At 45.6% G+C, this 72,089-nt stretch overlaps 2 protein-coding genes across 7 annotated transcripts; one reads left to right on the forward strand and one right to left on the reverse strand.

Annotated features, from left to right (window-relative positions):
* Positions 1-3,066: 3,066 nt before the first annotated feature.
* Positions 3,067-49,568, reverse strand: LOC147466117 (uncharacterized). Of its 6 annotated transcripts, XM_086524017.1 has the most exons (4): positions 49,418-49,568; positions 49,013-49,132; positions 48,696-48,737; positions 3,067-4,359 (listed from the first exon to the last, which is right to left on the reverse strand). In XM_086524017.1, the coding sequence occupies exon 4, from the start codon at positions 4,324-4,326 to the stop codon at positions 3,202-3,204; it is 1,125 nt and encodes a 374-aa protein (XP_086380143.1). In that variant the 5' UTR covers positions 4,327-4,359; positions 48,696-48,737; positions 49,013-49,132; positions 49,418-49,568; the 3' UTR covers positions 3,067-3,201. The 6 variants fall into 6 exon arrangements, with proteins under 6 accessions (XP_086380143.1, XP_086380159.1, XP_086380151.1 ...); XM_086524033.1 differs by lacking the exon at positions 48,696-48,737; XM_086524025.1 differs by lacking the exon at positions 49,013-49,132 and having other exon boundaries at positions 49,418-49,527.
* Positions 13,984-16,106, forward strand: LOC147466118 (uncharacterized). Its single transcript, XM_086513383.1, has one exon. It carries the CDS (start codon positions 14,346-14,348, stop codon positions 15,198-15,200), a length of 855 nt encoding a protein of 284 aa, XP_086369509.1. The 5' UTR covers positions 13,984-14,345; the 3' UTR covers positions 15,201-16,106.
* Positions 49,569-72,089: the final 22,521 nt, after the last annotated feature.

A 72,089-nucleotide genomic window follows, 5' to 3' on the forward strand; every position in this document is an offset into this window, starting at 1 on the left:
CTACAACGTATGGAACTTGGAATGGTTTTGAGGTCTCATTTTCTATCCTAATGTCATTCTTCTTAGGTTTCTCACCCGGACAGCCTACTGGTCAATCACACTGCTATTATAACTACTTCCCTTCACATGATCGCCTTTTTGTCCTAAATTTGAATAATTTAGGCCGATAGTTGGGTCCTTAGTGTGACCTTGTGGCCCAAAGAAATTGATTGATTACTTTGTGTGCTTCGTGATGGAGCCCTTGACTTGCTTAAGGATATCGACACAGAATTGCAACTGAAGATAAATGAAATTGAGCAATATAGGGATCAAACAAGGCAATTTGGGTTGTTTTGGAGCTTTCCCTTAGGCAAAGGAGTTGTGTCTAATGTAGCACTATCTTGGCATGTGTTGCTCACACAACCTACCACGATAGTGGAGTTCGAATGGCTTACTTGAAGGGAGTAGTCAACAAGACATAACCCAAAGGAGTTAAAAGTGTTTCAATAAACCAAGAAATGAAATTACTAGACATTGTTAGGCATTTTGCCCTTTTAATCACAAAATACCAAACAATTTACAATTGAATTTTTGTAATTTAACGACATGTTTGGTGAAGAATATTAGTATAATTTGTATTTACAAGCCTTTGTGTTGTCCAAGACGTTCTCCACTAGAGTTTTGGAAATCCATGACGACAAGGCTTAGATGTTTCCTAAATTAGATAGGCAATGTAATATACTCCCCTTACATTGACCCGTCACCTCAAGTCTATCGCCCATCATTTTGTGTGGTGGTATTTTATTTCTTCATAAATACATTTTTAGCTACGTCAAAAGCCCGAGGCATCACTATGGCCTAACCCTTTGGGTAGACCAAAAAACATACAATACCCTTCTTTTTTTTTTTTAAGCTAGAGATTATTTGCATTATGATGTAATGACTTTCTACAACTCTTTATAGATTATAAGCCTTTTTTTCTTTTTGACGCTCCAGAGGGCCCGCAAGGGGAGGTGCTTATCCCTTCCAAATATTAGCCATGAAACATGGTGGGGCAAGGGCCACGTACCATCGGGCAAGAGCCATGTGTAAGCATCACCATGGCCACTAAATTGATGCACCGCGTGCTAGGAACGACGGAGAGAACTCGTAGCAACTAGCTAGGAACCTCCACCTAATTGATGCACCACGTGCTGGGAACGGGTGCTGGGAACGGCAGAGAGAGGAGGACCCACCCCAAGAGGAGGATGCACGACTCCTAACAACGTGAACACCAGGTGAGCACAAGGTGTCCCTCTAGAGTGTGACCCAACGGGGGATTTGAACCCACAACCCATAGGTTGAGAGGCCAAAGCCTTACCATTAGACCAACATTAGACCAACCCTATGGGGACTTGTAAGCCATTTTTATTCGAGCTAATTTGGAAAGTAAATGAGATATGTAAGGGAAGAGGCCTTTTGTCTTCTTGCAATTTCCAAATCTTGGGACCTCTTGGAGAAGAATTGTAGATGTCAGCACAAGCCACTAAAATATCACCTTGAGATGTTTTCCATGCAGAACTAGAAGAAATTTCAACATGAGAACTTTGATGGTCTTATCCCATTTGGAGCCCCAACCAAAATACCAAACTAGTTTCGCTATGTGTGTGATGCGAATATTTGTTTTGGGGGGGGCAAGGGGACACAAATCTCTCTCTCTCTCTCTCTCTCTCTCTCTCTCTCTCTCTCTCTCTCTCTCTCTCTCTCTCTCTTTGCTTACACAAAGTAGGGCTAAAATACCAAAAAACTAAGGAGTATCCTAGCCAATCTCAAGCTCAAATCTTGAAAGATACCCCCTTCCATGGTACAAATTTCAACTAGGATCATCAAGGCTTTAAACTTGTCACAATACCCTTGTGTGGAAAATTTACCGAAGTGTCCCTAAGTTTTGTCCAAATTCCCAAAATACCCCTTAAATATCAAAATTTCACACAATACCCTTCTTATTTGGCTAAAACGCCCTTCAATTTTATCAAAATACCCAATATGGCCATCATTAATCTCTGGAGACGCTATGCTTTGCAACTCTTTAAAGGAATATTGGTTCTCCATCATTAGATAATATTAGGAGTAGATTTGTGATCATTCTGTGGGCTCTTGACAGCAAATAGTTCATTATTTGTAGACACAAATGACACTATTTGTCAAAATATCAGTAAAAATGTGTGTTAAAGATAGGTCTCTATTATTTAAAAAAAGATAAGGTATGTAAGCAATCCATTCCCGAACAACAAAAATTCTGCCCATACATCGAGAGTGGCAAAGTTTAAGGTGGATATCCTCCAACTGGCGGTTAGTCCATTTGCCCAATTTAAACGAGGTTTAAGTGTACCTTACTAGTGTGATCTCTGCATCCCTCCATTTTCGGAGGTAAAAGCAAATAAGGGAATAATGTGCTAGATTTTAGAAGGCAACTCTTGTAAAGTCATCACCCATCAGATAACTTCAAATCAACCTTTGAAGTACAAAGCAATTCTTTTATTTGATCAGTAACTACAAACTTCCACCTGAGTAACTACAAGCTACATGTTTCAGTAAAGACGTTCCAAACTTTAAACCTGAAACTCAACTCTCAAGAGCATTTGTTCAAATATCGTCTTAATTTACCTGTAGTGTTCAAGATGACAAAATGGTAAATTAGAGGACTTTGGGTTCCTTAAATGGCCATCCTCAAATGTGAGAACTTTGTACTTCAAAGTCCTTACACTATTCCATGCAATGAGAAGTCCTGTCCACCACCTAGTTTTGCCTCTCCTTGAGATGTCCTATTATCCATGATAAATATAGAGATAATAGAAAAGAACATTCTGATGTCCTAGATTCGAGTGAACATTTGAACATCGAATATCCCAAGAGGCCAACTCGATCAATCTGTTGGTCTTGAACTCAAGACCTTGGGGGGGGGAGAGAGTAGACAAATCTTGTATATGAATGACTGGCACGCCCACTGTAAAACCACATGGAGTCGATTGTGCCCTTAGGCACAAATGCATGCACATTAACATTGTGGGAGTTAACAAACGAGTTGTGATAACAAGACACAAAAAAAGAGCAAAAAACAATTTGTCTATTTTAGACCGAGCATTACACCACCTTCCATGAGGAATATTCTCCCAACCATAAATTTCACGAAAGCACAGCAACTGGTAATGCCACAGTATTACAAAATCAGGCCTTTCAACATTACCCTTCTGCTCTCCTCGTGCGTCGTCTCCTCGTTGACCTCCTTGACAGCTCTGCAGGGTCACTGTCTTCTGATGAACCATCAACCTGCCTGCTCTCACTGCGAGCAAGGCTCTCACCCCACAGTCCTCTGCGAGGAACTCTCAGGCGGCTGCGCAGGCGCGAAGAACTTTCCACAGAGGTAGCTGGGCCAAACACTTGAAACAGCAGGAAAACTGTCCACAAATGCCCCTCATCACCTGGAAAGTCCATTGCTTCCTCCTCGTCCTCCAAATTGTCTTCTATCATAAAATCTCCCACCACTGTTGCACCTGGTAACATTGTGCTCATTACATCCCCAAGATCTCTTCTTCGTTCTAAGCGCCTCCAATCCCTCTGACGATTTGGATCCACTTCAGAAGGACGAGCCAATGGATGCTCACGTCTCGCATGCACCCGCAGCTCCTCATAGTTACCTGAAAATGGGCATGCTTCTTGTGCACAGCTCCTAACCTTGTGGTTCCAGTGATCCCTGGCTGACTGAATTACTTTCCACCCCTCTACCTTGCCTCTGCAGAGTGGGCAAAGCAACCCCTGCACATCACCCTGCAAGTAGGGGGAGAATGCCCTGAGTTGTTCAGAGTCATCTATACCATCAGCTCTCTCCATTAAGCCTGCTTCAGTCTCAAAACCCTCTGTTCCTGCAGTTTCTACTGCAATAGCATTGAGAGCTACGCCTCTCCCACTTCTACGGCTTGTCCTCATGGAGTCAGTACTAGTGATGCCTGACAACCTTCCAATTACTTGACCACCCTCTGGCGTCAGCTCTCTTAAGGCATGGTTTCCCTGAGCTCTCAGCTGGGCCTTTTGATATTGATCTAGACAGTTGGAATGCCTGTAGCTCGTGTTACACATGTATGGACGACAACCCTTATCATGCGAAGCACATAAGAGAAGAACAGCATTGTGCGGAAACTCCATGCAGATTGGACAAGTTGCATCTTCCCACTCCGCTTTGGCAGAAGAGTTTTCAGCAGCATCCTCTTCGATCACATTCAGTCCCTTGCCAGATCTTGAAGGGTGCTTATAAGCCTGATATCTATTTCTTCCTGAACCCACATGGTGATTACTTACATCCTTCGGCATGATCAGTTCCTAGTTCCGCGTCTTCCACCTTCACTACATAAACATAACCAGAACCACAAGGCGCCATATCAGGCAAATAGTAAACTACAGTATGCATACCAAAAAAAATCTCTTCACCACTAGCAAAAAATAAATTCCAATTCAATATAAGCCCTTCCTTGAAATCAGCCTAACAAACAAAACCACACCAAATGCTGCAGATAAACTGGCATTTCAATTGCCATCCCAGCAGAGCCACGCATCCAAAGCACATGATATAGAGGAAAATAAAAGGACAGGTAGGTAGCAACATCAAAGATATTCATAACCTTCAACAGCCCCAAGCAATGTACCACAATGATTCTCACAAGCAACTGCAAGGTGTAGAAATTCAGTGCTTGTTCAAGAGTCAGACGGCCCTAACAGTTAAAGAGACCAACCAGATAGTTTTTCTGTGTTGTGTACAACTTCTGGCATCATCACTTGCGTAAATTAAGCAAACAGAGACACGACGCACCTGCAAAAGACATCTGAACACCCCTTCATATGGGCTCAAATGTGCACCATAGGCAGATGTACACCTCAAACAGCTGCTGTCACAAAGTGATGGCATGGCATGACCTAAAGGACAGACTCAGAGGGGTCATATCCCTAGTGAAAGATACGGAAGAAGTTTTACCAACTTTAAAGTCTTGCTGAGTGGCCCAATTTTAAAAGTTAAGTTCCTACCAACTTATGGGGACCCTATCCGATGGGGCCTAAAGGACACAAGGAATAAAAAGAGTTGTACGGACACCCGCGAATCGTGTTGATGACGTGGCAGCTGTACGGACGCCCATGTTTTACGTTGTTGATGTGGCAGGCAGTACGGACTTCCGCAAAACGCGCTGGCAGCTTTAATGTTAGTTTTTGAGGGTTTAGTACTTTTGAGGGAAGTGCTTTTGGGGCTCTGCTTTGGGCATCCCTTGTAATGTTTATCAAAGCCCCTGGGGCCTCACTCTGTACGGACACCCGCGTTTTACGTTGCTGACGTGGTAGGCTGTACAGACTTCCGCAAAACGCGCTGGCAGCTTTAGCGTTAGTTTCTGAGGGTTTAGTACTTTTGAGGGAAGTGCTTTTGGGGCTCTGCTTTTGGGCATCCCTTGTAAAGTTTATCAAAGCCCCTGGGGCCTCACTCTGGCAGAGCATCTGGACGCATAGTCTGAGAGCAGAGGACCCTTGGGAGTTGTACGAGTATAATAATAAAGAAATATAGTAAGGGGCAATGGTCTTTGGGGCCAATGCATATGGGCACGAAACTCCGCCGTGCCATGTCGACTTTCTCTCTCCTAAAGTTCTGTGATTTTGCAGTTTATGTTCGTGTGTTGCTATTGATTTCTTGCTTGGAGTGTCCAAGCCTATAACATCTACAGAGGATCTAATCCCTTCTTGCAACAGACATATTCTCGAGGAGAATCTGACAAAGCAGTCGAGAGAATTTTGTTTGTCAAAGCATCTTCATGTGCCTGCCCCGGACTTATTAGCCACTCCCACCCTTAGTCCATTGCGCATCAGTGCGCTCCCGTCTCCATCGCTCTGTCTTATGGGGCATAAGCTGTAAGAGGGCTTGGACACTCCAAGCAAGAAATCAATAGCAACACACAAACAAAAACTTCAAAATCACTGAACTTTAATAGAGAGAGAGAGAGAGAGTCGACACGGCCCAGTGTAGTTCCGTGCTGCCCTAAGGTATTAGCAAAAGTCTGGCGTCTCTTTCCGTATTTCTTTATCATTAATCATTGCAAAGTATAACTCCCGAGGGACCTCTGCTCTTAGACTCTGCATCCAAATGCTCTGCAGAGTGAGGCCCCAAGGGCTCTTTTATGCTTACAGGGATTGCGTCGACTTCATTATTCTCTTTGAGGAGCAACCATGCCGACATCGCAGGGTGGCAAAGGCCAATATGAGAATGTCCTTACTCTTATCAAGGAGCAAATGGCCGCACTTTCGACAAGCCTCGCATCCATCAACACTTGCCTAGCAGATGCAAACGCAAACCTCTTCACGAACTCATCATACTCTTCTCAGACGACTAATGCTATTTCTCCGTCACCTTCTTCCAAAGCTTCTGTAGACGAACACGAAAAACCGGATCCAACTGATGAGGTAGACAATCGTGAACTTCAATTACTTCATAAATTTTGTAATACTTCTCAAAAGAAGAAACTGAATGTTAGCTCTATAATGATCGCCACGACAAGCGCGTGCTGGACCAATGGCTATTCAAAATGGAGGTCTACTTGTCCAACACGGATTTAGTAGAGAGCCAAAAGGTTGCACTTGCTAGTTCTCTAGTAAAGGACACAACATTTCTTTGGTGGCAACGACAGGTGGTTGATGGCAAACATACACCTTGGGATAAATTCCGAAGTGCTGTTCGCAAGGCGTTTGAACCTGCCAATGCGGATTTTCATGCCCGATCCTCTCTTTGCCGCCTGAGCCAGACTCGTTCCTTGGCCGCGTACATCACAAAGTTTTAGAAATTAACTCTGGAGATAGAGATTCTCAGCCCCTCTGATAAACTATATAGTTTCATAGATGGGTTTGAACCAACAATGAAGGACGATGTGCACAAGTACAATCCCACCACTTTGGATGGTGCAATCAATAAACGTATTGTACACCACGTATAACGTCCTGTCCCGTGCCGTAGCTGCTATGTTTGCAATGCACGAGAACACTCTTACATACCCTACAGATAGATTGGTCACAGTTTGGACCGGACAAGATACGAACAAGAGTAACAAGACGAAGGGAAAACAACAGAAAAAGAAGCCTTCAAGCCCTTGATTGTCAACGAAGCAACACGCCGAATACTTCAAAGAGGGTAAACGTTACGATTGTGGGGAACAAGGGCATGTGTTCGCTTGGTGTCGTAACAGAGCACCTAAAGAACTGTCAGAGGACAAGCCAAAGAGTTCTAAAGCAATGGAGCGAGCAAAGAAAGGAAAAAAAAAAAGCAAGACTGGCAGCAGATATGTGGGGACCGACCCTGAATGAATGGATGAAAGTATAGAGCTTTGCAGAGCGTGGGGCAAAGTACAAGATCAAGAAGCCCTCATCTTCTTCGAAGGAGGAACCAAGGCCAAGTTCATTTCGATTGAATTGGCGGCTCAACTTGGAATTACGCCATATGAAATGGGAACACCAACTGAGGCAGTTCTAGCGGAACCAGGGATGTTGCCATTACACCTGTCCTAGGCAAACTTTGGTTGCACTATCAGGGGTCTCTAGGGCACGAGGACATTTATATCATGCCCTTGGAGGGGTGTGACGTCCTTTTGGGAATCCCTTCGTTCCATAAGAACAATGTGGTGGTCGATTACAGGGCGCGAAAAGCAACTTTTAAGAATGAAAAGAGTACAGATATAGTTCTTGATGTAAAATCAAAGGGTGAATCCGTCCCACTTGTGTCGGCTTCGGCCATTTTCAAATTAATGAAATTTAGTCTGTTTGTTTACTCGATCTTCTTACATGAGATGGATGACAAGAAAATGTCAAATTTGTCGGACCTCGAGAAAAAACGACAAGGCTTTTTGCAACCTCAGGCTGATTGTTTCTTTCAAGGCTTACAAGGAGAGTTACCCCCTCAGCGTCCTGAAGATCACACGATTGATTTGATTCCCAACAGTACACCACTGAACCGACCACCTTACAGAGTTAGCTGAGCCCAAAACGAGGAAATTATGAACCAAGTAAAAGAATTTTTAGAGAAGGGTCTCATTCAACCGAGTACATCATCTTACCATTTGCTAGTGCTGTTGGTTTTAAAGAAAGATGGATCTTGGAGAATGTGCATTGACTACAGAGCTCTCAACAAAATCACCATCAAGAACGGTTTCCAATACCCAAGATCAAAGATATATCGGACAAGCTCCAGGGTTCTACATGTTTGAGTAGAATTGACCTGAAAAGTGGCTATCATCAGATCAAGATCGCTTCAAGAGATGTTTACAAGACCGCGTTCAGGACGTCCTTTGGATTGTACACGTATTTGGTGATGCCTTTCGGCCTCACAAATGCTCCTGCAATGGTCAAGAGGATGATGGACATGATTTTTCGAGAGTATACGTCATTTGTGGACACCTTTTTCGACAACATCATCGTATTCTCCAAGAATGAGGCAGAGCATTGCCACCATCTGTTATAGGTTTTCCAAGCTTTGTGGCAACATTTGGTGGTTAATGGGAAGAAGAGCGAGTTTTTCTTATCGGTAATCCACTTTTTGGCACACATTGTCTCTGCAGAGGGTGTCAAAATGGACCCAACCAAGGTTGTTAAAGTTTAGGCATCTCAAGTGAACTGCCCAATGTGATCCCATTATTTATTTTGGTTTTTAAGTATTTACTTTACTTATTTGTCAAAGTCTTGGGTAGGGCAATTTACTAGGATTGCTGTATAAGCAACCCCTTGCCTCCATTGTATACACACATTCAGTTATTCATTGCCAAGGTTGACTGGTTCAGGAGACTCTCTCTCTCTCTCTCTCTCTCTCTCTCTCTCTCTCTCTCTCTCTCTCTCTCTCTCTCTCTCTCTCTCTCCACTTCCACATCGTCGACTTTGACATGGTAGCAGAGCAGGCGGCTTGAAGACCTTGGCGTGGAGGAGCAAACTTGAACCAGGAGAAGAGAAATTCATGTCGCCGATATCCTCTCCCCCCACTCAGCATTCTAAAACGCTACACCACATTGCTGCCTTGCTGCCTTCGCTAGCGTTTTCGAAACGTTGTTCGTAGCACTTGTGTCCCCCCCTTGCCAAGCAACGTTTCAAGAAGCTAGGTCGGCAACAACGTTTCAATACGCACCATTGGCCTAGCTAGACGACGTCGCTGTCCCCCAGTGGTTGCGTTTTAGAACGCATCCTCTGCCCGGAAGTGACTCCCCCCCCCCATGAGCTCGCGTTTTAAAACGCCAACATATACCCCCCTGCCCTCACCCCTCTTTCCCAGTGTTTTGAAACGCTGCTAGGAAGCGTTTCGACCCTCTCCTTATCACCAGCGTTTTGAAAAGCCGACTGCGGCAGCTTCCCTAGGCGAGGACCCTCCCCCGCCCCCCCTATACGCTTGAGCGTTTTAAAACGCTGCTTGCTAGAGGTAGTGGGCTCTTTGGTAAAGGAGATCGACAAGGCTTTGGAAAATGTGTTGCGGACTTGTGATTGCCCACTGGGCAATGGTGGTGACCAGCTTGAGGAGTGTCCATTCGAGGAGCAGTCTTGGCTTGGGAGCGGCATCAAGAGAGGGCATGAAAGATCAGCTTTGGGCATTGGCTTGGTGTCAATCTTGCAGCTCTTGGAGGTGAGGATTGCAGTGAGTGTGGAGTGGCTTGGGAAATTTTGTGCAACTTGGATGGAATTCTTAGCCATTGCTATGCACAGTTTATTGTGGAGCTTTGGAATTGTTCGAGGCCTACCACAGGGCAAACGTGCGGAGCGGATATTGACAACAGAGTTTTAAATGTCAGAGAGGGATAGTAGATTGTGCGCAGCCCATTGCGTGTGGAGTTCCCTTTGCGGTGAAGTTGAATCGGCTTGGAAATTTTTCAGCTTGGTTTGTACGGCCATTTTTTGGAGTGTGAGAAGGTACCCGATTATCAGATCTTGCAACTTCAATATGTCCCTACCTTGCTCGAGGCGCGACGACAACGACCAAAAGCTATGGATAATGGATAACAGATCGTCGATCATCCATTTAGCGGCCTATGCAACGGCACATTTCTCAAGGAACCCGACAAATTGTTTGGCTCAAGTTCGTGAAGTCAAAAGCAAATCGAGGAGTTCGCTAGAGGACGACGGCAAAGGTCAGTTGGACAAGGATGGCAATACCAATACTTAGTTAGTTGCCTTGGTACCCACGAGGTACAATCACAGTTGTCATGAATGTGACTCGCCACTTTGTTAGGCTCAAGCTTTTGAAGCCTAAGGCAAAAGCAAGAACTCACAGATAGACAAGGACAAAGGCACGCGGGACAGAGATTACCGTAATAAAGATTTGACAGAGGAGATTGGCATGGCGCACTTGGCGGCGGCCACAGTGGCCTCGACGTCAGATTTCTAGTCAAATGACAGGTGGCACCACTAGCTTCAGCCAGAGAGAGGCTTGTGAGTGGCAGAGGGGGGCAACCACATGCTCCCTATAATTAATTTGCACCCTTGTGTTGGAGTTCAAGTTATTGGTGTTTGGACCCGTAGGTCGGAGTTCAATGCACATGCATCTAGCAGAGAACCAATCAGACGTCTAAAACACTATGGATGAGTGCACCAATCCATTGTTGTTCGTCAGATTATGGACAGGATGTGTTCCAACAGTTCATTATCTTGGAGTTTTATATTTTGGACGTGATGTGTTCACGGTTCACAAATGGGGATTATTGGACGTAATGTGGACTACAATTCAAAGTTTCTACAAAGGCAACCCATGCTCAAGATGGCATTACTTTCAGGTACAAAGTTGAGGAGAGCAACATCGAGGTGTATCCGGTAGTACAAGGCCTTCTATTGGGGAGTCCATGGTAGCTTCTTCATCGACTTGGTCTCACTATTGATGTCCACTATGAGCTGCAAAGAGGGTGTTTTAGGCATCTCAAGTGAATTGCCCAATGTGATCCCAACATTTAGTTTGACTTTTAGGTATTTATTTTACTTATTTGTCAAAGTCTTGGGTAGGGCAATTTACTAGGATTGCTATATAAGCAACCCCTTGCCTCCATTGTATACACACATTCAGTTATTCATTGCCAAGGTTGATTGGTTCAGGAGACTCTCTCTCTCTCTCTCTCTCTCTCTCTCTCTCTCTCTCTCTCTCTCTCTCTCTCTCTCTCTCTCTCTCTCTCTCTCTCTCTCTCTCTCTCTCTCTCTCTCTGCTTTTTTGGCTCGACTCGAACAAGATCTATATCAGCTATTCTTGAGTCAGGACTCGCGTGAGGCGTGGCGGCTCTTTCATGAGCAGTCCCCCCCCCCCCCCCTTGCTATTTCCTCCACAGAGACCTAGGGTCAGTACGCATCATCTTTGTACACAGTACCTGGACAGCCGCCCCTCCCCAACCCCCCCGACCCATGCCCACACACGTGCTTTTTTCACCGCTGAGATGGTGAAGAAAGCTATTGACAGGATGAGGACTGGGAGAGCATATGATCATGATGGCCTAGTCGCTGAGCATTTCATGCATGCCAAAGACAGCTTCTAGCAGTTATGTTTAACCGGGCCATGTGTGAGGGCCTACCGGACACTTGGAGCCTATCTACGATCGTACCTATCTTCAAGTCAGGAGACCCCATGGAGCCTGGGAATTATCGCACTATTATGATTGGGCATTGGTACGGTTGTATGCATCCATTCTTGAGCAACTGCTGAGTAGATGGGCAGAGAGGGAAGGAATGCGTGCAACTGGGCAGGCAGGGTTCAGGAGAGGCTTCTCTACTCTTGACCACATCTTGACACTCAGGGCCCTCATCGAGGAAGGCAGATCTCATGGGAGACGGATCTATTGTAGCTTTGTGGACTTCCGCAAACAGTACCCAAAGTTAGATTGATGTGCAGATTACAGGAAATGGGAGTACCCACAGAGCTCATTTGGGGGATCATGGCATTGTACAGATCAGTAGTGGGGCATGTACGCACCCCGGAGGGACTCTCTAAACCGGTTCACTCCACTATTGGGGTGAAGCAGGGCTGCCCGCTCTCTCCTACTCTTTTCGGTATGTATGTGGATGAGGTTTCTGACTACATTGACAACGATGGGGATAAAGGTGCACAGCTGGCAAGGACATGGATTCCACTTTTGTTATATGCTGATGATATTGTGTTGATCTCCGAATCCCCAGAGGGAATGCAACGTCAATTAGATGCTTTGCATACGTTTGCCCACGAAAGTGGTTTGTCTGTCAACCTTGGTAAAACCAAGGTTATGGTGTTTAATACCACCCCACAGTGGATCAGGAGATCAGCACCTACATTCACATACGGCCAGGAGAATGTGGAGTACACAGACGCTTACACTTACCTTGGAGTGGTTTTTAGCGGACCCACATTCTCACTCAGAAGAGCAGCAGAGACCAGACTGACTAGAGCCCACGCAACATTGGGTAGATTGGAGAGGATGTGTTCGCAGGTTCAGTTTCAGGAGCCCCGGACGAAGCTCTGGCTCTTTAACACCTTGGTGGCTTCAACATTGCTCTATGGGGCTGAGATTTGGGGACCTTCATTGGATCACCACGGGAGGCCGGGTCGCACAGACGGATGGGGGAACATGGAGAAACCTCTTGTCTCTATGATCTCGCAGCTCATTAGAGCCAAGGCATCAGTACCACGGGCCATTATCCGAGCAGAGCTAGCGGCCTCCCCACTAGTGGTGGAGGCGCTCACCAGATCAGTCTCCTTCATAAACCGCACATGGGAACTTCCCAGAGACAGATATGCTCGCATAGCACTTGAGTCCTCCCGACAGTTAGCCATACAAGGGGATACAACATGCTGGTATGGGGAGATGACATCATGGTTTCAGGCGCATGGGTTCAGCATAGACAGGCTGCCACCATTCTAGTACTCATTGGATGCACCATCTCTCACTCTTACACAGTCGGAGATCACCAAGCTCATCCGCCAAGACCTGACCCAGCTAGACACCAGGAGGACATGGATACAACCAGCACAAAAACTGCGCACGAAGATGGCTTTCTACAGAGACCACCTTCTCCAACTTACGGAAGATGGTTTTGTGACGAGACCCAGATACATGGATACCCACTTGTCTCATGGGATACGATGTGCTATTGGCCAGTTACGCGCATCGTCTCACCAGCTGCGGATTGAAACCGGGAGATACAGCGGAGTACCAGCAGAGGCCAGGACATGCCCCTTGTGTGACATGGAACCTGAGACAGAGCTGCATTATACATGTCGCTGCCCCGTCTACTACGAGATATGAGGCCGCTTCCATTGCTTGTTCAGAGAGGGTTTTGGACCACTCTCAAGAGTAATGAGATACGAAGATCAAAGATGCCTGGGTTTGTTCTTGCTCGAGCTGCGCAGACACAGAGAGAGCCTGATGAATGGCGAGGCTAACCAGTCTCAAAGACAGATCACAGACTTCTTCAGAGCAGCACGGGACAGCCGCAAGAGCCACTCCCACAGCAGAGCTCCCCCTCGTCTCACACCAGAGGCACACTGATCGACCAAGCGATTGAACTGGGGAAATCCAGGTGCCCACGACTGCGAAGGACTACACAGCATCGACGGAGGCTACGTCAAAAGATTCGGAGCACGCTGGGCAGGCATGCACGACGCCCGGTCAAACTACTAACCATGGAGGAAATTGATGAGATTCGCCAACGATCGATGCTAGATCTTTGTGATTCAGCTATCCCAACAAGCCGCCCATTTTTGCTTAGTTTTTTGCTTAGCTCACATCGACCAATCTAGAATCCCATAGTATATATCTTTGTTTTTGTTTTATACTGTTGTTAGGTTATTTTGTTACTCTGACTTTGTATCAAATCCACCACGTTGTAACTTTCTGGTCTCATAGGTCACTATGGCCTTTTGAAGACGTTAATATAACATTTCATTTCTCTCTCCCTCCCTCCCTCCCTCCCTCTCTCTCTCTCTCTCTCTCTCTCTCTCTCTCTCTCTCTCTCTCTCTCTCTCAGCGCGAGCTGGCCTGTGGAGGGGACGACCTACTGCTGCTGAGGTGACGAGTTGCGTGCTGTGGAGGTGACGACGTGCTGCTGTTGTTGGGGATGAGCTGCACGCTGGGCAGGTGACGACCTGCAGTGGAGAGCAGCGCGCTGGGCCTGTGGGGTAGCAAGGTCAGCGGCAGCATAGCACCTTCAGCACCTGCAGCGACTGACGTGCCTACCCGCAGCAACAACACACCCAGCTGCAGCCTTGCACAGAAATTTGCAACAGGGCAACACGCAGGTACTCACTCTCTCTCTCAACATTCAAGGGGATGGGCTGTAAACACTAGGCTTCCCGTGCGCTCAGCCTCGCCTCCTCGAGCTCGACCATGGCACCTCTTGACAGGAAAGAAGTGGAGGACATGATAGCCAGAGCTATCACACAGGCCAAGAAAGATGCGGACAAGGCACTGAACGCCGAAGTAAGGAGGATGACGGAAAAGATGAAGCAGATGGAGGATAACATCAGAGGCCTCACAGAAGAAAAGGAGGCCTGGAAGAAAGCATTCGAAGAACTCCGTGACACCTCCAACACGGAGATACACCGTATACAAGAAAGCATCAACCACCTCCGGATCTCCAGGGAAGAGGGGGAAATCTCGAGCTTCGAAGACATAGAAGTAGAGATCAAAAATAAATGGAAAGCAGACATCAAAGAAGAGATCCAGACAGAAATGGAGGCCAAACAATCGGGATGGGTGGAAGTAGTTAAAAAGAATATCAAGGAGGAGGTATGCGAGGAGGTTCACATGGGAGAGCACTTGAGGGTTCAGCTTACTCTCGAGGAGGAGCGATTGCGCCAGATGAGGAAACACAATGTTAGGATCACTGGCCTTAAAGAGGGACCTTCAGCAGAGGAGGATGCACAAGAGCTTTGTAGCCAACTAGGCTACAAAGAGACTATGCCTTTTACAAAGGCATGGCGAGCCGGCCGTGACACCACTCGAGCTCGCCCGTTGATCATGCAGTTACGAGGAGATGAGGACCGCACCACCTTTTTTCGCAAAAGGGTGCTCTTACGAGGCCTCCAGGGCGGCCATATCTTTATGGACGAGGACCTCACTAGGATGCAAATCGAGCACAGGAAATCATGCATGCCCAGGGTCCTTCAGGCACGGAAAGAAGGTAAAAAGGCCTTCTTTCGAGATGGTAGAATCTTCATCGACGGCCGCCCAATCTCATAGGGATTCGGGACCTATGAGACACATACACTAGCACAAGAGACACCACTCAAAGGGGCAGTCTAGAACTGCAATGGTTCTATATGGACACATCCGGAGCGCCTAGAGGAGATCATCAGTGAGCATGACTTTGTATGTTTTACGGAGACACATGAGCCCAGAGAGAGGACTACCTGTAGTCACAGGATTCCAGTGGGAGTCGACTTACAGGACCATCACCAGACAGAGTACAGCTCGGGGGTCAGGAGGGGTGGCCATACTATTCAAACAGAGATTACACAACCGGATACAGGTGATGAGTAGAGACAAGAGGCATGCTATATGTGGGTACGGCTAGAGCTCACCCACGAGAGAGGGCTATACATTGCCATATGCTACTTTTCACCACATGGATCACGATATGCTATCCAGGACCCCTACTCTCGACTGTCGGAGGACATTTCTCACTACACATCACTCTGGGAAGTCCTCCTCATGGGGGACTTCAACGGGAGGACACAGAGCCGACAGTGTGAGATCTATGATATGGAGCAGCCGGAGATCATGAGGGCACTTGATGCAGAGGACATGGGGGTGAGTAGAGTGTCTGCAGATGGGGGACAGGACAACACTGGATATGGCAGACACCTTCTTGAGCTTGGCAGCAGGCACCATCTCGTTATTTATAACGGGATGGCGAGGTGGCCAGATTCTGGGGGATTCACTTGCTTCCCACACAGTGGCGGAGAGAGCACAGTAGACTATTTGTTGGGCTCTACCCAAACAGCAGAGCTTATACACTCCTTCAGCGTTGCACGCACACCGATAGGGGCGGATCATACTTATCTCACATTCTCCCTTTTTGCTACACAGCTTGCTGACCCCCCCGCCTCCCCCCCTCACACTTACACTACCATTTCTTTCACTCATGAGCTCACTCCTGTTTATATACATCACTTGCATGAGCACCTTATACACTTAGACCCCACAGCCCCTCTGGACACACTCACCACACACATTACATCCATCTTACACGAGTCAGCCACTCAAAGTTTCCCACATCGCATACACACACACCCTCCACGCATTGGCACTATGCCACAAAACAGGTGGTACGACGACGAATGTCGAGATCTACACAGACACCTACATATACTGGAGATCAGAGGGGAGATTACACATCGCCAGGCTCAGCGCAAGATGCAGACACTTACCCGTCGTAAAAGACGGGAGTGGGAGGAGCACGAGTATTGGGACATCTATCATTTACTCATGAGCAAGAATAGTGCTGAGGCATGGCGTCGGATCAGACCTCCCAGGCCATCCACTCCTATTCAGGACCCAACGGCATGGCACAGATATGCCGAGAGCTTATACGAGATCCCAGGACAGCCACCCATACCTACGCCATCGGCTACCCGACCCACATCATCTACTTTCTTCACCACCCACATGGTGAAGAAAGCTATATCCCACCTACAGCATGGTAGGGCTAGAGATCAGGCAGGCCTACAGGCAGAGCATCTTATATATGGTTGTGATGCATTGGCACCACTCATTGCCCACCTCTTCAACCGCGCGCTTTCAGAGGGATTCCCAGAGTCGTGGACAGCGCACACCATCGTGCCTATCCACAAATCTGGGGATGCCATGGATCCTAGCACATATCGCACTATCATGATTGGTCCTATACTGGCCAAACTATATGGCGCGGTTTTAGAGGAGGAGCTCAGTTCTCTAGCAGAGGGAGAGGGCATGAGGACACCAGGACAGGCAGGCTTCCGCAGAGCTTTCTCTACTATTGATCATATCTTCACCCTTCGTTGTCTGATCGACCAGACACGGGTGAGGAAGAGGAGATTATATTGCTGCTTCGTTGACTTCCGCAAAGCATTTGACACAGTACCTAGAGAGAGACTTTTCCGATGTCTGGCTGCGCTTGGGATTGGAGAGGAGATGGCATGGGGGATCTATGCATTGTATGAGCATGTATCTGGCAGAGTGAGATGCCCGGGTGGATTATTTGACACCCTTGTGAGCACCATTGGTGTGAAACAAGGTTGCCCCCTATCACCTACACTCTTTCGTCTATACATTGACGAGATTGTAGACTTCATCTTGCACAGGGGTGGAGAGGGTGTGGATATTGCAGGGACTACTGTACACATACTCTTATATGCAGATGATATTGTCCTGATGTCAGAGACGGCAGAGGGACTACAACTACATTTGCAGGCCCTGGATGATTTCTGCTCACAGAGAGGACTCACGGTGAACCTTGGCAAGACCAAGGTTCTCATATTTCATACATCGGCTCAGATTCGCCGACAGAGTAGATTTACAGTAGCTGGAGGGGATATAGAAGTGACAGGTTCATATGTATATCTAGGGGTTACATTCACCGCAGCATCAGGGACCTTCTCCATGACACAGGCAGCCAGAGATAGACTTACCAGAGGATACGCATCACTAGCTTTGATGGAGAGACAGTGCCACCAGGCCCACTTCTAGGAGCCCCGGACGAAGGGGTGGCTCTTTGACACACTGGTCACACCTGCACTCATGTATGCCTCGGCCATTTGGGGACCGGGACTGGCAGACTCAGTATGGACACAGATCGAGAGGCCACAGATTATTATGATCTCCAGGATTCGCAGCAAGCCATCAGTTCCACACGACATTATTAGAGCTGAGCTGGCTGCACCACCGATGTTGGTAGAGGCACTCTTTCAGACTGTTTGCCTTCTTCGCAGATTCAAAGATATGGATCCAGATAGGATCTCTCATAGAGCATTCATTGCATCTAGAGAGATGGCACAGGCAGGGGACACTAGCTCATGGTATGCCCAGACAAGAGATTGGCTAGCTCAGCACGGTTTTGATATTGATAGACTACCACCACTCCAGTATGACACCCAGGCCCCGACCTATACCCTCTCACGCTCTAAGCGGAATAGGGTCATCAGACAGAAGATATGGCATACATATATTCAGAGGACATGGCGCACGCCCACAGACACCCTACCTCCTAAAATGCTATATTACTATGAGCATTTTCTGAGGTTCTCAGAGCAGGGATTCATTGAGATTCCATCATACATGCAAGAGTACATGCCACACCGACTTCGGGTCAACATTGGCCAACTACGAGTGTCATCACATCAGCTAGAGATTGAGAGTGGCAGAGCCAGAGGCATACCACGAGAGGAGCGTACATGCCGGATTTGCAAGATGGAGGTGGAGAGTGAGGAGCATTTTGTCATGAGATGCCCAGCATATACAGAGCTGAGAGAGAGATATGGCATTGGAGACTCATTACAGCAACATATGATAGGCCGAGAGCAGAGGAGGTTTGGCCAGTTCCTGGTTGCGGCTTTAGAGGTTCGAGAGCAGTTGTTACAGCCACGCCAGAATCAAGATAGCAGGACACAGACTACCATCACACAGTTTTTCCGACGAGCAAGACCAGACCCCCCCACACTACCTACACAGAGTAGAGGGCTTACCCTTCTGCAGGCAGAGTCTCAGAGGGCACGTCGGAGACCGAGGCTCCCAGGATACAGGACACATGGGTGTCACCAGAGGGAGATCTCGAGGATACTAACCTTACACCATCAGTATCTAGAGCAGAGTCATGTACCAGCACCAGGAGATCCAGAATTCCAGAGATACCTGAGCAGGCCACCACCGATGTACCACATTCTCTACCCTACATATGTTGCTTGTTTTTAGATACCCTCCCTATCATCTCATGGTGGTATCACCTTGCAGCCCCTAGTTGAGCCTGATGATGCATGAGCACACCTCGACACGAGGACCCACACTATACATTGTACACCACATGCACCACCCTACCACACCCTCTTGCATAGTATAGGCTCATTTCAGTTTGTACCCTTTTTTTATTTTCCGATGCCTAGAGCATCAACACATGTATATGATATTGTCTCATAGGTCGAGTTCGGCCTTTCGAAGACCTTAATAAAGCTTTCTTTCTTTCTTTCTCTCTCTCTCTCTCTCTCTCTCTCTCTCTCTCTCTCTCTCTCTCTCTCTCTCTCTCTCTCTCTCTCTCTCTCTCTCTCTCTCTCTCTCTCTCACAAGCACAGGAAACTAAAGAAACCTGATTGCACATCTTTCTTTTCTTTATATGTAGAAAGCATGGGTAATACATGTTGTAACGGTAAGCTCATGACCGTGGAGCTCTGAGCTACTGAGGTAGTTTTATTTTATTTTCATTTTGCTATGATGGAAGACACTGTAACCAAGGATGTATTCTGATTTGTCCTATAGGTCAGCTTTGGCCTCGACAGGACGTTAATATCTCTCTCTCTCTCTCTCTCTCTCTCTCTCTCTCTCTCTCTCTCTCTCTCTCTCTCTCTCTCTCTCTCTCTCTCTCTCTCTCTCTCTTTTTGAAAAATCAGGGCTGTATATTACTGAGTACAATATAATCCCCAGTGGATGTCAAAATAGCCTATCACGTGGGGTGTACAAGCTGAATGTAAGGTTGAGAGCCACTATAGTGACAACTCGACTAGAACAATGTCATGGTGGTCTGTATGATGAGTGGAGGAGAAACCACTGAGGAGGTGCATAATGCCATGTAATCTGTCCACCTGTAAGTGTGAAGAAGAGTGGAGATCGGGCCCAACGCCGAAGAAAGGCAAATCGACGAGCCTCAGCTGCTCTAGTAGATGTACCTGAGGAAGAATCCCACTACCAAATGAGGATGCGAATGATGTCCAGCCAAATGGAAGTGAGGGTATCCGGTAGGAGCTGTGGAGCCGCACTGAGAATGTGAAGACAACGAGCTCTCCAAACATTCCATAGTGCAATGCTAGTGATGACTGAGAAGATTTCATCACGTGTCTGAGGATCCCCCTGCCAAGCAATCTGTGGTAACATAGCCAAAGTCCCTCGCCGATAATTAATCGGGGAAAGCATAAGAGCTGGATCCGTGTCTGAGCCCTCGTAGAAAAGATGCGGTCCGGGCATCGGCATCAACCAGGAGACAGATCCCCAGGTGAGAAATCCATGCTGAACACCATCTGCTAAGTAAAAAGCAAATTGCGAGCCACACTACCTGAGAAGACGAGCATGACCAAAGACAGTGTGCAGGTGACTCAGGTAGGTGCAAAGAACAGCGAGTACATAACGGGTCATGACCCATAGAAGCTAACCAAGTCCCAACCGGAAGTCCTGCATGTGCAATCATCCACAGGAAAAAGGAAATACGACGAGCCACATGTAGATCCCAGATAGCTGACCAAAACTGCTGTAGATAGGCATGGGAGAGACCTGAATGTAACCAGAAACGCATACGAGTGGGCTGCTCTGGGTGTTGTCTCATCAATGCAAATCGTCCAATTCTGACTGTGTACTCAAAGAATGATACATGTGCACCGCTGGGGTTAGAGTGAGGCCAATGCCACTCTCCCGGGTCCCAATAAAGCTGAGATAGGGCACGACCCTCCCACACCCAAAGCCTCCAAAGTGCAGCATTAGCGGAAGCGAAACGGGGGTCAACACAACGACGCTTCCCGCGGGAGCCAACTACACGTATTGCCTCCCATCGAGCGCCGGGGTAGACAAGATGCGGAGAGGTGGTAGCATATGTCAATCTAGCATGTATCCCCGGAGAGTAGTCAGGATCAACTATGAACAGCATGGTGTCTAAACGAACTAATAAGAGAGTGCTCTGAGCAAAGAGTCCTTCCCAGCCACAATGTGAAGGCATCTGAACCGTGCCTCGCATGACTGCGTCCCAGTGTGAAGGAATGGCAAAGTCAATCTCAAGCAGTCTGTCTGTTACCCCGCGACCAATGTCATAATGTTCTGCCACAAAATCTACATCCAGCATACGTGTCTCATGAAACAACCACATAGAGGCAGCAGGGCCAGTGTCCCAAGCAGCCCAATCAATGTGAGTCCTCTCTCCAAGCTGACGGGGTGGATTAACCGAAGAATCAAGGACGGCATCATTCCAAATGAGAGGCTGTCGCTCAATCTCCTCACGGCATGAGGGAGGTGAGCGTATGATAGCTCGTCGCATGGATACCCAAATCTGAAGGAGCGATCGGATGAAGGGTGAGAGAGTGCTGGTGCACAAGGGGGCATCCGTAAAGAGAAAACGATACCCTGTTTGCCAAGTATGGCCATCTCTAGTGCCGAGGCGTGGAGTCGCTGTGGAAAGAGCGGCCTGAAGAAGCATTTTCCAAGGTTCTTGGCCGGGAAAAAGACCCCGAACAATAAGCTTGGTAAGAAGGGCACGGCTCTGTAATTCTGGATCAATAATGCCAAGTCCACCCGCTGACCTAGGGCAAATAATCGTGGACCAGCGAACTCGAGCACGAGTATCAGTAGTCCCATCTGTGCCACTCCATAAAAAGTTCCGCACGAGTCTGCGGAACTGAGCTATCACACCAACATGTAGCATCCAACAAGAGGCCGTATACCATACTGTAGCCAAAATGACCTGGTTGGCGACCAATGCACGGCCAGCCAACGACAAATGACGAGAAGACCAATGGCATAGCTTCCTGCGAATAGACTGTAGTACGGGTACAAACTGCTGCTGCCTGAAAGCCCAGATATCCGCATGTCTGACCTGGCTGCAGCCATGTGAAACCATCAGTTACCCCCCAAGTAGGTATGTCATCACTGCCAACCAATAACCCATAGGATTTATGCCAGTTAATGCGTGCACCACTAGCAATGCAAAAAACCTCCAGGGCCTCCCGCATGGCATCAAGAGCTGCGAGCAAATAGCGCAACATCAGCATAGTGTCATCAGCAAACTTCTGATCGATAAGGTCCGGAGCTGAAGGTACTGGCATGGTCAAGCCACGAAATGCATGACTCTGAGCACGAGGAAAGTCGGACATAGTCTCTCCTACAAACAGATACAGATATGCTGCTAAAAGACATCCCTGACGGACAGATCGAGAGAGCTCAAAACTGCGACTGACACGACCACTAATAGTAATAGCCCTGAAGAGAGCGGAAATGCCTGAGATCCATCTCGAAGGGAAACCCATCCTGGCTAATGATCCTTCGAGAAACTCCCACTCAACACGATCATATGCTTTGTCGAAGTCCAGGATGAAAAACGCGAGAGGTTCAGAAGATGATCTGGCCCACTCTACTGCCTCATAAAAAGTGAAGATATTATCCAGTATGCATCGATCCATGACAAAGCCTGTCTGAGAAGTATGAATAATATCTGGTAAGAACGGTCGCAAGCAATGGCTGATCAGTAACGCTAATATCTTATAGACCGAAGGGAGTAGGGTAATAGGTCTCCACTGGCGGAGCTGAGTGGTGTCACCCCCTTTCGGAATAAGAGATATGAGACCTGAACAAAGATCCCGATGCATATATCCTGATGCAAAAATATCCTGACAACCACGAAGCAGTGGTATATGCAATACATCCCAATAGGTCAAAAAGAAAGCTCTAGTGAGGCCATCCTCGCCTGGACAGGAAGATGGATCTAGACTCTCAATAGCAGCATAAAGCTCTTCAAGTGTGAATGGAGCCAACAAGATCTCTACCATAGTGTCTGTACAACGACGTCGGGTGTGATGCCAGATCTGCTCACGGGCAAGTAAAACCTCAGTAGTGCATACATCAGCAGTGAACAATGCCTCAAAATAATCTGCAGACATATCAAGGATAACATCAGGATGCATATGAAGTGTTCCCTGAGCATCGCACAAAATCCGGAGGGTGGTGCCAGGAGGGCGCTCTTTATGCGCAGCGAAGAAGTCCTTATTCATTCGATCAGCTTTAGCTATCCAATGAGATATTGAAGCATGATGAGTGAACTCAGACCTAGCCTCCTGTACGCGACGAATTTCCTCTGTAAGCTCTGTCTGTCTAGCAGCGAGATAAGCATCCTGAGGCCACTCCTCAAGCAAGCGCTGTGTTGAACCAAGAGGAATGTGGAGGTCAGACTCGCGTACTCTCAACTGACGATGAATATTAGCAGTCTGATCACGGCAATGAATACTAGACTAAGTAATGCAATGGGCAAGGAACTCTCAAGGGGGACCACAATAAGAAGCACCCGTGGACCACAAGTCATGAATCTGCTGCTGCAAAACTTCAGTGGTGAGAACATTGTTAGGGATCCGGCAGCCTCGTCTCTGTGCAGAGGATCTAGTGAAAGAGATAAACAATGAGATGGGTAAATGATCTGAGAGGCTGGTCCCTCGCCAAATAGTAGTAAATCCACCTAGAGCTGCTGCCCAAGGGCAAATGTAAAAACGATCAAGTCGCTCTAATAATCTTCCCTGTTGTCGCTGAAACCCCCACGAGTAATGAAGTGTAGCAGGGTGGTGACCAAAAGAGGGTATGTGCCAGGCGTCAACACCTTGAATAGCTAGAAGAAATCGATCCCAAGCTGGCTGCTCATCGGGAGAAATGGATGATAGAACTGGAGGAGTGATCGAGCGCCAATCAGAGTCGCTCTCGACGTTGTTGAAGTCACCTCCAACAACCCAAGAGTCTACAGCAGGTAGAGCAGCAACCGAGGACCAAAAAGTAGCTCTCTCCCGAGGAGTAGTGGGTGCATATACTGACATAAAACCAATGATAGAGTCCTGAATCCGGATAGAAACATAGACTGCTCTGCCAGCGACAAGGGTGCCATGCTGCTGAACTGATGCCAAGTATCGTGGCCCCACTGAAATGCATACACCGCAACTCTGTCCATGAATGCCCAGCGCAGGCTCCCAAAAAGTGTGAGCGCCTGAGGGCATGAGATTACCAAAGGGAGTGGCAATCTTATGCTCCTGTACTAGTAATATATCCACAGTGCCTACTACATGAGCATGTAAATCTCTGCGAAGTAAAAGCTTACGTGAACCTCTTACCCGAGAAGTCTGTAAACCATTAGCATTCCAAAAAACTACATGTAAATCCATAGTCTGCATGAAAGAATTGGTAAAGCATCTGACTAACTGCGCATCTTCTTGGAGGCAGTTGGGCCATCCAAGGGATGAGTTTCGGGCGGGAGGAAAGCAACCCCAAAGCCCTCTCTAAAATATGGTGTCTCATTGCACCAACTACGAACCTCAGCTTGTTTACATTGCATTACCGATGCTGCAGCTTTGACACCCCAAATGCACATAGACATAGGAAGCACCACATCTGAGGACACATGAATAATCATAGGCAATGAATAGCAAGCATAAACATCACTCCATTCCATAGCACCAATACATGAAGGGAAGTGTGGAGACAATACATCTGGAGCGGAAGTAGACAACCATAAATGAAGCTGAGCCATAGTTTGTGCATGCACAAAATGCAGAACCTGATCCTCTGACCATTCCTGAGTTGCATGGAATGGAAGGAAAAAGGAATGGGTAGGCTGAGAGCGACTGCCTATTAAAGAGGGAACACAACCTGGCTTGTGATGCATAAGGTAGAGCTGCACCCGCAATGGTCCTTCTGAGTCACCGCACATTTCAGCCCGATGAGTGCCCCAGGAAAGAGGGCAAGAACTGAGAAAACTGCGTGGGACGTAAGTATGAGCAGTTGAGGGAGGGGGTGGACCAGAAGGTGGAGGGGGGGGAGTAAGGGCAAGAGGGAGAGGAGGAAAAGGGAGAGATAGTAGCGGTGAATGATCCATCTGCATGGGAATAGGGACCTCGGGAAGAGGGGAAGGAGCGTGCATGGGAATGGCAAGTGAAGGAGGAGCTGGTAGCAGAGGTAAGTGATCCGGGGCTGAAGAAGAAGAATGGCGAGGAGAAGCTGGGAATAAGGGAGTGGCAGAAACTTGGGAGGGAGCAGGAGAGTTAACACTGGGGGCTGCATGTGGGATGGGTTGCTGACGAGGACAGAAGGAATGGTTACGACCTACTGTCTGCCAAGCAGTCTCAGTAGGAACTGAAGCAGAGGGAGGAACTTAAAGGGTTGAAGCTCTGGGAGCACCCGTAGGCTGCTAAGGTGCTCGAGTAGTAGTAGTAGGGACCGGCTGTGGACGCTGACCACGTGGCTGAGCATGGGTGCCACGAGCCGATTGTTGTTGTCGCCAATGGCGTGGCTGAGTGGGACAATCGCGTGCCAAGTGTCCCATCTCGTGACAACGTAAACACTGTCCTGGGCGACCAGTGACTACCATTCGGCAAGAGTAGTCTTGATCACGCACAGCCACAGTAACTGTATCTGGTAATGAAGTATCCCCAAACACTAGGACCTGAATGCGAGGTGGACCAGATGAGAAGATGCAGGATCCTGGAACCACTGTGCCAAAATGAGCAACAATCATCTGAAGGAGATGCTCATAAATACAATGGAGAGGCATATCCGAGAAGGAGAGCGTCAGAGGGAATCTGGGAATAAGATGTCGACTGTCAAACTCCTCAGTGGTAAACTCGAGATACCACCTCGTCAAGTAAATCATTCTGCGATCAAAGAGTATCGGAGAGCGAGCCAGGAGAGCTGAGGCAGTGGCGGGATCTGAAAGACGCACCATGAATATACCTCTGCCAAGGAATGAAAGCTCCGAGACCTGTCCCTCAGTAGTGCCCAATGCAGTCTGACACCAATCACGGATAGAAGAGCGAGGTGGAGACTGTCCAATCATCCGGCCAACCAAGGCATGCTGTGCCAAGTGTTGAATTTTGGAGTCAATGCGTGTCAACAGGTCACCAGTACAATCCACGCGACAGGCAAGTGGTGATGGAGCGCCATGTGTAGCACTCAAGACCGGCAAAGCCGCCATGAAGAATGGGCAAGACTGGCAAACGGGAATAGCACGACCCGAAGTGAAGCTGGAGCTCTTTCTCTCTCTCGCTCTTTCTCTCTTTCTTTCCTTCCCTTGCAGGTAGTAGAAATATGCTCACAAGGAAGGTTTGCGGGCTATTAGGGTTTCGGGGAATTGGGGAATTAGGGTTCCACGGGATTAGGGTTTCGCTAAATTAGGGTTTGCAGGTGGGGGCTGTTACGGTAAGGGTTTCGCGGTAGAGGCTGTGACGCGCAGGTGCTCGCAGGCTGTGTAGGCTGTGACGCGCAGGGTAGGCAAACTGCAGGCTGTGGCGCGCAGGGTTGGCAGGCTACAGGCAGTAGATCGCGCGGCGCCAGGCAGGCTGCAGGCCAAGCGGGAGGGTACGCGAGCGGCAGCAGGTTGCAGGCCAGGCAGGAGGGAACGGCGCGACAGGCTGCAGCTAGGGTTCGCCTCTCTCTCTCTCTCTCTCTCTCTCTCTCTCTCTCTCTCTCTCTCTCTCTCTCTCTCTCTCTCTCTCTCTCTCTCTCTCTCTCTCTCTCCGCTTCCGCGTCGTCGACTTTTGACAGGTTGAGACCATTAAGATTGGCAAAATTTGAAGAATTTTCATGAAGTTCGAAGCTTTTTGAGTTTGTGTTCTTACTATTGGCGATTCATTCGAAAATTTGCGGAGATTGCTTCTCTTTTACATGTTTTGACTGCTTCTCTGGGTCTTCTGCACCTTTACCTATATGTCACAAGGACGTGGCAACTTCTAACTATGTCATGAGGACGTGGCAACTGCTAACCTTAGTTGTTGGTTTCTTTCCAATGATTTTTGTTTTATTTTTGAGACCCTCTTTTTGAAGTAGCAAAGGTCGGACATTGTATGGCCAATGTGAATGGTAGTTTCACTCGCAGACGGGGAGTAGTCGGCATTGGAATTTGTATAGTAAGAGGATGTCTAGGCTCAGACCAAGATCATGTAGGTCCTCCCCGTCGCACTTAGCAAGTTGGTGGATACTAGGAAGTGAGCTCAATAAAGGCACAAAGTCAAGGTGGGAACACCAACAGAAATTATCCGACAGTTGGGCCACATTGCACTTTTGGATGCGGTCCCAATGAGGATAGATGGTCAGAAGACCACGAAAGCATCTCCTAAAAATTAGGGAACTGCTATTTTGGGCCGTGAAATGTGTTCGCGTCATTACCTCTGGTATGACTAGGGGAACATTTTACAACTCTGCTGCGAAGTCAATTGAGCAACCAGTCGGGAGATTTTAAGGCGGCAACCCCGAAAAGGAAAAATGCATGTAATCGTGCCAAGTGGCGCATTTTAGTGAACTTTCCCAATGCAAAGAAGAGGTAGCGCTGAATTTATAGCTGAGAGGCTCATTTTTTAGTTTCCTGTCACAGATTAAGAGCTATGGAGTGCTTCCTTTCCCTCTATGTACAGTGTGGTGCCAGGAGTGATGCCCTGCACGCTACACACTGCTCTCTCTCCCCCTTACGTGCAATTATGTGATGCCCCACAAGAGGGCTTTTCATTTGACTGATGTGCAGTTGTGTGGGTTCATGAGCGATTGCCGAGGCAAGAGCCTCTTGCACAGGTACTGGATTAGCTAGTGGCTAATCCCCCGCAGGTACAGGTGAATTCAGAGAGGTTTCACGTGAGAAATCTCGTCCGATTCAAAGGGCAAGTAGCCCTACAGGTGCAGGAGCACAAGGACTTGCTACGAATGCGGCCGGCACGCGAAACGGAGCCCAAAACAGGGAATTACAGCCTGCTGTGTATTTTTGCAGGTTTAGGGTTTCGGCCCTAAACGGTCCCTAAAACAAGGGGACCGCTGTAGAGGTGATCTGGTGCATTTTCGGGGACCGCTGTAGAGGTGATCTGGTGCATTTTAGGGTTTTGGTTCGGGGACACAAGGGGACCGCTGTAGAGGTGATCTGGTGTATTTTCGGGGCAAAAAACAGAGAATTCAGAGTGCTGCAGATTCTCGCCAGGTTTTGCAAAGTGTCCGTATGCATCGGGAAAGTCATCTATTGCATGGGGATACTGACTGTGAAGCGTCCTAGTACAGTTATGCTGCTGAAATCGGCCGAAGCAAGTGTATTTCAGCCCGGATTATGCGGGACAGCTCGTAGGAAATCACAGGTTATATTCCCTCTATTAAACAATAAAGAAATACCGAAAGGGGCGCCAATTTTGGGGCCTACAGGTTGTCGGCGTCTGCTCGGGGCATTCTAGCTCATGAACTGTGTGTGTACTTAAGTGTTAATTCCCGTCACAGGTTTCCTTCGCACGTTCTCTATGTGTGTGTTTAAAGTAAAGAATTTCGGGTGAAAGCTAAAGCCTACCGCCCCACGAGCCGGTTTCAAGGTTCCGTTGCAGGGACATCAATCACTTTTTCCTTAAGAAGTGAGCCTCGGTTGTTTTGGGTAAAGACACAGAGTACAGGAACGCGGGATTACACTATGGCCGACAAAGGGAAGGGCATTATGGAAGAGGGTTCCTCTTCAAAAGATAGACAGGAAGTTCCTCTGGTCTTCGAGATTGGCAAGAGCTCACGACCACGTCAGACTGTACCTCCTGTTAATGTGAATGTCCCTCCAGTAGTAGAGGGCTTTATAACTGGGCAACTTGAGGATGATGCGTTCAGGACTCAGTTAGTTGCCGCGGTGAATGTCTTTTCGCGGCTAGTGCAGAATCCAAGGTTTATGGAGTTCTTGCAAGCGCCACCAGTGCAACAGCAAAATAGGCAACCTACACCGCGTACGGAGCTTGTTGAGGCTCAAGCCCAAGTACTTAACGCGACTCAGCAGGATAGGGAACACTCGCATGTTGCGGAGTCAAGGGCTCCAAAACAGGTTCCTCCCGTGCTTGACCAGGTGGCTAGAACGCCTATTCCACAGGTTATGCCAGTTCAGCCCGCCACCTTTCAGAGTCCGCATGCCGTCTTGAATGTACAGGGAACTGGATACCAGGCAATGCACCCAATTTTTCCACCACCTACGGTAAATCCTAGGTATTTCGGGGATGGATCAATGTTCCGAATTATGGCTGGTTATGCGCCTGGGAGTCAGTCGTACATGCCAAAAACAGTGTTTGGGGGTATGCAAGGCATGATGCCAAACTCCATGTATGGTAGTATCGGCATGCAACAAGGTTTTCAGTGCAACCAAGGCCAGTTTGGGGTGCCACAGGGCCATTTTGGCATGGCTGGTTTTTCTGGACAGCAGCCAGATATCGCACCTTTGACGCAAAATGTGAATGGCCAAGCTGTGCCGATCATGCCTACTACAGTGCCATGTTGCAAACCATTCCTTATGACAACTTGGGGGCACTAGAGAAGCCGAAAACTTACAAAGAAGGTGGTGCAGCTGTAAAGTTCAGTACTTTCAATGGCTTTGAGGATAAAGCAAAGGCTCTCACTTTCCTCCTGCAGTTTGATACAGCTTATGCAGGAGGGAATTTTATAGAGGCCTCGAAAGTCAGGAAAGCTACCACTTTCTTAAAGGACAATGCGCTTACATGGTGGACGACATTGCTAATGCAAGGGCAGGCACCTGCCACTTGGGTTTACTTCAAGCAAATGTTTGCGTCTGCTTGGCTGTCAAACGAATTTGAAGCCGACGTCATGTCAGATTGGCACCACCTTACTTCGGCTACATGCAAGAGCTTACTAGAGTACAATCGAAGGTTTTGTAAAGCGTTACTCTGCCTAAAGAGCTTCGCGATTACTGTACCAAGAACAAAGTGGCTACCCTCACTCAGCTAATGGAAGTTGCTAACACTGGTCTTCTCTTGCTGAAAGGAGAGGACAGTGGGTTTCCGAGCAACGAGAAAGGAGGGCAGCCAAAGAAAAATTCAACGAAGAAGCCCTTTGTGAAAACCGCTCCTGATGCGTCACAGGGGTCAAAACAGGCCATCAAAGACAAGGATTCAGCCGCGACTTCTGGAGCGTAGGCAAAGAAACAGAAAAGGAAGCCTTTTGTGCGCAAGTCGCTCGAGGAAAAGGTCCTAATGGCTGAAAATAAATGCTTTATTTGCGAGCAGCCTAGTCACTTTGCTACCAATTGTCCACAAAGGAAAAGACCAACTGACTCAGATGATAAAGAAGACCAGAAAGGCAAGAAGCCTAAACCCACGGCAGGTTTGGTGCCAGACATGGTGGGTGATAGGCCCAGTACAGATGCCAGTGAGTTATGCAGGGCATGGGGTAAAGTTAGGGATCAGACGGCACTCATCTTCTTTGATCCAGGTGTCAAAGCCAACTTTATCTCACAAGAGTTAGCTATGAAGCTGGGCATCAAAGCTGAAGAGATGGGGTACACAGCAGAGGCAGGGTTGGCATGTCCTGGCCTGTAAGGTGCAGCGGAAGGATTGTTTGCGCTCTGCTCAAGATGAGTGCTCCGAACTATGTTCAAGGTTCCTTTTAGTTCTTATGGAAGGGAGAGCCTTCCGTTCTTAATGGAAAGTGCTATGATCACGAACAAAGTGAATAGACAATGTGCGTGCAAGTGTATGAGACTAAGAGATAGAGAGAGAAGAGAGATACGACACCAGAGACGACGTAAAACCCTCCTCCAAAGGCCCCACTCGCGTCGGCGAGAGTGGTCTACTTATTGATTGCACAAAGTGGTACAATGACGATGCAATGGACTGATGCAACCTAGGACTATGCTGGTGACGACGACGGTGATGACGATGACGACTTTAGGGCTAAAATCTGTGGTCTTTTTTCTGCTGAATTTCAGGCTGTTTCGGTGGCTGAAAATGACTGTTTTGGCTGCGTTTTCGAGGGCTGAAAATGGGGGTCTTCTACAATGCTTCTAGGGCTGAATCTGCTACCGATCTGAAGGCTGAAAACGCTGCTGCATCTGCTTCAAAACAGGCCGAAAATGAAAACGCTGGACTGATCTGCTCTACAGATTGGCAACAAACCAAAAACGCTGGCTATCTTCTACTGCCAAGGGCTGAATACCTAAAACGCTTGCTTGACTGTTGGCGTTAGTGAAAACGCTGGCTGTTCTGACATGCTGGCGATGGTGCAACTGCAAACGCCAGGCCTGGGGGATTGTTGGCGAGGATATGGGCTGAAATCGTCAAGGGCTAGATGGGGATGCTGATGGAATCCAAAACGCTAGGGGTCCTGCTGGGGTTCTGCTGAGAAGGTGCCTGTTGAGCATGTGCTCCTGCTGCCTCTTCTGCTAGAAAGTGCTAACTTGGGTTTGCTTATATATTAACTTAGCAAAATTGCCCTACCTACTTTTGTTGGAAGGTCGCTTAAAAATATTAAGTGAAAAATACCAAAAGTACGGAAAATAGGCTAAATGTTTTTTATGGTAGGGAGAGCCTTCCGTTCTTAATGGAGAGTGCTATGATCACAACAAAGTGAATGGACACAGTGCGTGCAAGTGTATGAGACTGAGAGATAGAGAGAGAAGAGAGATACGACACCAGAGACGTTGTAAAACCCTCCTCCGAAGGCCCCACTCTCGTCGGCGAGAGTGGTCTACTTATGATTGCACAATCTGGTACAAATGGTATGCATGAGACTGATGCAAGTCGGGCTATGTCGACGATGACGACGGTGATGACGAAGTCAACCTAAGGGCTGAAATCTGCAACCTTTCTACTGCTGTCCAAAAACGCTATGGGTTGAAATCTCCTAATCTTCTATCTGTTGAATTCGGACTCTACGTTGGTGACGATGTCGATGACGACGATGTGACGACGACGCGCTGAAAACGCAGATGCTGATTGTGCTACCTTTTCATCTGGAGTAAGTGTTGCTAAATGGACTATTTTCTTATTTTCTTATTTTCTCGAGTAATTTCTTTTTATTGAAATTAGGATATTAAAGATGTGCACTTGAACCGTAAGGTTAGGAACTGTAGATCTACTGGAATTATTAAAAGCCATCAGGAACGGAAAACTCTGATGCGTCATATGATGGGTGACATTAAGCATCACGAAGGGGTTTTACCGTTAGTTCGGTGGGAGAGACCGGGAAACGAATATTCCTGATGCGTCACGTGATGGGGTGACGTGAGCATCGGAAAGGGAATATCTCGTGGGTCTGGCAGGAAACCCGAACTGGAAAGAGGAATACGCGTAAAGACGCAAGCACAAGAATAAAGATGGGTTCTGAGAAGCTTTTCTTAAAAAGCGGAATATTTTAACGAGCTTTCCGGGAAGAGCAGACACTTTCCCGCGAGGAATCTATGTTTGCATTGCATTTCGTGAATGTGGTTGCATCCAGGGACGCCTAGGAAATGTTGTGAAAGGCATTGTTTTTAACTTATAAGGTTTTATTGAGTTTTTAAGCAGGTTCATACCAATTTTAAAATATGCGAGCCGCCCACTTAATAAGTGGGCAGCCACTTAGAAAATAAAGCAACAAAACCAGCCAGCGAATTCTCTCTCCCTATTTCGGGTAAAGCAGCGCAAAAAACAAAAAAAACAAAAAAAAAACACAGCCGATATCTCTTCGCGAGCAACTATTCGTGTCGTGGCCAAGGAGCTATAAAAGCACCACATGCCCTCACTGAAAGAAGGTTACCAACGTCAGCAAGAGAAGACTCTACCGCAAGAGATCGCGAGACCACGAAGCACGGAAGTCGCTTTTCCCGTGCAAGAGCGACAGGTATCTATTGTGGATTCGCCATACGAATTGTTGTCGTGTGTTTGTGTGTGTTTGCAGGTACTTCATCGCGAAGGAGAAGCGAGAAGGCTTCGGCCTATGCTTGGGAATTCCGGGAACGGAATTCGGAAATTGTCTGTGGAGTCTCGACTCCGAGTACAGGCGGAAAAAGGATTGAGAGCTCGTCTCTCGGATTTCCCTTACGTGAAGGAACGACCATTGAGTCAGAGATTTAGAACGGAGGGGTTTTCTCCGATTCTTGTGCTTGTAAAAAGATTCTCCCTAATAAAGGATTCTCTTTAAGGGGGCAGCCCATCTTCTGGTCCCAAATACTGTGTCGAACTTCTCCCTCAACTTTGTTTAGTTGAAAGATTATTTATTTTCATCTTGTTGATTATTCGTGTGCGCTCCCGTTTGTGACAGTGGTATCAGAGCTCGGATTCCTCTCTTTCTCTGCAAAGAAGGACGATTCCGGGAAGGAACGGGAAGAACCATGACAAGCCACGGAAGAACTGTTGAAGACGAACTTCAGCAAGTGCGAGCCCAACTCGCGGAATTGCAACAACTCATTTCGTTGCCGGCTGTCCAAAAGGCTTTGGACGGAATCAAGAAGCCACAAGGAACGGATGCCGATGGGCATCAGGAAAATCCTATTAATGGAAGCAACCAACAGGTGGATGGTGCGGAAAAAGGTGCCGAAACACACAAGGGATCCCCGGATCAGAACAAACGGCCTTCTAAGAGCAAGGACCAGGAAAAAGAACTCTCTGTGCTTAATGAAAGCAAGGATATCTCTATCTCTTCTCCATCATACTCTCCTGATTATACTACTACATCTACTTCTCATACAGTATCTAAATCTTCTCCCAAGAAGAAAACTCCTACTACTTCCCTACATGCTACTAAAGAGAAGCCCCAGTTCAAGAGGGATAACCGCAGACGTCACCGCAAGATGCGGATTTTCAAATCCGGTGACAAGGATGTGAAGTTTGATAACTACACAGGACGGAGAGATATCTCCAAGGCACTGTCTTTCATCAGGCAGTTTGAAGTTGCTTTTGCCAACGGAAACTTCACAAAAAAATCCAAGTTGCGTCATGTTGGGATGCATCTCAAGGAGACTGCAAGCAACTGGTGGCTAGCCAAGATTCTGGAAGGTACTCAAGCCAGAACCTGGACTCAATTCAAAGCTGAATTCTATGAAAAATTTCTTCCACCGGATTTCGAGAAGGACATTCGGAAGGAATGGGACTGGCTCGCCCAAAAGGAACAAGAGAAAGTCACGGCTTATGTTGACAAGTTTTGGTCGGTTCTTCTAAAAGTTACGCCTTTTATGAAGATTTCCGACGAAGAAAAGATGCGAAAGTTTGAAGCAGCTCTTCAACCACCGCTTCGGAAGAGCATGAAGGTGTATCCACATGACACCCTTCAGCGGATGATGGAGTCGGCAATCATTGCCGAGGATTTACATTCCACTGGTACCCCCAGACGGATGGAACATAGCACATACCGTGCAAGGCAAAGAGCGGTCTATGATGACCATGGCAACCAAGGCAAAAAGCGTTCCCCAGAGGATCCAGATGAGCCTAAGAAGCCAGAGGGTACTGGAAAACGGCTTAAATATCTCACACCAAACCAAGTACAAACCTTCAAAGAGCAAGGAAGGTGCTTCTACTGTGGTGAAAAAGGGCATAGGAAGCCCGACTGCCCTGTTCGGCAGCAACGGCAGGAACAAGCATCTTCGAAGAGGGAACAATCGAAGAAGGAACCCGCTCCACCGAGCTTGAATTCCATTCCTGATGTGCAAGGGAATACAGAAACCGAGAAAGGGGAAGCGCCAACTCCTTAAAGGTTGGGGATCTGTGAATAACCAGCGGGTGTTGATCCTCTACGACCCTGGATCGACGGACAACTTCATCTCACTGGAAACTGCAGAACGTTTGGGCCTTACACTGGCTCAGCTTGGAACTCCAGTCACTTCCGGATCGGCATTTGAGGGGTTGACCACCAATGCAACTTCCGTGCAAGGACAACTCAATCTCCGGATTGGTGAATACAAGGACCGCGAATGCTTTTTGATGGCACCTATCGAGGGATGTGATATCATCTTGGGTATGCCATGATGGCATTACCATATGCAACCGGTCCCAGATTATGTAGAAAAGACCCTCGCTTTTGAGCATGAGAGCAAGAAAATTAAATTTTTTGCTGATGCAGGGGATTGGCTATTCCCTATTGTAAACCATATCTCCATTAAGAAGGAAATAAAGAAGTGCGTTTTTGCTTACTTGATTTTCGCACGTGAAAGAGATAAAACTAATGAGGGTTTGCTCTCTAGTTTGGAAATTAGACGTTTTCAATTTCTTGAAAAGTATAAAGATTGTTTCACCGATACTCTACCAGACAAGCTACCTCCAGAACATCCGGAAGATCATCGCATTGATCTTGTACCAGGTAGCTCTCCCCCAAACCTACCCCCTTATCGGGTTAGTCTTGCTCAGCAAGAGGAAATTTTGAAGCAAGTCAACGAGCTTCTAGAAAAAGGTCGAGTACAACCAAGTACTTCGCCTTACTACTTTCCAGTTCTACTGAAGCAGACGAAAGACGGCACGTTTCGAATGTGCATAGATTATCAATCTCTAAACAACATCACTATCAACAATCGCTTTCCAATACCCCGGATTGATGATATTCTCGATAAGCTGCAGGGAGCAAGCATCTTTAGTCGCATCGACTTAAAAAGCGGGTATCATCAGATACGCATAGCCCCTGAAGATGTCCATAAGACTGCCTTTCGCACAACTTTTGGACTTTATGACTTTTTGGTTATGCCGTTTGGCTTGACCAATGCTCCTGCCACATTCAATCGAATGATGGACCGAATTTTCAGCCCACACCGAGCTTTCACAGGAGTGTTCTTTGATGACATACTCGTCTTTTCAAAGACCGAGGAGGAACATCAGAAGCACTTGGATATAGTGTTTCAAGAATTGCGAAAGCATGAGTTGCATGTGAAAGCAAAGAAGAGTGAGTTCTTCCTCACTGAGATACACTATCTCGGCCATATAGTCTCACACAACCAAGAGAAAATGGATCCCGCAAAGATCCAAGTCGTGCAAGATTGGCCAACTCCCACTACGGTACATGATGTACGAAGTTTTCTGGGATTGTGTTCTTACTATCGGACGTTTATCCGAGGCTTTGCTCAAGTAGCAGGACCACTTCATGACCTAACAAGGAAAAAGATCCCTTTCAGGTGGGGATCGAGACAACAAGGTGCCTTTGGTAGGCTAAAGTACCTATTAAGCCATGGACCTATTTTGAAAGTACCAGACTAAAGGAAACCATTCGACGTTCATTGCGATGCTTCAGGTGATTGCATCGGTGCAGTGCTTAACCAAGAAGCCCATGCAGTGGCTTATGAAAGTAGACGACTTAAGGATGCAGAATTGCATGCCTCGATCTACGAGAAGGAACTTATGGCTGTGATCCACGCCTTGTCTACTTGGAAGCATTATCTTCTAGGAGCGGATTTTGTGATCAAAAACGATCACCAGAGTTTGCGGTATTTTCTTACGCAACGGAAATTATCTGAGAAGCAAATGAGATGGGCCAACTTTTTGTCCATATTTCACTTCCAGATCCTCCATACGGCTGGGAGTAAGAATGTTGCTGCAGACGCATTGTCTAGACGGCCTAGGGTGAACGCAGTTACTTCTGTGTATCACCAAGAATTGGAATCACTTCCAGAGTTATATCCGAATGACCCAGACTTCTCCTCCACTTGGAATAAATTACAGAACGGAGAGGATGAATATCCCTATTCTATTCGAGATGGTTACCTCTATCACCACCAAGCAATTTGCGTGGCAGAACCATTGAGAAAGAAAATAATGGAAGAAGCACATGCTTCACCATATGCAGGTCATCGGGGAATTCTCCCTACGACCTTAGCATTGGAAAGATATTTCTTTTGGCCAAGCCTTAAAGCAGACATTGATCAATATGTCAGGGAATGCTTGGTTTGCCAAAAAGTAAAGTATGATCGGCATAAGACGCCTGGGTTACTCCAACCTTTACATGTGCCTGATCAACCCTGGGAAAGTATTGCCATGGATTTTATTATGGATCACTCAAACTGGAAATGATGCGATCTGGACTATCATGGACAGATTTAGCAAGCAAGCTCACTTTATTCCAGTTAAGAAAACAATCAAAGCAGACCATATGGCTAGAATTTTTCTAGCACAGATCTTTAAGCATCATGGGCTGCCCAAGTCTAGTGTGAGTGATCGAGATCCTCGCATGACAGGCAACTTTTGGCGTGCCTTGTTTGATAACCTTGGCACAAAGTTGAATTTTTCTTCTGCATAGCATCCTCAAACGGATGGGCAGAGTGAGATCGCTAATTCCACAGTATTGGATATGCTGAAATCTTATGTGTCAGAAAGACAGTCTGACTGGGAGAAGTATTTGCCCTTTGTTGAGTACGCGTATAACAATACCGTACATTCGTCTACGGGGAAAGCACCTTTTGAGATTCGCTATGGTAAGCCTTTGCTTCCACCGATCCTTGTCACTAAGGATAAGATTTTTGCAACAGATGAGTTTGTCCGGGATTTGGACACGGCCTACGGGCAAGTTAAGAGAGCAATTTTGCACTCTCAGGAAAAACATAAGAAAGCTGCGGACAAGCACAGAAGGAATCTGGACTTAACAGTCGGTCAATTAGTCTTACTCAAGTTTGAGAAGGCAAGACTAAAGAAACAAGCGACTCATAAAGGGAAAGTGGTAAAACTTTCCAATCGCTATTATGGGCCGTTTAAGATAATTGACCAAGTGAACGATGTGACGTTCCGATTAGACTTACCATCTAATTGGAAGATCCACAATGCTTTCCATGTTAGTTTACTCCGACCATATGTGGGACCGCCTCCAAGTCAGCCTATTGCTGAGGAACCTCCTGAGGTTGAGGAAACGGAAGAAATACTCCAATCGGAATAAATCATTCATCATCAAGAGCGGCCACTTAAGTCCGGGAAGATTACACGGAAGTATTTGGTAAAGTTTAAGAATTATTCTACTCTAGATGCTCAGTGGATGACCGAGCAGGAATTAGCACTCTATCCCGAGATTCTGGAAGGATATGTACAAGCACTACAGTTGAGGACAACTGTTTAGAAGCCAGAGGGATGTTGCTAAATGGACTATTTTCTTATTTTCTTATTTTCTCGAGTAATTTCTTTTTATTGAAATTAGGATATTAAAGATGTCCACTTAAACCGTAAGGTTAGGAACTGTAGATCTACTTGAATTATTAAAAGCCATCAGGAACGGAAAACTCTGATGCGTCATATGATGGGTGACATTAAGCATCGCGAAGGGGTTTTACCGTTAGTTCGGTGGGAGAGACCGGGAAACGAATATTCCTGATGCGTAACGTGATGGGGTGACGGGAGCATCGGAAAGGGAATATCTCGTGGGTCTGGCAGGAAACCCGAACTGGAAAGAGGAATACGCGTAAAGACGCAAGCACAAGAATAAAGATGGGTTCTGAGAAGCTTTTCTTAAAAAGCGGAATATTTTAACGAGCTTTCCGGGAAGAGCAGACGCTTTCCCGCGAGGAATCTATGTTTGCATTGCATTCGTGAATGTGGTTGCATCCAGGGACGCCTGGAAAATGTTGTGAAAGGCATTGTTTTTAACTTATAAGGTTTTATTGAGTTTTTAAGCAGGTTCAGACCAATTTTAAAATATGCCGGCCGCCCACTTAATAAGTGGGCAGCCAATTGGAAAATAAAGCAACAAAACCAGCCAGCGAATTCTCTCTCCCTATTTCGAGTAAAGCAACGCAAAAGAAAAAAAAAAAAACGGCCGTGATCTCTACGCGAGCAGCTATTCGTGTTGTGGCCAAGGAGCTATAAAAGCACCACATGCCCTCACTGAAAGAAGGTTACCAACGTCAGCAAGAGAAGACTCTACCGCAAGAGATCGCGAGACCACGAAGCACGGAAGTCGCTTTTCCCGTGCAAGAGCGACATGTATCTATTGTGGATTCGCCATACGAATTGTTGTCGCGTGTTTGTGTGTGTTTGTAGGTACTTCATCGCGAAGGAGAAGCGAGAAGGCTTCGGCCTATGCTTGGGAATTCCGGGAACGGAATTCGGAAATTGTCTGTGGAGTCTCAACTCCGAGTACAGGCGGAAAAAGGATTGATAGCTCGTCTCTCGGATTTCCCTTACGGGAAGGAACGACCATTGAGTCAGAGATTTAGAACGGAGGGGTTTTCTCCGATTCTTGTGCTTGTAAAAAGATTCTCCCTAATAAAGGATTCTCTTTAAGGGGGCAGCCCATCTTCTGGTCCCAAATACTGTGTCGAACTTCTCCCTCAACTTTGTTTAGTTGAAAGATTATTTATTTTCATCTTGTTGATTATTCGTGTGCGCTCCCGTTTGTGATAGTAAGCTTAGGTTTAGCAATTGTGTTAGCCTTACCCTTAGATTCATTGGAAGAATGCTTTGCTGAGAGACTGTTGGAAGATTGGTTAGAAGAGTTATCATTCTTATCGTTCTTACCGTTCTGAGGGTTCTGTGAAGTCTGCGAGGTACTTGTGGAAGTCGTGTTCTCCTTAGGCTTTCCCTTGTTGTGCTTCATCTCCTGTGCGAGAGCAATCGCTACCGCCTTGTTGAGATCGATTGGATCGAGTACCTCGACATCGTACTTGATATACTCGTCCAATCCAAAGAGAAAAGCCTCTTTGCGCTCATCATCCGATTTTCGTAATTGAGTGCCTAGCTGCAAAACACAATTAGAAAAAGACATGACTGGCATACCATTTTTCTTGAGAGAGCGCCAATCGTCTTTCAATCGTGCGAGGTATTGAGGTGGCATAAACCGCGCCTTGAGCTTGTCTTGGAAATCCGCCCAATTGAAGGAAAGGGGCGTGAATCCGTCGGCTTCCTCTAGGTACACGGCTAGTTGTGCCTCTTGCCATGCGTGGTACCAATTGATGGCATCACCAAAGGTACATAGCTGCCGTCAAAACTTTGCTATTTCCTGTCTTCTTAGTTGTCGCAAAATAAGCATTAAATTGATGCAACCAAGAATGAATAACCGTAGCATCCATCTTACCGCCATACTTACTGAAAGTCAACTTCTCTGTGACCAGGTTGTTGGAATCCGTATCGTGGCTTGCGCCACTTGATGAACTCCCACGATCTTTGGGTGGTTCGGTCTTCGAGGCAAGTACCTGTCGAACCAATTCTTGAGTTCGTAGTTCTCTTTGAGCTTTACGCTCGGTCTCCAAGGCCGCGCTTCGTGCTGCCGCTTCCTCTTTTCTTAGTTTTTTTCTTTCTTTTCGTGCGTTGCATTTGCGTTCTAAAGCAAGGCAATTGTCTTCTTGTTGTGCGGCAAATCTTGCGTTTCTTTCGTCGCGCTCGCGGTCCTTAGCTGCTTGCTCACGGTCCTTAGCTTCTTGTTGTTTTGCTTTGCTTGCGAGTTGTGCCAACGCAACTCGATTCGTTTCTTGTTGTTGTGCCATCATGTCCAACATCGACTTGACCATCATCTCCATAGGAGTTAGTACAACTCGAGGCGTAGATGGCGAAGGGGGAGGGTCGAAAAAGTCTCCTGGTGGGGAAAAATCTTCGCCGCCTCTCTCATGCTCATCACCTGTATGTGAAGTATCCATTCCGCTTCGGGTGACGACCATGCACTATGATCTTTGGTTCTTAAGTTCACGAGGAACTTGGGTTCTTGAGGGTCTTGGTTCTTGGGTTCTTGAGGATCTTGAGGTTCTTGAGGTTTTCTTTCGCTTGCAAATCGCGTTTGAGAAGGATCTTCTCTTCACCCGAGTTCTACTCTTTTCCGCGGGCGCACCCCTTGGCGGCCTTGCGCTCACACCAAGGTTGCTTTTTCCCACCTCACGTCGATTGGCCAGCCGCTGAGTGTACAGTCTACTCTCAATCAGTGAAAAGAGACAAAAGGGGAGGCTGGACCAGTCCTTCTTTCTTGGGATTCCTGTCACTCTTCAACAAAACACGATTAGGAATCGACACGCCCAAGCGAACTTGGGTTCGTGCGACCTCAACAAGCAAAAAAATTTTGTGGTTCTTTCCTTGAGTGATACAGAACACTGCCAAAGCTCTGATACCAATGTTAGGTGCAGCGGAAGGATTGTTTGCGCTTTGCTCAAGATGAGTGCTCCGAACTATGCTCAAGGTTCCTTTTAGTTCTTATGGAAGGGAGAGCCTTCCGTTCTTAATGGAAAGTGCTATGATCACTAACAAAGTGAATGGACAATGTGCGTGCAAGTGTATGAGACTGAGAGATAGAGAAGAGAGATACGACACCAGAGACGTTGTAAAACCCTCCTCCAAAGGCCCCACTCTCGTCGGCGAGAGTGGTCTACTTATTGATTGCACAAAGTGGTACAATGACAATGCAATGGACTGATGCAACCTGGGACTATGCCGGTGACGACGACGACTTTAGGGCTGAAATCTGTGGTCTTCTTTCTGCTGAATTTCGGGGCTGTTTCGGTGGCTGAAAATGACTGTTTTGGCTGCGTTTTCAAGGGCTGAAAATGGGGGTCTTCTGCATGCTTATGGGGCTGAATCTGCTACCGATCTGAAGGCTGAAAACGCTGCTGCATTTGCTTCAAAACAGGCAGAAAATGAAAACACTGGACTGATCTGCTACAGATTGGCAACAAACCAAAAACGCTGGCTGTCTTCTACTGCCAAAGGCTGAATACCAAAAACGTTGGCTTGACTGCTGGTGTTAGTGAAAACGTTGGCTGTTTTGACATGCTGGCGATGGTGCAACTGCAAACGCCAGGCTTGGGGGATTGTTGGCAAGGATATGGGCTGAAATCGCCAAGGGCTAGATGGGGATGCTGATGGAATCCAAAACGCTAGGGGTCCTGCTCGGGTTCTGCTGAGAAGGTGCCTGTTGAGCATGTGCTCCTGCTGCCTCTTCTGCTAGAAAGTGCTAACTTGGGTTTGCTTATATATTAACTTAGCAAAATTGCCCTACCTACTTTTGTTGGAAAGTCACTTAAAATTAATAAGTGGAAAATACCAAAAATAGTGAAAATAGACTAAATGCACTGGAAAATTCCCCTGATGGATTCTGAAGGGAATACTAATGATCATGTTGTGTGCAACCAGAGGATATGCATCTACACTAAGTGACTGGGCATGCATGGTCTACGAATAGACTCACAAAAGTGCCAGATCACTTCTAATCTAGACTGACTGGACTGACTGAACCCTGATCATGCTGTAGCTTGTCCACGGACACATAGGGTTGGATGTGTCACGTGACATGGCCACTCAGGGTGTGTTACTCCCATTATTGGAAAGGTGCGTCTACATATCCAGTCATATGTGGACACAGAAGAGTTCTACATCATGCCGCTGGAAGGATGTGATGCCTTGTTGGGGATCCTGGGGATGTTCTGAGTGCATGGAGTCTTGGATGCCTACAACAAAAAGATCACTGTACAGCATAGGGGCAAAACTCACATCTTGGATATAGGAGAGTCGGTCCCTATTGTATGTGCTTCTGCTATCACTGCTGTAATAAAGAATCATCTTTCTATATACTTGATTTTTGCACGTGATGTCTCAGATAGTGATCAGTCAAATTTATCTGTGTTAGATAAAAAAAGGTCAGCATTTTTGCAAAAGTTTAGTGACTGCTTTTCTGATTCATTACCGTCGCAATTGCCGCCTGAGAGACCTGAGGACCATCGGATAGATTTGGTGGTAGGGTGTAGCCCACCGAATAGACCTCCCTACAGGGTTAGTGCGGCGCAGCAGAAAGAGATTATGGACCAAGTTGAGGAGTTATTAGAGAAGGGGCTGATTCAGCCTAGTTCCTTTTTGTTCTTATGGAAGGGAGAGCCTTCCGTTCTTAATGAGAGAATGCTATGATCACAAACAAAGTGAATGGACACTGTGTGTGCAAGTGAATGAGGCTGAGAGATAGAGAGAGAAGAGAGATACGACACCAAAGACGTTGTAAAACCCTCCTCCGAAGGCCCCACTCTCGTCAGCGAGAGTGGTCTACTTATGATTGCACAATCTGGTACAATGGTGATGCATGAGATTGATGCAAGTCTAGGCTATGTCGACAATGACGACGGTGATGACGAAGTCGACCTAAGGGCTGAAATCACTCTCGTCAGCGAGAGTGGTCTACTTATGATTGCACAATCTGGTACAATGGTGATGCATGAGATTGATGCAAGTCTAGGCTATGTCGACAATGACGACGGTGATGACGAAGTCGACCTAAGGGCTGAAATCTGCAACCTTTCTATTGCTGTCCAAAAACGCTATGGGCTGAAATTTGCTACAAACCAAAACGCTGATTTGGGGGCTGTTTTCTGTGGGTCTTTGTCGCTGAAAATCTGTATGTTTAGGGCTGAAAACTGAGGTGTCTTTAGGCTGAAAACTGATGGTCTTTCCGGGCTGAATCTGCTACTTCTTATGGCTGAACTTGAAAGTCTTCTACTGCTGCAAATCTCTGCATTGCTGTGGCTGAAAAACGCTGCAAATCTGCATATGCTGGGATCCAAAAACGCTAGGCTGAAGTGTTTCCAAAAGACGCTGATGAAGGTCTTCAAAAACGCTGGCTTGTTGGGTTTTGCTGGCGAGGATGCTGATGCAAAAACGCTATGTCTAAGCTTGCTTCTGGCGAGGATCTGCTGATGAGAAAAACGCTAGGGACAAGGGTCTGATGGCGATGGTCTTCTTGCTTGGAGGAAATCCACCAAGGGTCTTGTTGAGAGGTTGCCTGCTTAGCTTGGCTCCTGTTGCCTCTTCTGCCAATTAGTGCTAGTCTAGATTTGCTTATATACAAACTTACTCAATTTGCCCTACCTACTTTCCAACAAAAGTCACTTAAAAATAATATAAGTGAAAAATGTCAAAAATAGGTAAAATAGGCTAAATGCACTGGAAAATTCCCCTGAAGGATTCTGATGGATTCTGATGGGAATGCTTATGATCATGATGTGTGCAACCAGAGGATATGCATCTACACTAAGTGACTCGACATGCACGGTCTACGAATAGACTCACAAAAGTGCTAGATCACTTCTAAATCTAGACTGACTAGACTAAACTGAACCCTGATCATATTGTAGCTTGTCCACGGACACATAGGGTTGGATGTGTCACGTGACATCCCCTCCTTTTCAAAGTGAGGTACTGGTACCGAACTGTATGGCGTCGAGGGAGATCGCCAATAGCATTCGAAATCCTGGAAGTGACTCTTCGCCGGCCCACTCTGATGTGTGGATCGTGCGGTACTTGAACTTCATAAAGGTCTGCAGCGCTTGCTTCTTTGGGCCGCGCCGAAAGCGACACTGTGGCTCCTTCAATGCTTCAACTTCGTCTAGAGTCGTGCTTCTTTCTTCTTCAAGAATCTCCATGGCTGAAAATTCCTGAAACCATTTCCAACACAAAACCATAAACATACCCATTCCATGTAAAGTGAGTGGAAAAAATCGTGTCTTCCTCAAAGACTGTGCATGCAATGTAGATGAACCAATAGACGGAGTGACAAACCGTTCACCAAACATGTAAGGTGCAACGGAATGATTGTTTGCGCTTTGCTCAAGATGAGTGCTCCGAACTATGCTCAAGGTTCCTTTTGTTCTTATGGAAGGTAGAGCCTTCCGTTCTTAATGAGAGAGTGCTATGATCACAACCAAAGTGAATGGACACTGTGCGTGCAAGTGTATGAGACTGAGAGATAGAGAGAGAAGAGAGATACGACACCAGAGATGTAAAACCCTCCTCCGAAAGCCCCACTCTCGTCGGCGAGAGTGGTCTACTTATTGATTGCACAATCTGGTACAATGGTGATGCATGAAACTGATGCAAGTCTAGGCTAAGTCGACGATGACGACGGGATGACGAAGTCGACCTAAGGGCTGAAATCTGCAATCTTCCTACTGCTGTCCAAAAACGCTATGGGCTGAAATCTGCGATTAGTCCAATAACGTTGATTTGGGGACAGTTTTTGTGGGCCTTTGACGCTGAAAATCTGCAGGTTTAGGGCTGAAAACTGAGGTGTCTTTAGGCTGAAAACTGATGGTCTTCTCGGTCGGAATCTGCTACTTCTTTATGGGCTGAATCTGCTGGTCTTTACTTCTGCAAATCGCTGCATTGCTGAATCTGCAAAGGCTGAAGTTCTTCAAAAAAACGCTAGGGCTGCTGATGTCAAAAACGCTAGCTTGTCTGTTGGCGATGATGCTGGTGCAAAAACACTATGTAGAGGGACTTGCTGGCGATGGTGTGTTGATGCAAAACACCAAGCTAGTGCAGTTTCCAAAAACGATAGTGGAAGGGATCTGATGGCGATGGTCTTCTTGCTTGGTGGAAATCCACCAAGGGTCCTATTGAGAAGTTGCCTGTTGAGCTTGGCTCCTGTTGCCTCTTCTACCATTTAGTGCTAACTCTGGTTTGCTTATATACAAACTTACTCAATTTGCCCTACCTACTTTCCAACAAAAGTCACTTAAAAATAATAAATGAAAAATGTCAAAAATAGGGAAAATAGACTAAATGCACTGGAAAATTTCCCTAAAGGATTCTGATGGATTCTAATGGGAATGCTTATGATCATGTTGTGTGCAACCGGAGGATATGCATCTACACTAAGCGTCTCGACATGCACGGTCTGCGAACACACTCACAAAAGTGCCAGATCACTTGCTAATCTAGACTGACTGGACTAACTGAACCCTTGTCGTGCTATAACTTGTCCACGGATACATAGGGTTGGATATGTCACGTGACATCCCCTCCTTTTCGAAGTGAGGTACTGGTACCGAACTGTATGGCGTCGAGGGGGATCGCCAATCGCATCCAGAATCTTGGAAGCGACTCTTCGCCGGCCCACTCTGATGAGTGGGTCGTGCGGTACTTGACTTCATAAAGGTCTGCAACGCTTGCTTCTTTGGGCCGCGCCGAAAGCGACACAAAGTCTTCTGTGGCTCCTTCAATGCTTCAACTTTGTCTAGAGTCACGATTCTTTCTTCTTTAAGAATCTCCATGGCTGAAAATTCCTGAAACCACTTCCAACACAAAAACATAAACATACCTATTCCGTGTAAAGTGACTGGAAAAAATCTTGTCTTCTCTAAAGACTGTGTATGCAATGTAGATGAACATAGAGACGGAGTGATAAACCGTTCACCAAACATATGCAAACAATGAGATCGAATCTTTCTCTTTTGATCTAAAGCAATCAACTTTGGCAATTCACAACGGAAATGCCCATGCTTGGTGCTCATATTTTCATGTGCTCTTTCTACGACTGTGTCATGCCTAGGAAGAGACATGGAATGTGACTTCCTTACATGCATACTTTTCAGCTTTTAATGAAAAATCCGCATACATCCGTGCTCTTTCATGAGTGAAACGTGCTCGACGTACAATATGTCATGCCTAGGAAAAGGGATCACATAAAGACGTTGACTAAAATACAGGAAACGATCACGAATGAAACACTCGAACAATGCATGCGTATCAATCATGCGAACATACAATACTTCTTGTAAGGGTTCTATGGACCTAGGCTCGAGAGCCAAGATCGGTTCTTCCTGAAGGATCGAATCGTCCTGTGGGGGTTCTTTGGACCTCCACAGGACGATTCGAAAGCCAAGATCGGTTCGTCGTGATTTATCAAATCTGCAATGAGGTTAGCTTCACAAGAGAAAGTATCAACTAACTCTGTTACTTGTTCTTCTTAGGGTTTAGGCCCCTCGGCCAGTCTACTGAGACCCTTCAGAGTTGAGGTGCCAGTAGACAGAGTAGCAACCTACGGTGAAAGAAACAGAGAAGATTCTCTTTCAAGAATAGATCATGGCCCACAAAGAAAGAAAAGTGAAAGGTAAGTTGATACGTCGGTATTTAGTCAAGTTTAAGAACTGGTTTTTGGCACCAGTTTTTTGGACCAGATGCTTTTGGAACTTGTAGCTTTTCATGTGATTGCTTTTGAGGCAACCCTTGTAAGAATAAAAGAGCAGAGGTCCCTCCGGAGTTGTACTGCAATGATAATGATAAACACGTACAGAAAGGGGCTCCAGACTTTGTGGCCCTCTAGGCATGGAACTACGCCGAGCCGTCTCTACTGACTCTCTCTCTCTCTCTCTCTCTCTCTCTCTCTCTCTCTCTCTCTATATATATATATATATATATATATATATATATATATATATTAAAGTCCAGTGATTTTGAAGTTTCTGTTTATGTGTTGCTATTGATTTCTCGCTTAAAGTGTCCAAGCCTGTTACAATGGTATGGTATTAGAACTCAAAAAGATTTTTCTAATATGAAGGATCCGATCCCTTCTGGAATTTGTAGCACACACAAATTCTCGAGGAGAACACGATAGAACAATCGAGATTTTAACAGTATATGAAAGAATCTTCCTGACCTCACCCCGAACTTATTAGGCACTCCCACCCTTACTTCATCGCACATCCGGCACGCTCTCATCTTCATTGCTCTCTCTTACAAGGCATAAGCCATACAGAACCCCAGATTACACATGGGTTCTCGCGAATCTGACATAGTTAACAGCTATCAATGGGTAGGCAAAGAAAGGCTCAGGAATTGTAGAAAAGAATGAAGATTTGGACAAATTCATGGCGGAAAAATTTGTCAAAGCGGAGTACAAACGTCAACTGCAGGTTGACACATGGATCAAGTACTCCAAAGACCCAAGATTTGCGAAACACTTGAAGAATTACCCGATTGATGAGATTTAGAGGCCATTAATTCTCCTCTCCGATCAAAAGGAAAGCTGAAAAAACAGACAAGTTCAGAAAAGCGGAACCTATACTCGCAGAAAGAGAGGACAGAATTCTTGAAAAGAAGAACCAGAAGACAAGCCAGGGAATTCCAAAGCAGCCGAAGAGCGCGGTAGAAAAGGAAAGACGAAAGTCGGACTAGTACCAGACTTTGTGAGGACCGACCCTAATTAGATGGACAAAAGTATCGAACTTTGCAAAGCATGGGGCAAAGTGCCAAACCAGGAAGCCCTTATCTTCTTTGATGGAAAAGCCAAGGCCAACTTCATTTCAACCGAATTGGCGGCTTGACTTGGAATTACGAGGAAATGGACCACTAGCAGAGATTGACTTTTATATCATGCCTTTGGAAGGGTGTGACGTCCTCGGAGAAATCCCTCGGTTCCCAAGAACAATGTTGTGGTCGATTTAGGAAAGCCATCTTAAAGAATGAGAAGGGCAAAGAGATTGTACCTGATGTAAAACTGAAAGGGGCGTCCGTCCCACTTGATGAAATCCGATCTTTTTGAAAGATCTTAATGATGATCAACCATTGGGTGAAGGGGTGTGACCAGTCGTCGAAGGAGTGTGACTCTTGCGAAGAGGCATGTCTCTAGAGTGAAGAGTCGTGACCATCCAAGCGCAGGGATCCTCCTTGGCATGTCACTTCTCGTATCTGCAACTAAGACTAGATGTAATAATGTAACATATTCACAATCGTGACACTAGCAACTACCAGACCTCGTTCCCACCCGCCTCTAGTATGTATACAGCACACTACCAGCAACCTTGAGATCTACCTTCCTCTGCATTCCAACACCCTACCCGTGCAGCACCTAACATACAGCTTCACGTTGTCCCAAGCCTCCTGTGTGTTTTCCAACACATCAAGTAATATGTTTGTTCAATTAAAAGGCCATTCCCATAGTTACTTTAGGCTTTTTAAAAGCACCACCAGAGGCTCTTCGCACAGTTGGACTGAAGAGGGCAGCCAAAGAAGCATTTCAAAATGAAATCGTTGAACACCAATGCTCTTCAAATGTCATTTCGCATCTTTTCATCACAACACAAAATATGTGCACCAAAAGCAAAAGTATTGCATGTCTACATTATGATTCTACATTTATGGTCATTGTAAGAGGGCCGTCTATATGACAGTAAGACCTTCCCCATGGACTACAAAGGAGTGCATCTACGATGTGTATGCTATGCCTATCAAATCCATATTTCAAGCCGGGACAATATGTAACTAGGCAACCAACATCAAAGATCGACATCAAACAAACAATGACATCTTTGTACCTCAGTAAGCAACACCAAAGATGCTTTAAGCTAAAGTTGAAACCTACCATGCACACGCTACCTCTTTCACCCTTCAACACCTACCGATCCTGTACAACATGCAAACAAAGCCTATGAGAACTCACTTCTGTGTGACATATCACCATTTTTAACCAACAAGTCAAATACAACAATGATGCAAAGCTAACAAAAGGTCATTGAGAACCACTCTACAATGAAATTAGCATGACTAATATATTGAACATGTTTAAAAAGATCTTCAACCAGAGTGATTGCATCAGGAGCAAGCTCTTAAAACCAGAATTGTGAAATTTGTTAAATCTAGATCACTTGGCATCAATCGTCACATCACTGACTGACTCACCAATGTAATCTTACAGTTTGTCACATAAATAATGTGTCTTTCCAAGTGAGAGCTTCCCCGCTGGTAAACTAATGCCAACACAGCCAAAATCAAGCATGGACGATACCTAAACAATAGCACCTGGTCACAAAATGTTCTGCTATCAGTAACTCTAAGACCAAAAACTGTTTTTTGACAATTTGCGAAGTAATGCAAGGTTTCTAGGTAACTATCTACCCAAACATGACAGAAATTCTCCTTTTCTCAAAAGCTTTTTCACTTCGAATAGGAAAAGCTTGTCTTCTCATAAAAACAAGCCGACAGTCTAGAACTATGAAAAACTGTGCGCATCTGTCTAAGGCTTAACGCAAATAAACCAGGAAGCGCCGAGACGAGATGCTATGGGTGAATCACAGACAAGCATACCTCTGGGGGGCGGGTCACGCAGAACCTTCGACCGCCATAGCCAGGTACCTCGTTCGGCGAAAGTGTCCTTGTTCAACGATTCAAAGAATCACGTCTTACTTTATGATTGCCTTATGAGTTTTTATTCGAATCAAATTCCTTTCCATAATGTAAACGGAGAGTAGTCAGTAAGACGTAGGAAATTGTATTAACCGTGTTGTCAATTTTGAGAAATAACGAATTAAATGGAATGTGGAGAAGATTCCGTGGTTGGTCCAAAAGATGGAAAAGCATGAGGTTGAGGTGGCGGGCAGAGAGGGTGTGGAACAATCCACGATGAGATTTTGGGTAGGTGGACACTCTCCGTCTCTCACGAAGCTTTTCTCTAGAGAGAGGCAAACCAAGCTCTCTCTCTCTCTCTCTCTCTCTCTCTCTCTCTCTCTCTCTCTCTCTCTCTCTCTCTCTCTCTCTCTCGCGTAAACCTAGCACAGGGCAAGACCTTCGTTCGTCTTCCCTAGCCCCCCCTTGGGCGAAAGGGCTGCCCTGGGGGAGGCGTTAAGCCCCCAGCTTAGCCCCCCCCTTTCAAAATCGACTGTTTCGGCTTCTCCAATGTTACTCCAGACAGAGCGCGGCTTCTGCAGCATTTCTCCAGACAAAATCTCATAAGGCCTTGCGAGGCCTTGCCCTGTGTGATCCTGTGCGGCCTTGCGACAGCCCTATACGGCCTTGCGAACCTGTTTCGGCTTTTGCAGTGCCAGACAAAGCTCTGCTTCTGCAGCGTATCAGCCCATAAGACCTTGCGAGGCCCTGCCCTGCGTGGTCCTGTGTGGCCTTGCGACAACCATGTGGTCGGCCTGTGAAGCCCATTTGAGCTCTGTGGTCGGCCCGTGAAGCCCTGCTACGCCCTGGCCCTGTGAAGCCCGTTTGAGCTCTGCTACGGCAGGGGAACCCCATTCGAGCTGCTACGGCCTCGGCTTTGCTCTGCCCTGCGAAGCTCTACTCCGGCGGCCTTGGCTATGCCTCGACCTCGGCCTGTGAAGCCCATTTGAGACCTACTACGACCTCGGGCTCGGCTCACATCAGAAACACTTTGCCAGCAGCATACCCGCATACCCACCCAATCCAAGCCCAAGCTAACCTCACCCAACTGTTCGGCCTGTCAATCTGACTGAGATCTCAAAGTTAGACTTTGGGACTCGAAGAATATGTTCCTACCAAAAACTCCAGCCAAGGAGAAGATGACGACCAACAGCCCCAAACCATCGGGAAGAGTACCAGGTAGTTTTGCCGATGTCCTTGCGGCTCCGAGCAAAACAGATCGCATCGCACAATTACAAGCTGCCCTCGACATGGTCATGGATGAAAACCGCGACCTCAAAGCGCGCCTTAGCACGCTCGAGGCACGATTTGACTCCATGATCGGCCTCACAACAGACAAGGTGAAGGAAGTCGAAGAAAAAGTCACTCAAGTTCACACGACTGCACTCGCCAAAGTGGAAACCTGTGTGAAAACAGAAATGCAGGAACATCAGCTTCAAGAAGAGAATGCCCTCAAGCTTCGTATCGGAGGGTTGCCCCAAGCTTGGGATGAGTGCCATCAAGATTTCTGCAAGTTAATTGATCTCCTCAACGAAACTCTTACACCAGTCCATGTTGACTACAACGCAGTAGAATGTATCGTCAACAAGTTCAACACCAAGCGCACACCTAGTGGACATGCTATTCTTGAGTTCAAAGACAAAGAGGAGCGGCTCCGACTGCTCCAGCAATCAAGTCTCCTTCGAGACACTGGGTTTTGGATCGCCGAAGAACTCACCCCGACACAAGTCAAGCACAAAAGTAAAGAGCTGAAAAAAGTGTGTGAAGCACGAGCCAAAGGCAAGTGGGCAGTATACCGCGGGGGGAAGGCCATCATCCAGGAGTTTCGAACTCCTAAACCGGTCCTTACACCATAGGAATCCCCTTAGGCTTTTCTTTTTCTTTTGATGGACCCTCAGTCCCTAACTGATATGTATCGATTGCTCTCACTTAGAAGAAGCAGTTTGTAATGTTTTGATTTTGGTCCCATGGGTCATATCTGACCTCCGAGGACGATAATTGAATCTATCTATCTATCTATCTCTCTCGATGTAGAGCGTCTCACGTAACCGACTTCCTAAGAGCGGCAGACGGGTTTCTTCCTAATCTACTCTCCCACTGTCTCATCTTGGGGATTCTCATCTCCTCTCCCACTCTCTCTATCAGTTGTTATGCAAGGGATGCAACTCTCTCTCTGGAGAAGAGGCAACCCCCCTGTGTGTCTCTCTTTTTCTGCCAAGTAGGCAGCTGCCTTTGTGTGTGTATTGCTTGCATGCGCTATCTGTTGCCAATACAGGAAGGGGGAGAAGGTTGCAGCAACCTGCGACCTGTGTGTAGGGATAAGGAAAGGCAATTGTGGTGAGAGGTGACAGAGTAGGAAGCCAGCAGGTGCACGAGGCAAGGCACGGGAGCAGCACGCTGCTCTCTCTCTCTCTCTCTCTCTCTCTCTCTCTCTCTCTCTCTCTCGTGTTTCCTACTAGGGTTCGCCCTCCCCGTTTCTCTGTTGCTCCCCTCCAGGTGGCCAAGCACATCCCACCTTCAGATATCGGCACTATAGCTCGCCAACACTGTTGAGCCAGCAGAGGATCACACCCACATTTTTGCTCACACTCATCATTTTGTAACCATTGATTGTAATAAATGTCTTTCCGACATTAATTTTGATTTGAGCCATTCATTAAGTAACGGGACTCAATTGAGTTTCCAGCTTGTAATTCCGAAGTAATTTCACTTGCTGATGTAATTAGTTAGAGATGTTCTCACCTCCAAGGCTGAGGTATATAAGCCAAAGTTTTTGAAACCTAAGGAGATTCAGTTTTATTAATCAAAGGTGAGTTTTTGAGCGCCGTGACTGTGTCTGAGAGAGAGAGAGAGAGAGTCTTATCTACTTGCTACGCGAGCTACGGAGCCGCCATTGGAGAAGCGACACCGCCATTGTGTTAGCAACGGCGAGAGCTACGCACTGATACCAAGAGTGCGCGCTATCGGCTTCTATGTGTGGTAAGTTCCTACGAGCTTCAGTGTGAGTTTTCTTCCAACTCGTGTGTCGGAATAGAGCGTGCAGCATATCTATAGAACCACAACGAGTAGAGCTACACATTAGTACCATCGGGGTCAAGTTTCAGTCACTTGTATTTTTCGGCCTGTCTTCATACGCGTTTACCGCACGGAGTGGTTATAGGTTGATTTTGCAGTTTAAGTCTTTAGGGTGTTGTTCTTACCTAGTGTATAGACTTCCCCTTGAGTTTGAGATCGATTCAATGATTCTAGATCCTGTTTCGTATAGCATTCGTTCGTAGTACGGATTTCAGTTACTTGCGTATTTTAGAACTTAGATTTGATTTCCTTAGTAGTGATTGTCATTAGAAGGTCGATGAGGTGATTTGACACCCACCTAGTTGTTTCCATGCGCCTGCGGGTCAAGCTTCGTCCTCGTCTGACAAATTCTGTTGTTGGTTGAGTTCTTGCTATTTAGCTTCCGCTAGCGGCGTAACCGCCTTAACATTTGGCGCCGTTGCCGGGGACGAGAGCCCTAAGTAGGTGACCTTAGACTAATCCTACGAGGTGAGTCGTATAAACTACTTTGTATACTTTAGTTAGAAAAGATCTAGGAGTGGTGGACTTCGAAGATCTCGAGAGATACTAGGAAGTGGGGTATTCCTGGGTCTTCCGTGTTGACAGTATTTTTAGTTTAGCTCAGATTTGTTTGTTGTTTTGTTGGTGTTGAGTAGTTGTTGATAGAAGAAGAATTGGCTAGTCCGTGAGTGGCAGTGGATCTCTTTAAAATCACAATTACCAAACCCATTTTATGATTAGGAATAGCTTAGGTAGGACTTCATTTGATCCTGATCTAGAGCTAGTAATCATTGGAGTATTTGCTTGATATGGTTGATTGCCTGTTAGATCACTAAACCGTCGAGTTAGTAGTGAAACTTGCAATAAATAAAAGTCAGAGAAATTTTATGTGTATCTGGGAGTTGCTGAGCACTTGAGAAAGCTTTAGGAAGGATTCTGTGCCAAAAAACTGGAAATCTGCAACTTTAGACATCATACGCGTATGATGTCTAAATGACCAAACAGAGACCAAAACAGAAATTTTGATTTTACCAGAGTGTTCGAAAGGGGGGTTATACCCTAATTTCAACTTAAAACAAGAGCATTACCACTCAAAGAAACCCAAAAAGACAAGTCGGAGTCCAAGAAACGCAAAGAATAGGAAATTTTGGATTCAGATCTTGTTTTTACATTCAAACCTGACAAAAACACTTGAAACTCAATTGTAAACATTGGAGAAGGCTTAAAACCAAGAATAGTCAAAATCTGGGACAAAAGACATCATACGCGTATAATGTCTTTTGGCACATCCACTGCTTATTTTTGATATCTGACCTGACAAGATTGTTACAGGCACTGTAGGAAGCATAAATATCAAGTTTTGACCCAAATTGATGAAAAAGACATCATACGCGTATGATGTCTTTTACCTAATTTTGGACATATTTTGATACTTTGTCAACACAGATCCATTGTAATAGCTGTCTAGAGGTTATATTTCAAGTTTCATCCCATTTGGATCACAATTGACCCAAAAAACAAGTCAAAAGCGGAAAATTGCCAAGAAAAGCCTAAATTAGCCATAACTTGCTCAAACAGAGTTCAAACTAAATTTTGTGAGTGGACAGAGCATAAGGGGGCTACTGAGAGTAAGCATAACCAAAATAGTCTAAATCTGTGAAAAAAGACATCATACGCGTATAATGTCTTTTTCAGCATAACTGCAACAAAATTCTCACTTGATGAAACAGAAGTTGTCCAACTGACAAGATTAAACAATTGACCAAGTATCAATCAGTTTGGATCAATTCTGACCACAAAAACTTGGGAAAACAAATTGCCGAGACGGAAAAGTTAAAGTCCTTTAGGGGAATTGATGAATTTGAGATCGGGCAGGAATCTCCAGAATAACCAACCAAGACAAGGAGAACAAGCAAGTGTCATATCAACCGAGGGAAGTGTAAACCAAAGTTGGGTGCAACCAATAGAGCCGATCTTTGAAGGAAGTGTTTCTGATACTTCTTCGGAGAGATCTTACGAGATTTTCACCGAACACTTGGAACACTTGAACCTGAACAACAGAGAAAATATGGCAGCAGGATCATCAAACCCTTCCGCCACAATGAAGCTATTGCTCATAAAATATCAGTACGACAATGAGCAAGGTGCCAAGATCTACAAGGATGGAATGGACCGCTATTGTGTGAAGATAGAAGATAGACCTAGTGAGTTCAAGGACTTAGTGCCTGTGAGCTATAGCGGAGATAGATATTTAGATGACGAGGGTACCATGTACTTGGTAGTCCTAAACCCTAACATTGTGGACAAGTGGGGATTGATGGGCACCAAAGCCAAAGTAGATGAAGAACTCGAGGAGAAAGCACCAATAATGAACTTCCCTGATGCGAGGTTAAGAAGAGAGAATGAAACTACAAGGATCAACACTGATAACATCTATGTGGGGCTATACAAATATAATAATGGGGAGCAGGATCTCTATTATAGATGTGAAGAACCCTACACTGGAGAGTTGACAGACCGAAAAAGACTTTATGTCTTTACCTACACAGAGGGATCGGAAGTGAAAATTGCCGCTTACAACTAGTATGGGAGGCAATACTCAACAATGGGCAAGAAATAATTAGAAGGATATACATACTTTGGGGGACCACTACATCAGTATTATGTTACTTCTAGCTCACAAAAACCAGCACCAACAAATGGAGGGCAAAACCCAATGACAACAGGAGGACAAAGAACTCAGGTTGCTGACTCTTTCAGCCAACCTCCGTACTCGAAGCTTGGACCAATGGGATCATTACATTCCAGAGAGTCAATGGATACGACTCGATGTAGTGCAGTTCCAATCCACACATACACCACTCCAGGTCCAAGGTTCGAAGCGGAACCATCACATTTACCTCCTAGTAGTAGATTCAGGGCAGGGGAACCGACAAGGGTAACCCATGAAGTCCATGATGCTAGAGAAGGCTTTAGCCGGGACACACGAGCAATGAGATTGATAGCCGACCATAGACGCATGAGACCATCTCAAGTAGCCAAGTGTATGCCAAAGAAGTATGGTGGTTCAGGAGATCCGTATGCCCATGTGTCACTCTTTAAGCAAGTCTTAAGAGATGAGCAGATAACAGAGTTCCATACACAATACGAGGGATTTGGTCTTACTCTAGAAGGTACGGCATTGACATGGTTTCAACCGCTGAACAGAGGGGGATTCCATGACATTGACCATTTGCTAAGAGAGTTTGCTGAGGAATTCTCAAAACGAGGGATTAAGCACAATACGGTCTCACAAATATATGCTTTTAAACAGAGAGAACACGAAAAAGCGAAGGAAGCTTCACTTCGCTTCAAACAATACATTGAGAGATGTCCAGTACGTGAACGACCACAAGATGACAGACTATCTGTTCTCTTTATTGAGGGACTGAGGAACGACACTCTCAAGAAGGACTTGCACTTGAAAGCTTGTACAAATTTCGAGCAAGTGACGAGAGAAGCATTGTACTTAGTGGATAACTGTACGGTTTATGGAGAGGTGTCAGCGGATACAGATTTTGCATCCAGTAGCTCTTCCTCTGTAGCGAGCGAGACTACCACTAAAAAGAATGTTCAAACAACAACCATGCCAAATGTAGAGCAAATGATAGAAGATGCTCTAAAAAGGATGGCACCATACCAAAAACCATTGCCAAAAACACTGAAATGGTGTGCTATTGAACAAAAATGGACAAACCACCCAACAGAGGAGTGCTATTACAACAAAGGGTATGTAAGGGAGCGTCAGTATGCACCTCCTGCTCAATTAGCACCACCTCAGGTACATCCAGTACCTCGATACCCAACGGGAAATGTACCAGGACCTATGGGGATAGAAAGACCGCAACCGGTATTGGGACAACAACCACCTTTACGAGGAGCAAGACCAGTGGGCATTAGATATGCACCAACCTTAGAGAATCAGGAAGAACAAGCCTTAGTGCCTGTTCAAGCCTATTATGAAGAATCTGGTGCACACATGTCTCCAATTGTGTATTACCCACCAGAAGAACCCAAACAACCAAAACCATGGGGCATGATTGGGAATGTTGGAACACCAACAGTTACAAGTGCTTCTGATGAAGAGAGATACAATTTGGACGCAAGAACATTGATGTTCATAGCTCATGGAGGGTTAACAGGACAAAGACCATCCTATCCACAAAGGACGAATCAAGTGGGACCAAGACCAGCACTAGGACCCTGTTACAAGTGTGGAGGTGACCATCTGATGAATGTTTGTCCACATACGGAAATCATTAGAATTAACGCTTATTGCACTGAGTGTGGGGTTACTCACTTCATTGAGGATTGTTCAAAGAATCCAAACAAAGTGCAAAAGACGACATTGAATATGCTAGAAACTATTCCTACCAGTAGTGGGTCTGAAAATGAAACTCTGATACCAACGCAAGTTGTTACTAGAGCTCAAACTAAGAAAACCACTAGATAACCTGAGAATGGAAAGTTAGCGACTGAAATGGTTAGTCAAGGACCGCGGAGTCAGAGAAACACATGGAAAGCTAGAAAAGCACGCATGAAGTTGAGAAAAGAACGTGAAGACGCTATTCTAGCTGAGGAACTAAAGCGAACTAAAGATAGATTAGAAAAACTTGAGAGTCAAAACGGGAAACGAGAGATGAGCCCGGAAAGAACGAAACAAAAGAGTATCAAAGAAACAACGAGCTTAAGCTCAGGGGGATCAGTGCTAGTTGACAAAGTACACGAACCATTGGACGCACTGATGAGAGCTTACAAAGCTAGGTTAAAGAACAACCAAACACAAGAACAGAGGTGGATGACATACCCAAACGCGGAATTGGAAAAGCAGAGACTTGAAATGTGCCAGAGAATGATCGAAACTGCACAAGCCTTATTAGAACCACCAAAAGAAACAATGAATTGTGGAACGGAAAACCCAATTCAGAAAGAGACTATCGTTTCACGGGTAGCTGAAAAGACTCCCAGTGCACAAAAGCCTGAAAATACACACAAGGATGACCGCATAGTGTTGAACACAACCGATCAGGAGATAGAGAGTTTTCATCCAGTCATACAGAGGTCTTACGGAAGAGATGAGGATTACAATGAATTTTGGAAACAAGTGAGAGAGGCAAACTTTGCAAACGAGCTAAGTTGCCAAGCTAATCAGACAAATTGGGAAAAGGACATTAGGAATCCTCCCATAGTGGAATTTGAGGCAGGATCTCAAGTGGACTTGGATCTGCAATCTTACTGGGGAGATGGGGGCTCTGTTAGAACAATGGAGAGCAAACCTCACTCACTGAATACCTTACCTTCATACTTAGGAGAGTATGAAGCAAAATCCGAGATTAGAGCACTTCCCTCACGAAGAATCTCATCAGAAAAAATCATGGACTCGCAAGGATTGATAGAGATCTTGTCAACACCAGTGACATGCATTATCACTCTAGCTGAGCTTTTGAGGCTAAGACCACATATGTGGACCACTGTAGGAAAATGCTTGGAGAAATTTGGGATAAAAGACCCAACATCGAGACTGCAAGAGGGTATACAAGAGCTGAGTAAACCACAAAAGAACTCTAAGCCTGTACCCTTAAACAAGGTCGGAGAGTATTGCGAAGGTGAAGAGGGGAATACAACCTTACCAGTTGAATTCCAAGGAGTGAACACGATGGCAATACTAGACAGCGGAGTTGGGGTAGCCATTGCTACAAAAGAAATCTGGAAAAAATGGGGGAAACCAGCAATAAGGAAGACTAGGTTGAAACTCCAATTAGCAGATGGACACATGGAGAAACCTATGGGGTTATTAGAGAAAGTCGTAGTGACTTCTTGCGGAATTGAATACGAACATACTTTTGCTATTGTCGATTTTGGCAAGGAGAATAACTATGATATCATACTGGGAAGACCATTCATGAGACAGTTGAAAATGGTCCAAGATTGGGGCTACGATCACATATACCTGAGAAATATGGAAACCACTACACGTGTGAACCTGAAAGACCATAGCTACAAAGATGTGAACCGAACACCGGTGGAGGAGTTTGATTCAACTACTTTGGCGGGATCCGAATTTCCAGCTTGGTTAGGTAAACCCAAGGAGTTATGGATGTGTGGAGCTTCGAAATGTGGAAGTCTGAAACGAGAAGAATGTGTTTTAGAAAGGGGTATCGAAGACGAAACTTATATAGGAGAACCCTTTCCAGAGGACACGCTTGAACCATTAGAATGGACACACATTCTAGCAACCCTAGATGTTTGTGCAATTCCGGATGGTCCCACAACAAAATTTTGCGACAAGGACAGGTACGATGTGGTTCCGTACTTCATGTTGAGAACTATACTCGAAAAAGAAACTGAAAAGAACGATACAATGGAAAAGGAAGATGAAGAAGAGGTGTTTCACGACATTCCCGATCATCCTGAGTGGGGAAATAAAGCAGACAACGAGTCAACGGACAATTCAAGCGGAAACGAAGAAACTATAACGGATGTCCGATTTTATGATTTTTCGAACCTAACTAAACAACGCCAGAAACGCTATAGAGCAAAGAGAAAAACAAAGGGGGTTAGAACCAATCCGATGCCTAGAATAAGAGGAAAAAATCAATTCCTAATGCTAGTAAAGGCGGAAGATTGTGTTAAGGACAAGATTTCTGGAAGAATGAGAGGCAATGATCAAAAGAGCTTATGAAAAGACAAAAGAAGCTCAAGAAATCAAGTTCAAAGGAATGAAAAGAAAACTGAAACTGAAAAATCAGAAAAGAACAAACGCAACCAAGAACACACGGAGTCCAAGTTGGAACGTAGAAACAAGTACAGAGAGCTCAAGAAAACTCTGAAAGAAGTTTGGACGACAGAATTTGAGAGTGGACAGGACGAAAACGCCAAAATCAAGGAAAACATGGATGTTCCCTCTCACTATAGGAAATTCACAATAGAGGATAGGAAGGTGGTATTAACCCAACCTATTCGAGAGAGAAGGGAGAACGAATCTTATGACGGACCGGAGGATGCAAAAAAAGTTGATTTAGCAGCTCCAGGTGAGACACCTAGACCGGTGTACATAGCCACAGATTTGTCTCCAGGCAAGGAAGAGAGACTTTTGAGTCTTCTCAGAGAGTACAGGGATGTGTTTGCATGGTCTTATAAGGACTTAAAGGGAGTTGACCCATCGATATGCCAACACACAATCCCACTGAAACAAGACGCAAAGCCTAGCAGACAGAGACCATACACATATAATGATACATTTGCTAAGCGAATCAAAGAAGAGATAGATAAGCTAATGGAAGCTGAATTCATATACGAGATTGAACACACCGATTGGGTATCTCCGATTGTGGTAGTACCCAAGAAGAACGGAAAACTCCGAGTGTGTGTCAACTTAAAGAAAGTGAATGCTCCAACAATCAGGGACAATTATCCCCTGCCAATAACTGATCATGTTCTAGAGCGTGTATCAGGGAAAAGAGCATACTCTTTTCTTGATGGTTTTTTAGGATATAACCAGTTAGCCATAGCACTGGAAGATCAACATAAAACAGCTTTTGCAATGGAGTGGGGAATTTATGCTTATCGGGTTATGCCTTTTGGTCTAACCAATGCTCTCGCAACCTTCCAGAGGCTGATGACGCATGCTTTCAAAGAATACTTAAGGTTGTTTCTAGAAATATACATGGATGACTTATGTGTACATTCTCTTCTGAGAGATGAGCATCTAGAACACCTAAGAAAAGTATTTGAGAAATGTAGGACATATCGCATTTGTCTCAATCCTGAGAAATGTGTGTTTATGGTCCGACAGGGCAGAATTCTGGGACATATTGTCTCACAAAACGGAATATCCACGGATTTAGAGAAGATAAAAGTTATAGTGGATATGCCTAGACCAACCAATGCGAAACAAGTACAGAGCTTTATGGGACATTGCGGATATTATAGACGATTCATTTACATGTACGCTATAATAGGCCAACCACTTTACAGGCTAATAGTGAACTTTGAATGGACAGAGGAGTGTGAGGAATCATTCAAGAAATTGAAAGAGGCACTCATTACTGCTCCAGTCTTGAAATCACCAGATTGGGAGAAGATATTCCATGTGCATATAGATGCTTCGGCATATGCAATAGGATGCATTCTGGCTCAGCCAAAAGAAGGAAACATGGATTTTCCTATCTGTTACGCCAGTCGACAGCTCAACAATGCAGAGAAGAATTACACCACAACAGAGCGAGAAGGATTAGGAATGATATATGCTGTGAAGAAATTTCGGCATTATCTTCTAGCCAACAAGTTTGTGTTTTTTACGGATCACCAAGCCTTGCTCTACCTAGTGAATAAACCATGCAATACCGGGAGAATAGTGAGATGGTTCATTATCTTACTGGAATTCGACTTCACGGTAGTAGTAAAGAAAGGAAAAACACATCTTAGAGCTGATCATCTTTCGCGATTGACGAATGGAGAAGACCCTATAGGAGTAGATGACGACATGCCAGACGCGTACTTGTTCAACATAGAAATGATACCGAAGTGGTCTCAAAATGTCGTTAACCTATTAACCTATGGAGGAGAGTTCGATAGAAGAGAATACAACCAGAAACATATTGCTATTCAGCAATCCAAGAATCTTCAATTGGTTGCAGGAAGGTTGTATCAATTGGGAAATGATCATGTTTTACGACTATGCATCAATCCTGAGGAATATAATATATATCTGCGCGAAGCACATGTTCAGGAATGTGCATTTCATTGTTCAAGAAGGAACACATATAGGAATTTGTTACAATTGGGAGTCTATTGGCCAGGAATGAAAGAAAGCGTACATGAATATGTCACTGTATGTATTGTATGTTCATCAAAACCGCCAGCAGAGTATTCGACATTATATCAGATAATGATCGCTCCAGAATGGAGTCAGTATATTGTTGAATATCTCACAAATAGAACTTTCCCAGAAGGAACGTCAAAAGCTCGTCAGAAATCTGTAGAGACAGAAGCTAGAGATTACGCTTTAATAGGAGATCAACTCTATAAGAGAGGTAAAGACAACCAGCTTAGGATTTGCGCATCAGAGTCTGAGTATGTGATAATCCTGGAGCAAGCTCATGGAGGAGTAGGTGGAGGCCATTTCTCAGGTGATAAGACAACAAAACTTGTCTTAGCCGCAGGAATATGGTGGCCAACATTACATATGGACGCTGAGGAATACGTTAAACGGTGTGATGACTGTCAGCGGACCAAAGTACCACTTAAAAGAGATGATATGCCGCTTAGACCAATGATGGGGGCAAGAGCTTTTGCAAAATGGGGGATTGATTATGTCGGACCCATTTCACCTCCTGCATATAAGACTCATGCACAATACATCGTTGTGGCTACAGACTATCTAACAAAGTGGGTCGAAGCAAAGGCAACTCAAAAAGCAGATGCCAGGACCACGGCACAATTTCTATATGAATACGTCTTTGTACGATATGGATTGCCAATAGAAATTGTGAGTGATCGAGGCACACATTTTATAAATGAAGTGATAAAGATCCTTCTAGATGAATTCATGGTAATCCATAGGAAATCAGCCCCGTATCATCCACAAGCAAACGGACAAGCTGAAGCAACAAACAAAACCATATGCACGGTCCTTACGAAGATTGTATCTGAGTCGAGAACTGACTGGGACCAGAAGTTGCATTCAACATTATGGGCATATAGGGTAGCATATAAAACATCAATAGGAACGACCCCATATAACATGGTTTTTGGGCTAAATGCTATCTTACCAATAGAATTCTTGATTTCAACCTTAAGGGTGGCTAAGGATCTAGAGTGGACAGGGCACGAGCTTTCTGATAGAATAGATGACCTGGAAAAGCTAGATGAGCTTCGCCTAAAAGCAGTAGCTTCTATCTACGCTCAAAAAAGGCGACAAAAGGAATTTTTTGATAAGCATGTGCGGACTAAAGAGTTTAAGGTTGGGGACTATGTCCTAGTTTACACTCTGAAACAGCATGCTAAGAAGCTTAAAAAGCGAGGGATGGGACCTCTGGTGATTAAAGATCTATCACCAAGTGGAGCCGTCAAGCTTGCTACATTAGACGGAGAAGAAATGCCCAATTGGATTAGTGGATGCAGAGTGAAAAAGTATCTTTTGCCGCTAACCCAAGACATGCTTCTCAAAATACATCAAGAAAAGCTGCGTGTCCAGAAAAAGAAAATGATTTTGGAGGAAGCGCAAGCCGAGGCGAAGGAAAGAATGGAGAAAAGAAACTACTGCGTCAGAAACAGCGCAATGAAGGAGCAATACGAATAAACGCAGTCAGTATAACAGAAATGGATAATGACAAAGAAGAACCCATCATTGAATGCAAAGTAGGAACCAACCAAATCAAAGCCAGAGCACTATTGGATTCAGGAGCTCAAACTAACCTACTTTCACTCAGTTTGTATAGACAATTGACAAATGACACTAAACTACAAACTGCCAAGCAAGAGTTAAAGAGTTACTCTGAGAATTCAATCAAAACTGTCGGATGCACAGTTTTACATATACAGATTAACCGTTATGTGTATCCTCATATGTTTTACGTGGTTGAAGACCAAGCTACACAACATCCATTATTGCTAGGACAACCATGGCAGAAGCAATACAATGCAATGATTGACTGGAGTTCTAAATCAGTGCTTATCAAATACGAAGGTGAAAGTCAATCAGTTAAGTTCACCAAAGGATCAGAGCCAACTCCAAAGGAAGAATCCAAGAACAAAGGTAAACAACAACCAGAGAAAAAGAAGAAGCAATGGCAACCAAAAGTTTCTATACAACCGGATTGCTCTTCGACGAGGAATTCTCAACAGTGGATAAGGAAGACAAGCAATAATATAACAGCTCAACCTTGGGAAAAAACGGAGTCAAAGTTGGTATGGAGACCAAAAAAGGTTGTGCCAGAGAACACAAAGGTGGAAAACAGAGTCTTCAATACCAGACAACAGAGTGATTCCAGACAATCAAGGACAGTGAAACAGATCTGGATTCCAAAGAAGTTCATGACGGCACAAAGCTATAGCAAGCAAATTTGGATCCCAAAGATTTGTAAACAGGAACTCCCTTCAGTACAATCAACGGAAACTCCTAGGTATTTCAAGGCGAGGAAATCAACACAAAGAACAAAGCAGGTTTGGGTCGCAAAGAGTTTGTGGCAAGCACAAGTGAAGCGGAAGCAGATTTGGATTGTAAAAAGAACAACAAGTAAAGAAGAATCCATCTACTGATTCTACTACCGAAGTGCCAAAACCAATCCAAAACCCGACCACCAATCCTTCAATCAAACAAAGAGCAGCTTTATTGGAAAGACTGTTGTATCATCGCTCTACAATTGCATTGGGAACTTATGACCAAAACAACTACAATGCTTCGCCCACAGACACTTCATAGTCGTCCGGGAGGACTCAGACTAGGAGGGAGGGAGGTATACAGGAGTTACAAAGCAGCTACAAGCGCCAAAAACAAAGAAAAACAAAAATTATATTACAAGGGCAGTGTCTTACATGATTTTGCAATTTTTATGTTTGATTGCGGATATTGATAATATTTATGCCCTTATATACCTTGTTTTGCAACAAGAAGAGATCAAATGATGAATTTGGGTCTCTAGACGTGTAAATATCACTAAATAAGAGCGTGTTTGGAGCTAAAAAGTGGTAATCCAAGTCCAGAAATCACAAATAAGTGTATATTCATATCCAGAGGGTTACCAGCTATTTATTGTGTATGTTTGGAATTTTTTGGCTTCAATTTGCTATTTTCCTTTATTTTTTATGATTTTCTTAATAAAAATAAAAGAAAAATAAAAAAGCAGGTGAAACGAGATCGGAAAAAAGAAAAGAATAGACGGTGATGGTCCTAATGACAAGGGCAACCCATGGTAAAAATTGGGTACAATTCTGAAAAAGTTGCGGAAAGCCCGAAATGACAGAATTTTGGCAAAGTGGACAGATTTCTCAGAAACAGGTCAAACGGAGTCTAAATTGAGAAATTTCAAATCCTAAAGTGCATTTCACGACGAGATAGGAGCACATGTCAAATTTGATAACAAGTGATCCGGGAAGCCCGAAGTTAAGTATTTTTCACATCACTTTCAAGCTCATTTCCACTATTACCTTCTTGGAGAGAGCAAAGAGCACACAGGAGCATCCGACCTTCTACCGCCTTCTACGACTGCTACGAGAGCTCAAAGGACACCAGACATGAGAGGTAGACTCGTTGCCATAAGCTTTTGATGCTTATCGTTAACTTTTGTCGCGAAAACTGACCAAAACCAAGAAACAAGAGCAGGCGGGGAATGGGGAAGAACGCTAGGTAGGGGCACAACCGCCTAACCAAACCTTGCAAGAACTTAGAGGTGGGTTACCCTAGCATAGAAGATGGGTTTCTAACACTCAAAGCTCGAGAAAGAACGACTTGAAAAACCCTAGGTCAACAGAGCCTGCAAGAGGCAAACAGAAAAAAGTTGTCGAAACGACACAAAACTTCTCAGGAAGCTTAACAACATCGAGGGCAATGCAACCATGGAGTATCTCCGGGTTTGGATCACCAAAAGTAGGTTGGAACAACCGATTCGGCTGTGGACACACGAAGCGTCATTTTGGCATAACGGCTAAAATTGACGACCAAATGACATGAAACTTCACAAGCAGCTTCAAATATACATGGATGACTTATGTTTGCAAGCAAAACCCAAAAGAAAGCTGATTCACTTACCGATGGTGAAAAAGACGCTTTCGGGCAACCAAATGGAGAAAGATGGAGAACGGGGAGCCAAAGTCAAGTTCAACCAAATAGGTGGCTTCACAACATATCCAATGAGCTGGAAATGCAACTCTCGAGAAGAAAAGTTGAAGAAATTCAACTCCAAGGCAAAAAGACGACTTCGGAGACTGAAATGCCTATAAGGGGGCTTTTTAGCTAAACTGATGACTTTTTAAGTTGAAAACTAGTTAGCAGGGCTTAGGGCACCAGCACAAAGCATTCTTTGCACAAAAAGACTAACATTTCAAGAAAAAACATCATACGCGTATGATGTCTCACAGCATGATTTTCACATCCATTTCAATATTTGAGTGCATAGCCTCATTCCACATGTTAATCACATCCTATGAACCAAGTATCATGAGAATTGGAGTTAGAAAATCCAAGGAAAACCAAAAAGAAGCAAAGTAGGCCATAAAATTGATTTTTGGTCCTAATTTTGTCAAAATAACTCCAAACTCATTGAAACTTTGTAGGATTGTTGATTAACACATCTACAAGCTATCTGGAACCAAAAAGCACCATTTTGACACAAAAGACATCATACGCGTATGATGTCTATTTGCACTTACAGAGCCAAAACTGCTCATTTGTCATCATACATCCATTATATATATCTAATACATGCTACATATGAAGTTTGGAACCATTTGGTCAAGTGGATCACCCCATTAGCCCAATTGAGAGAAAATCCTTCATCCAAAGCCTATTTTAGCCCAAATCCAACATACTCAAGTCCAAACCAAGATTTGAGTAGGGACAGTCCTTCACTAGTACATGGGGAGTCCATAGAACCAATCCCATGAAAAATTGATGAAAAAGACATCATACGCGTATGATGTCTCCAGAGCCATTTTTAGCCCAAAATCTATCCAAACTTCATAAATCCACTGAATAAGCCTATCTAAAGCCAAATCCAAGCTTATAGAGAAATCTGGTCCAAAAATACACTAAAAGACATCATACGCGTATGATGTCTCACTATGTGATTTTGGCACCTCAGGGCTTCAACCACCAAACAGAAGTGATCTACATGCCATTTGAAGGTGAACCACCAAGTTGTATCCAATTTGGATCATAAAATCCAATTCCCTTTCAAAATTTTGCCAAGAGCCTAAACTAGACTAAACTGGCCAAAACGTGACCAAATGGGATCCAAACTCAAATCCAAGCATATGATACTCATGTATACACTATCAGCTACAAGCACAACCAATATGAAGTCATTTTGACACAAAAGACATCATACGCGTATGATGTCTCCAGCATGATTTTGAGCCCAGTTTGCATATTTTTTCACCTACCCTGCATCCTTAGGCCTTGAATAGCTCATGTTTCAATTTTCAAGTCATTTGAATAGTTAAAAGCTTCATTTCGGCTTTCAGTACTAAAAAGACGCTAACTTCTGAAATTGGAGTTACAGGATCCATGGATTCTGCCAAGTCATCAGCAACAAAGAGAAAAAGACCGACAGTCAAAGATGCTCTTGCAGAAGCAGAACCCTTTGACATTCCAGCAGAAACCCTCAAGCCAACCAAAACTTGGGTGGAGGAAGCAGTACTGGAACAAGAGGGAATAAAGATCTACCAGGGGACTTTCAGAGATCCTCAAGGGCAAGCGGCGGATATACCGATGATCCCACAAGAATTGGTGGATTATAGCAGGTCAAAGAACATCAGCACGTACCTGGAAAGGGCAGACTTGCACAGATTCTTCACCTCGAGACCATCAGGTGTAGATACAAGAAGAGTGTATGAGTTGGCAACCTCCATTCAGAAGGATGGGAAAGCCACATTGACAGCAATAGATGGAGAGAAAGTAGAGGTACAGATCACTCCACAGCTCATTGCAGATGCATTGAAGCTGCACAACAAAGGGAGCTCTGTCAGGGAAAGAAGGGAGGCTATAGAGGTTTATGGGTCCAAGAAACAGAATGCAACCTATGGAGATATGGCAGACCAAAGAGCGGCAACCCTTTGCCGACTGTACAACCAGTTTCTCCATATTTGCAGTAAAAGACCACAAAAGTATACGACACCACCCCATGCCATTGCAACTACCATCACATGGGCATTGAAGAGCAATATGCCAAAAGAGGTGAATTACGCTCAACACATCCACGAGCAAGTAATTGCCATGCACAACGAGAAGCCAAAGTATATAGGAGGAGCTGAAGTTCTGACAAGAATAGCTTATGAAGCTATTGGAGCCATAGATCATTGGCCAAAGGTTCCCTCCCAGAATGAGTGGCTTAGAGAAGCCGACGAGGAGGAAGAACAACCTGAAGTATCCAAGAGGGCGTCCACAAGAGCACGCCGGAAACTAGAAATAGTTTCAGAACCTGAAGAGGATGTGGATGAGCCGCTTATGAAGAAAGCAAAGAAGAAGGTTGCTCCCAAGCAAACCAAAAGTCAGAAAGCGGCAAGAATGGAAAGACTGGTGGAGCAGTTTAGAGCGGAAAGAGCTCTAAAGGGAGACTTTGAAGAAAAGTGGGTGCCATACCCCACTAAAGTCAGAACTAGCTCAGCCAGGCCACATGTTGATCAATATGATCAATATATTAGAGCTTATGAGGAGTCAGAGGCTATACTGGAGCAGCAACCTGTCGAGCCATACACTGAAGAGGAAGTACAGCTTTTAAAAGCTGAGCTGAAAAAGGACGACAAGGGGAAGAAGAAAGTAGATGAGTCTACTGAACCTCAAGAGAAAGACGGGCAAGCAAGCAAAGGGAAAGCCAAGATGACTGAGGACAATCAGCCCTCCTTTACTGATGTACCAAGCCCGAAGAAGACGGAAATCATTGTGGAAGAGACCACAGTAGAGATGGACACGGCTGGTATGGAAAAGCCGGAGGCCGGGACCAAGGAAAAGGAGATAGATCCAGTTCAGCAAAAGAAAAACGATTATGAGGATCTGGTAGCGATAGGGTACACTGAAGCAGAGGCCCTTGAGGCAGTTTATGGGATCACCCTACAAAAACAAGATGATCGGAGAGGGACGGAGGAAAAACCAAGGAGTACAAAAGAAAGTGAAGAGAAACTGGACGAACAGAACGTACTAGAAGAGCCAAAGCCAATGGAGGTGGTGGAAGAAAAAGCTTTAGAGTTGACAGATGAAGATGAAAAAGACATGCACATGGTGCATGAACTACTCAGCAAGATCAAAGAAAGATCCAAGGCAAAGGAAGTGGAGATTGAGACAGCCAAACAAAGGGAAGCCGAGTTGCAGAGGAAATTAGAGAATGCTATGACTGAATCTGAAAGTCATAAAGCATCACTCTACGACGCGGAAAACGAGAGAGACGGCTTGATACTCCAGCTAGTCGAGGCTTCAAGAGAAGTAACAAGTGCACAGGAAGCAAGGGAGCGGATGGAAGACGACTTGGAGGCGGCTAAAGATGAGCTCATTGAGCTAAGGGAAAGAGTCGAGCTCCAAGAAAGAACAATCACTAGACTCAGGACTACCCCTAGAGCTAGCAGAGCAGGAACCGAACAAGAAGGAACTCTCGTACCAGCTTTAGAAGACCAGATCCGAAGCTTACAAAGAGAGCTAAGATTAGAGCAAGTGCAAAGGTTGCACATTGCGGAGGGATCATTGGCAGCAGAGGAGCGGCTCACTTTAGAAAATCAAACACTAAGAACAGAGAATGAGACCCTCCGCAAACAGCTCCAAGATCTACAAGAGCAACAAAGAAGAGAGACAGAGACACCACAAGAAGAATCAGGTGGAGCAGCCATAGAGCTACCAGAAACTGGAGAGGCAACCACAATTGAAGATCCAGCCCCAATTCAAGAGGTGGCCTCAACTTCAGGAATCTCTGAAGAAGAAGAACAAAGGCTCCATGACCAAATAGAAAAGTCAACAGAGGAGAGTGCCAAGGCGGAAATGGAATGAGAGAGGAGACTCCTAATCTCCATTAGACTTCAGGGACTAGACACAAAAGTGCTCCATGAAGAGTGGATGCAACCCAGCCTGCCTTTCCCTTTGATGAAGTTTGAAGTGATAAAAACGAAAAAGAGAATAGAGGAGGAGCAGTATGTCGCTCTTTACGAAGGCGACATCACAAAAGAGGAACAATCAAAGAAGATTGTAGATTCGCAGCCTAGATGGAGGAAAGGTTGGCTGAACAAATACCCAGCCTACCTCATCTACTTGGTAGAGGCACCAAAGGAGATTCGGGAGGATGCAACCTTCTGCCCGGTGCCAAGAGTCAGAAGCTGGAAAGAGCATGGCAAGATTGCAGAAAAGAAGCCAAATTGGCTTAATTACCCCAGGATGCCAGGACCAAAGGCAGGAGAGAGAATAGGTAAAGCCTACATGGTGAAAACCCTAACGGGCACCATCAAGCTCTTTACTGGCTCTCCTGACCTTTCGTGTCAGATGCTCAAGAGAATTTGCAGGACTCTCTTAGCTTGCATTGAAGTGTTCGCGCCAGATAAAGCCACGACCTCGAGTCTACTATCGACGGCCGACACAGTGACTGATATGATGTATGATCTTTCATTGCAGCCTTCTCCAAAAGTGTTGCACCTCCTATACCAGAGGATTATGTTTTTGCCTAGCTTCCACATGCAAACATTCGAAGAAGCTTTCTACACCGGCTTTTTCACCCACGAGAGTAAAATATTCGGCCCAACCTTGAACATCGGCAACCTACGATACGAATCACATTTGCAGATGCTCAAGACGACATGACTTTATTGACCAAGCATAAAAGTCATGTCAGGGACGACATGAACGCGGAGGGGGGGAGTATTGAGCCAGCAGAGGATCACACCCACATTTTTGCTCACACTCATCATTTTGTAACCATTGATTGTAATAAATGTCTTTCCGACATTAATTTTGATTTGAGCCATTCATTAAGTAACGGGACTCAATTGAGTTTCCAGCTTGTAATTCCGAAGTAATTTCACTTGCTGATGTAATTAATTAGAGATGTTCTCACCTCCAAGGCTGAGGTATATAAGCCAAAGTTTTTGTAACCTAAGGAGATTCAGTTTTATTAATCAAAGGTGAGTTTTTGAGCGCCGTGACTGTGTCTGAGAGAGAGAGAGAGAGAGAGAGAGAGAGAGAGAGAGAGAGAGAGAGAGAGAGAGAGAGAGAGAGAGAGTCTTATCTACTTGCTACGCGAGCTACGAAGCCTCCATTGGAGAAGCGACACCGCCATTGTGTTAGCAACGGCGAGAGCTACGCACTGATACCAAGAGTGCGCGCTATCGGCTTCTATGTGTGGTAAGTTCCTACGAGCTTCGGTGTGAGTTTTCTTCCAACTCGTGTGTCGGAATAGAGCGTGCAGCATATCTATAGAACCACAACGAGTAGAGCTACACATTAGTACCATCGGGGTCAAGTTTCGGTCACTTGTATTTTTCGGCCTGTCTTCATACGCGTTTACCGCACGGAGTGGTTATAGGTTGATTTTGCAGTTCAAGTCTTTAGGGTGTTGTTCTTACCTAGTGTATAGACTTCCCCTTGAGTTTGAGATCGATTCAATGATTCTAGATCTTGTTTCGTATAGCATTCGTTCGTAGTACGGATTTCAGTCACTTGCGTATTTTAGAACTTAGATTTGATTTCCTTAGTAGTGATTGTCATTAGAAGGTCGAGTAGGTGATTTGACACCCACCTAGTTGTTTCCATGCGCCTGCGGGTCAAGCTTCGTCCTCGTCTGACAAATTCTGTTGTTGGTTGAGTTCTCGCTATTTAGCTTCCGCTAGCGGCGTAACCGCCTTAACAAACACCCCACCATTTAACATTGCCTTCGGCTCTGTAACACAGCACCCCACCATTTAACATCGCCTTCAGCTCTGTAACACAACTCTTCACACGAGTTAAATCACCCACCATTTAACATCGCCTTTGGCTCTATAACACACCAACTCTTCACATGAGTTAAATCTTAATCTCAAGAGGCATTTACTTGTTGGCAGCCCCGCGCCCTCAACAAGCACTTCTTGAAGATGTCCACCCTCATGACATTGATAGCTCACCCATGCAAGAGTTTTTTTTGTTGTGGCAGCCGCCCCGAGAAAGGACCTCCCCGCCCGATAAGAAGCGAGAATCGCCGCCCTCAAGGCCCAGATCAACGAACTCGTAGAGGAAAATGCAGCACTCAAACTGCGAGTACACAAGCTCGAGAACGCGAAGGGGGTAGATACCCTACTTGCAAAAACACAAGAGGCTGAAGCATCCCTCGCTAAGTCCGTCACAGTGGTTCAAGAGAAGGTTCATGAAGTTGCACATGGCATCACGGAGAAGATTAACATGGGGGTACAAGCGGCCCTCCAAGAACGCCAATTACGAGAGTCCCTCGGCCTCAAAGTTAGAGTCGGGGGGCTTCCATCATCATGGTGCACTGAAGAAGACACCCTCGAAGATGCAATTGCCAAGCTCAACGACATCCTCCAACCAATCACCATCGAGTCGAGCACAATCTCATGGATCTATGACACACGAAAACGCATGCCAACCAAGCATTGCGTCATCACCCTTAAGGACAAGGAAGAACGATTGAAACTATTGCGTCAATCTCACCTCCTCAAGGGGACCAAACTATGGATTGTCGAGGAATTAACTACCGACCAACTCAAACGCAAAGCAACTGAGCTCAAGAAGATGCACAAAGCCCGCAAACAAGGCAAATGGGCAGTTTATCGAGGGGGCAAAGTGGTCATTCAAGAGTTTCAAGCTCCAAGACCG

Source organism: Adiantum capillus-veneris, chromosome 1, assembly GCF_014529385.1.
Source record: "Adiantum capillus-veneris isolate H3 chromosome 1, ASM1452938v2, whole genome shotgun sequence".
NCBI classification, from domain to species: Eukaryota; Viridiplantae; Streptophyta; class Polypodiopsida; order Polypodiales; family Pteridaceae; genus Adiantum; species Adiantum capillus-veneris.

Bases quoted from the DNA above. Each gene is read 5' to 3' on its own strand.
- LOC147466118 (XM_086513383.1), top strand. From the start codon at position 14,346: ATGGCACCTCTTGACAGGAAAGAAGTGGAGGACATGATAGCCAGAGCT.
- LOC147466117 (XM_086524033.1), bottom strand. From the start codon at position 4,326: ATGCCGAAGGATGTAAGTAATCACCATGTGGGTTCAGGAAGAAATAGA.